General features: G+C 42.0%; 2 protein-coding genes across 3 annotated transcripts; one reads left to right on the forward strand and one right to left on the reverse strand.

The window, feature by feature from the left end:
* Nucleotides 1–4137: 4137 nt before the first annotated feature.
* Gys2 (glycogen synthase 2) lies at nucleotides 4138–39977 on the forward strand. 2 transcript variants are annotated; one of them, XM_037204004.1, is made up of 17 exons: nucleotides 4138–4498; nucleotides 11059–11240; nucleotides 13713–13904; nucleotides 15525–15707; nucleotides 18999–19143; nucleotides 20221–20338; nucleotides 20753–20873; nucleotides 23675–23781; nucleotides 24799–24858; nucleotides 25278–25356; nucleotides 26417–26530; nucleotides 28758–28884; nucleotides 33750–33845; nucleotides 34663–34826; nucleotides 35884–35964; nucleotides 38916–39155; nucleotides 39752–39977. In XM_037204004.1, the coding sequence occupies exons 1-16, from the start codon at nucleotides 4378–4380 to the stop codon at nucleotides 39138–39140; spliced, it is 2115 nt and encodes a 704-aa protein (XP_037059899.1). In that variant the 5' UTR covers nucleotides 4138–4377; the 3' UTR covers nucleotides 39141–39155; nucleotides 39752–39977. The 2 variants fall into 2 exon arrangements, with proteins under 2 accessions (XP_037059899.1, XP_028735705.1); XM_028879872.2 differs by having other exon boundaries at nucleotides 38916–39973.
* Nucleotides 39978–43871: 3894 nt separating this feature from the next.
* Nucleotides 43872–51179, reverse strand: Spx (spexin hormone). The gene is made up of 6 exons (XM_037204320.1): nucleotides 51174–51179; nucleotides 50753–50833; nucleotides 50583–50640; nucleotides 49801–49866; nucleotides 47949–48032; nucleotides 43872–45128 (listed from the first exon to the last, which is right to left on the reverse strand). The coding sequence occupies exons 1-6, from the start codon at nucleotides 51177–51179 to the stop codon at nucleotides 45070–45072; spliced, it is 354 nt and encodes a 117-aa protein (XP_037060215.1). The 3' UTR covers nucleotides 43872–45069.
* Nucleotides 51180–57097: the final 5918 nt, after the last annotated feature.

Consider the following 57097-nt stretch of genomic DNA (forward strand, 5'->3'; position numbering starts at 1 on the left):
ATGGTGCTTTGCTAAGTGTATCTGGTGACCCCTGCTGGCCTAGTAAACACAGGCATCAAATTCACTCTTGACTATGTCCAACTCATTTTCTTGCCTCTTTACATTGAGTGGCAAAACACTAGCTAGCACAGCTTGAAACTGGAGCTCAGCTTCCTTCTGGCGTCCTTCTTCCTGTCTGTCAGAACAGTTCTCCTCCGCTGCCGGCTCAGCACTTTGTAGTTTTCATATAAACTTCAGGGGTTTGTGGAGGAGAGAACTTGGCTTGATGCAAATCTTTCTTTTTCTTTTCCTTCCTTCCTTCCTTCCTTCCTTCCTTCCTTCCTTCCTTCCTTCCTTCCTTCCTTCCTTCCTCCCTCCCTCCCTCCCTCCCCCTCCCTCTCTCTCTCTCTCTTTTTTTTTTTTTTTTTTTTTTTTTGGTTTTTCGAGACAGGGTTTCTCTGTGTAGCTTTGCGCCTTTCCTGGAACTCACTTGGTAGCCCAGGCTGGTGCGCCACCACCGCCCGGCTTGCTTTCTTTCTTTCTTTCTTTCTTTCTTTCTTTCTTTCTTTCTTTCTTTCTTCCTTTCTTTCTTTCCTTGTCCATGATATGGATTGGTAAGACTATAATTGGCAGTGATGCATCATATAGTTTCATGTCTCTTAAGTAACAGTTTTCAAAATGGTATTCACTACTACAAAAGCAAAGGTTTGGCAAAAAGCTCTCCTCACATTGAGAATAACAGTCAAAAGAGTTGCCCATATGTACCTTGGATGCATCATTAGATGTCACTGAACATGTTAGAACTTGACATGAAAAAGTAAAAGGGGAACCAGGAATTTAAAAAAAAAAAATAATCAAAATAGGGCTGGAGATATTGCTCAGCAGTTAAAAATGTTGATTGCCCCTTTGGTTCCTGTAGCACGAATCTTAAAGGGTCTTATTAATAAAAAACAAAACAAAAAAAAAAAAAAACCAAAAACTCAGGAGCCAGATATTGGGGTGAATGCTGAAAGATCAGAGAAATAGAGCAAGCCACAGCTAACCTCGCCTCGACAATTCCTCAGCTGATCTTGTTTCCTCAGACTGAAAGCCTCCGAATCCTCATCTGAATGGATCTCAGCTGAACTGTTGCTAAAAGCTAAAAGCTTAAAAAGGCTCTAGTTACTGGTCCTCAAGCCTTATATACGTTTCTGCCTCCTGCCATCACTTCCTGGGATTAAAGGCATGTGTCACCATGCCTGGCTGTTTCCAGTGTGTCTCTGAACTCACAGAGATGGATCTCTGTTTCCTGATTAAAGGCGTGGGTTACCACTGCCTAAACCTATGTTTAATATAGTGACTGTTCTGTTCTCTGACCCCCAGATAAGTTTATTGGAGTGCACAATATATCAACCACAAGTTCCCAGCACCCACACTGGTGGCTCGCCATGACCTGTAACTCCAGTTCTAAGGGATCTGAATCCCTCTTCTGGACTGTGTGGGCACTCTCATACACAAATACACACACATCTATTCACAAATAAAAACAAACAAATCTTTTAAAAGTTCAAAATAACAAGAGTGGAAATGTATAAAACAACCATGAGGTGCAGTGATTACACTTTCAAAAGCTGTTTTATTTACTTTGTGTATGGTGTATATACATGTATAATTTGCTGAGCATGAAGCCACGTATATTAGACATAACCACTACCACTTAGAGACAATCATTGTCGAGTTTCAGCACAGAGGCTCCTAGCCTGTTGATTTGGCTTTCATTCACTTACTTACATACATATGTGTGTCTACAGACTTGAGGCAGTCTCATTGTTCACTCTACTTTATATCCTGATGACTATTTATATGATGTGCCTTCAAATATGTTCATTCACCTAGGGTCATCGATTCAAGTATTTATGTAATTAAATATCCAGAGTATGATATTCAGAATAACTTTGAAAAAGAAAGCTTCTTATCACTCCCTCACCCTCCAACGGTGGCCACTGCCCTCAGTGTAGGCTGGACTTGATCGTTACAGACACCCTCTAACCAAGACTAAGTATCAGTTAAGGCCCTTCTCCTACCATTCTCTAACTTCTTTTGCAACTTTATTCCTATTGAGCACTGACATCTATGGAATTAGTCTGTATCAGTTGGATGGGAACTCAACTTAGTAAACACTGGCAGAAGTTCACATAGCTTGAGAAGTGGCTGATTGGACTTGACCCCACCAAAGAAGGATTCACAACTGAGCGCTTGATCTTAGCAGGTAGTGTGAATTAGCTCTCTGCAGTCCATTCCGTGCTAGAAGGGACAGTCTCCGGGTTGCTGAGATCACAGAAACCCAAGCTCTGCCTCCTTCCTGGCACCCCCTTTCCACTGCTTGTCAACATGACCTTCTGTTCAGCTCTACTGGAATCTGTATTTGCAGAACCCTCAATGGTTAAGTCAATACACACAAGTCATTTCTTCAGAGAGACAGCCATGCTGAGCATGTGGCACATATCTATACTATTGTAGTGCTTGATTTTGATTTTCTTTAAAAAGTATTTTATTTAGTGTGTGTGCGTGTGTGTGTGTGTGTGTGTGTGTGTGTGTGTGTGTGTGTGTGTGTATGCGCGCACGTGCGTGTGCATACATGTGGAGGTCAAAGGACAACTTTGTGCATGGCTCTCTCCCCCCACCTCCTGTTCATGTATTCCATGGATCAGACTCATGTGACCAGGCCTGCTGCAAAAGCCTTTACTCACTGAGCCACGCCACCAGCCTTGTACTTGATTTTCAAAGTTAGCCATATAAGCTTTGTTGTCAGACTTCAAACAAGTAAATAATAAATTATGTAATCACATGTATAGCAACACAGGTAAGGATAAGAATGTGCTACTGAATCCTGGAAGCCATACATGCACTCTATTTCTTCTGTATAGATATATTTATGCTGCACAATGTAATACGACTTTACTCACCTTGAGTCATTAAAACAGGTTTAAGTAAATTAGATTAACTCTAAATGATGTTGCTGAAAACCTAATAATAATTTCTATACTGTATTAATAATTAAGTTGTTTTGTGAGAATTTTAAAAGTTATATTTTTAAATTTTTCTATTATATTCTTTGTGGGTGGTACGTGCATGTGTGTATGTGTGTACATGTATGCATATGTGTGTGTGCATGTGTGAATGTATGTGCATGTGCCACAGTACAAGTATGAAGGTCATATGACAACTTGCAGGAGTGGCTATCTTATTTTAGCCATGTGGGTTCTAGGATCAAATTCAGGTCATTAGGCTTGGCGGCAAGCTCTTTTATCTGCTGAATGGTCTTACTGGCCTGACAATTCTTAAAATTCTAACATGAAGAATATTTGGGGGCAAGCATTGATTTTCTGAAGAAAAAGGCATAAGGTAGACATGCTGACAGCAAGCTAAACCTGTAAAGTACATAGCTCAAAGTCGAGCATGCTTTGTAACTTAGAAATAATAGTGTGCTTGTGTGTGGATGTGGGTGGCGGGCGTGTTCTGATGTGTATTTGTGTGTTTGTATGTATAAATAAACACCCTGGCACACACATAGCTGTATAGTGACAAATACAGGGAGAAGCAACATATGGCATTTACTGGTGAGGTAATCCTGGTCAAAGTTTAGAGCTTAACTTCTTTTGCAACTTTCTCTCATATTTAAATACTTTCTTGTCCACTGAATTATCAAATACTATCAATCCCATAATACCTGACATTTGAAATCTACAATTATGACTCAAATTCATTTCTATTCAGCCATTAAAATGAGGATTGACAATCATTAAGCAGCCAAAATTACATTCTTTCTGTGTTATACACAAAGACACTGTGGTTTATGCTTTTGTATAAGGGGAAAAAAGTACAGTAATTATGGAGAATAAAGTAAGTAGAAATAAAATTCGAAGTTCTAGGTAAGGAGAGCTGGAGGGAAGACCGCAGCAAGGTGCACACCACCATGCAGTCTGCAGATGCTATGAGGGAAACTCCTGCTCATGTTTCTGCAGATGATGAAATAAGCATCCAGGCAGTGTAGAGTTTGGTCTAAAGGACAAGGGCTAAAGGGCTGGACTCCTGTCACGCTCAGCCTGTGCTCTGGCTGGCTGCCCCGCTGTGAACAGGCAGGTTTCACTGCGATTTTGGGGGGCGGGGGCGGGAGGGATGTGTCTTCATGGATTGTTACTGTGGGTATTGCCTTCTCTAGACCTGCCCCTAAAGGCAGCAAAGGAACTGAGCACTGTTCATCCAGCTGCGAGTTCATGTGACCTCACCTCGCTGCTTTGCCCTGCAAGAGCAGATCCCAAGGCTGACACCTCTCAGCTTGTGCTCTGTGCTCACTCACCTCCTGCAACCACAGTTAGCTGAAACAAGTCCCCAAAGGCACCAGAGGCTGGAAGAAGAATGCTCAGAGGCCGGTCCTTGTCTGTGACTTCTCTGAGTGGGCTCCCTGTGTGGGAAGCCGAAAGGCTTCCTGTGGAAGACTTACTGCTTTTTGAAGTCTCTTGGGAGGTGACCAACAAAGGTTTGTACTACCCCTAACCCCGGCCTGTGCTGGGTGCGGAGGACACAGATTAGGAGTCGCAGGTGACCCCAGTGACAATGAACTGCCAGAGAGTGGGGCAACAGTGGATCTGGACATGCCTGTAGATCTCGGAACCTTTTCTCAACAGGCAATGAAAGCATAAACCTACATATGAGCAAAGAGGGAGAGAATTGGAAAGGACAGTGGTGGCTGAATATACACATTTATGTTAAAATTTTAAATTAATGTCATGACAAAAATAGAAATTTAGAAGTTATTTTTTGTTGGAGCGTTTTCCCCTGGAAAATTAAGCAATTCTTTTATTAGAGGAAAAGCTGTATGTGATCAAGGCCAATAAAAAACTTTAGCCCTTTATACTATTCATGATTATATAAAAAATTCAATAAATGCTTCTAAAAATTCAAGATGAGATTAGATTATGTTTTAATTGAAATTGTGTTCTATTAAGAAGGATAAAATTAACCTTTCTCCAATGCTATGCTTATACAGAGAATACAAAATAAAGAAGAAAATAAAATTGGTAAAAAAAAAAATGCTTTTAAAATGAAGTCAACCTAAATGATTTTTCTAATACAGATATTTATAAGACTGTATGGAAACCAATTCCTGTAGATTGATGTCTTCTAGTTTAGGGGTGCTGAGACAGGGGGTTGGGTTTGATGTTCAGTCATGGCTGGCCTGGAACTCACAGAGATTCAAGTGCTGGGACTAGAGGTGTGTGCCATCTCACCTGGCTTAAAACTCTCGGTGGGATATTAGCAGGTGAATGGATTTTGAAGGCTGAATTCCCCAAGATCATACAAAACCAGGCAGAGAGATGGGTGGGTGGATGGTACCAACAACCTTTGCAATTTGAAGATGGGAGCTGAGAATGAGGATTCCATCTCTTCCTTGCCCTTGTTGAGAGTCAGCACAGTGTCAGAGTTAGAATTATATTTAATGATGAGGCTGGTGAGATAATTCACCCAGTAAAATGCCGATCTTGCCAGCCTGAGGACCCGAGTTCCATCCCCAGAACTCATGTGAAAAATCTGGGTGTGGTGGCACATGCCTATTGTCCCAGGGCTGGAGAAGGGGGCACCAGTGGACCCCAGAGGCTTACTGGCCCATCAGCCTAGCAGACCTGCTAAGCTCCAGGGTGAGGGACCCTGTTTCAAAAAGCAATGCCAGGAGGAACAGGCCCTTGTTGACCTCTGGCCTCCCTGTGTATACGCATATGCACTCACACGTGCACCCACAGGAACATGTACCCACACGTGCACCACGTGCACCATGCCCCCCCACCCCCCCACAGAGTTGTATTTGAACTCTGTCCTGGTTTCCACTTCATGGTGACTGTCCAAAGTTCTCTGGTACACATTTAGGAAATACGTGAAAGAAGGGTTAGCAGTGGGCGCTTCTGTTTAGAAATGCCCAGATGAAGCTCAGAGAACAGACTCCTCTTCCTCTGTATTAATGAGGAGGGGCAGAAAGAACCCCACCGTAGCGCAGAGAAGGGGAGTGTTATATGCACAGCTCTGTGAAAGCCCCCTCTCCAGTCACTAATTCATTCTCTCTAGTTTCTTAATAAGGCTGGGGCTCCTGGGAACTGGGCCACCTCTACTACATAGGAGCCTGGGTGTCCCCAGAGACAAGGGTTTTCTCTGTAGAGTATGAGGGAAGTCAAGGAGAGAGCTTTTGGAGGGGGAGAGCTGGGGTGGTTAGTGCTGGGCGTCAGTCCTGAAGAGCCATGCACAGACCCCTGATGCCAGCAGGGCTCTTCTTTCCATTGAACAAACATGAATGGGGCCTTAGAGGAGATCACTCACGAGAGTTGCAGTCCCATGGGTCCTATGTGACACACGTGCAGATCTCTGGCTCTAGAGAGGTCCCTGGCATATAGAACATGTTCAATTGGCTTTTTTATTTTTAAAAACACTTTTATTTATTTTTGTTTATATGTATGAATGTTTTGCCTGCATGTGCAGAAAAGCCCAGAAGAGGGTGTCTGTCCTCTTGGAATTGGAGTTACAGAGGGCTGTGAGCTGCCCTGTGAGAGCTGCAATTGTAGCCAGCAAGAGCAGCAAATGTTCTTAACCACTGAGCCATCTCTCAGCCCCTGTTAATTGGCTTATAAATGTTATCTACTCATGTTGACATCTCCAGCATATATTTAATCAATCTAACTTCGTTAAGTTCTACTTAGATAGATAGTGATTCGAGCCATCCCTGACAACTTGTTGCTACTGTAGCTCCTTCTAAAAACCTAGCTTGAGGCTGTAGTCCTGTGCAGTTTGTGGCTGTGATATGAGGACTCTTAGAGTTCATGAACCTACCCCTCCCCACTTCATAGCTAAAAGGACACATGGGGGCGGGCACCCAGTGACTACACAAATGGTAGAGATGGGAAAAACACTTTTGTCGTTTCCAAATCCATATAACAACTAAATAGCACAATGTCCACTGTCTAAGGAAATGCTCCACAGAAGAAAAAACTCTGACTGTCAAATATCAGAGATTTTTTTTAAGCTTTGGCAAAAACAAAAACAAAAGAACTTTAGGATCTCTATACATCGGGTGCTTCATGAATAAAATGAATATACAGCATGCTCTGGCCATCCTACAGTGATCTGTGGCGAACAAGAAATAGCCAAGAAAACAGAACTTTTGAAAAAAAAATGTTTCTTTTCTATTAGGTGTGTGTGTATGAGTGCTTGCCTGCATGTAGGTCACTGTACCATGTTCACGAAGTGTCCATGGAGGCCAGAAGAGGGCATCTGACCCTCTGTAAATGAGGTTATGGATGGTTGTGGGTGCTGGGAAATGAACAAGTGGTCTTATCCCCGAGCCATCTCTCCAGCCCAACAAAAGACATTTGATGGGGGAAAAATAACTCTTCAGTGCCGGGATTTTCCAGTGAATAACACAAATGTGGGAAACACAGCATGTGAAGGAATTGCAGTTATCATATACTATGCTCAGGCCTCAAAACAATTATTCCTACTTGTCCACACTAGCCTCAAATGGTTGCTTTTTATTCATTCATCCGTTTATTATTACACCTCTCCAGCTACTGTTTGATAAGAAGCATCAAGTGTCTACTAGGCATCAGGCACTGGGAGAATGGGCAGACAGTCTTGAACAATGTAGAATCTGTCCAGTCCTCTGAAGTGCACCGGCTTGCGGGAAGATGGTCATGACTGCATTTTGTCATCCAGTGTGATGGGTGTCAGGGCAGAAGAACAAGGTTGTGGGCTGTACCGTGGGTTGGTGGTGAGGCTCCCAGCCCACTCTAGAGTTAAGGGAAACTGTCTAGTGGAGAGACAGCTGTGCTGAGAGCTTCGGGATGAACCACGGTGGGGCAAAGACAAGTAAAGGAGGCAACAGTTCAGAGCGAGTGTTGTGTCTGAGAACCAGACTCCCCAAGACTCACGGTGTGCAGACCAAGATGCATAGTATGTCCTGCTTACAGACCTGAGGGAAAAGGCAGGGGTCTGTGGAGAGATGAGAGACTGGCCAGGACTAGACGGTGGAACTCCTGACAAATTATAACCTCATGGAGATAAACCTAAGATCCACAAATGACAGAAAATGTGCAATGTTTATCATCCTGAGTCTGGTCAGTTTTCCTCATGATAATCTCCAACTGTATCAGATTACATCATTTGTCCTTCACTTCTAATGCATTTTCTCATGAATTAAATTTGTTCTTTAACAATTCTGTACATGTATATTCTGTTTACTCTCACCCACCCATCATCCTCCCCTGTCCCTACGGGTCCCCTTCACACATTCATGCCTTTTCTTGTTTTGCCACCACTGATTTTAACCAAGATTTTCTGTGTTTGGAAATGTCCACTGGGGACTGATGTGCTTTTGGTACACAGCTGTAAGGGTTGATTTTTAAGACAGTCTCTCAGTGGCTGGATGAGGCTAGACTGTCTGGCTAGGGAGCCCCAGGCTTCTGCCTGTCCACTTCTCCTGTGAGGATCGTGAGTCTGTGCCAACACCCTGCATATTGGTGCAGGCGAGGACCTCATGCTCACATAGCAAACTCTTTACTGACTGGGCCTTCTCCCCAGCCTAATATAAGACTTTTTCTGAGAAGAGGACCTGGTATTTTTATCAGATTTCCAGATGGCTCAGGGATTGATGTAGGAACAACAGCTTATTTGAGAAATGTCTATTTAGGTTTGCTGCTCACCATATGGTGTCGATGATTCACTATTGAACTATATCAACTAAATTGACATTAAGTCTTTAGGAGACTAATAATCAGCAAACCGCATCTTGTACAAACCTCCACTTACTCCATCGGCTGCTTCTTTTGCTGGTTGCTGTGAGCTTAGTTGTTTGCTGTGCTCTGAGGGTCTCACCCACAACATCCTCATCTGTTCCACCGCTCTGAAGACTGTCCTCTGTGTTTCCTTACAGTGGTTTCATATCTCAGTTTAAGTACTGGATTCATTTGGGATGGAGTTTTTGGGTGAATGGCCTAGTTCCATTGCTGTGCTCACAGACACCTAAATTTGCCAGAATCATTCACTGACATAACAGCCTTCTCCCATCATGTGTTCTTTTCATCCTTGTCAGAAGGATGCAGCTGTGTGGTTGAATATCTAGGCTTGCTATTCTATTCCATTGGTTCCCCTGTCTTCTGTTTTATTTAATTATTTATTTTGTTTTGTTTTTCAAGACAGCCATATGTGTGGATGTGTCCGTAGAGACTAGAAGAGGTTGTCTGAGCCTCTGGGGCTGTGGTTACAGGTGGTTGTGAGCAATTTGATGTGGGTGCTGGGAATCAAACTCGGGTCCTCTGGAAGAGCAGCTCTTAACTATTGAGCTGTCTCTCCAGACCCTGGCTTAATTGTTTTGTCTCAAGTTTACTTTGACTATTGAAGATCTTTGTACTTCCATATGAATTTTGGGATTGTATTTTACATTTCTGTAATAAATGCCATTGGAATTTCAAGATACTGAATTAAATAGTGTAGAGATTTTAACAATCTTGATTATTTCAATGTGTGAATATGGTGTATCTTTCTCTTCTGTTTTTTTTTCTGTTTATTTTATTGATGTTTTATAGTTTTAATGGTACAGTTCTTCCACTTTTTTGGTTAAATTAATTGTTAAGTGTTAAAGTTTTTATTGTATTGTACAGAGAAATGCTTTCTTGATTTCTTTACAGGTAAGTTGCTTTTGGCATATGGAAATGTTACTCTTCTGTATGAGAACTTTGAATCCTGTAACTTTACTGATTTGTTAGTTCTAGTAGGGTTTTTTTTGACAAAGTTTTTGGGATTTCCTAGATATAAGATCATGTAATCTGCAAACAGCAATAATCTTTCTTTTCTCCAGCTTGGAAACTGGTCATTTCTTCCTCGTGTCTTGCTGCTCTGGTGAGGTTCCTGTCACTGCATTGAATAGAAGTAGTGAATATTGGAGCATTTTCTTACCTAGATCTTACAGAGAGAACTTTCAGGCTTTCTGCCTGAGTGCAGTGTTACTGTGGGTACGCTCACCCTGACTTCAGCATTGCTTATGTACACATACTGAAATGTCACATACACCCCATAAAAATGTGACTATTTAGAAAATAGAAAGAAAAGCTGTGGCTCTGAAATTTGTAAGTCACTTGGATCCTTTTTGTTAGTCCAAAAGTATGTAGAAAATACACACATATACATGCACTTATGCACACATGCACACACACATCCATACATATACTCACACACATGTGCATACATTCACACACATATACTCATACACATGCACACACACTTACACATTCACACCCCTCCACACAAACACAGAAGTTTAACCAGGGACAGCAAGGGGGCTCAGGAGATAAATGTGCCTGCAACTAAACTCAGTGACCTGAGTTCAATCCTTGGGACCCACAAGGTGGAAGGAGAGAACCAACATATGCAAATTTTTCTCTGACCTTTGTACATGTGCTATGACACATATACCCCCCTTGTACATAAAAATAATAATGTAATTAAAAGTTTTTTTTAAGAAAACTTACTCCCAAATTATCTCATTTAGCTCCTGTTTTCCATGTGGGTTTCCGAGACCACAACATAAAACATTCCATCGTCACATCTTCTGGAACCCAATGCTATTAATCTCTTCATGAAAGTGCTCATTTCCCCTTTATCTGTCTCCCCTCTGTGACTTCTAAAGGCCTATCAATTCGTTGCTCCATGTGGGTCTTGAGTTATGATCTTTCTCTGCTGCCTGGAAGTTGTGGAGTCAGACTGAGTTGGAATCCCAACTCAACCAACCCCATGTGATGACAGACTCATCACAAAGTCTCTCTGTGCCTCAGTTTACTCAAATGTAAAATAAACAGGGATATTCCTATAGTGTTCTGTGAAACCTATGAGAAACACATCAAATGGCTTAGAATAGGCTCAGAATTGAACTCTTCAAAATATCTTAAATCCTGCCCTTTAAAAAGTTAAGTGAAATGCTACTTTAAATAGTACCGTAATAAGTAGTAATTCATCTCTTGTATTACCAAGTGGAATACTAATGGGAAGTTTTCTCCTTCACAGTTGGGGGCATCTATACTGTGATTCAGACCAAGGCCAAAACAACAGCAGATGAATGGGGAGAAAACTACTGTCTAATAGGTCCGTATTTTGAGCATAATATGAAGACGCAAGTAGAACAGTGTGAGCCCATCAATGACGCTGTCAGAAGAGCCATGGACGCCATGAATAAACATGGCTGCCAGGTAAAAGATCCCAATTGTCCCTGCCCTCTGTAACTCCCAATGAACAGTTGTCAGGAAGCAGATCACACACACCTTCCAGCAACTCACAAGAGAAGACAAGACCATCCACCTAGGTAGGGAAGAAGAGCAGGTTTAGAGAAAGGCAACGGTTGTTCTTACATAGAGTGCATTTGAGGCACCTTGTGAAAGCTGAGATTCTCTAACAGGATAATGAGTGGGAGCCCCAGGAAGATTGACAGTTGAGACAGTCTTAAAAAGTTGTACATAAATTGTGGCCGGAGTCACAGGCATTGGTGACATTATTCAGTCGTAGTTTACTGACTAAGAGTGAGCTTTGACCCAGACTGTTTCTACAGTAGTTCCTTTCCTTTTGCTGTGATAGGGCTGGGGATGTAGTTCAATGTTAGAGTACTTGGCTAGCATGCATGAAACCATGGGGCCCTAGGTCAGAGCCTTACAACTGCACAAAGTAAAATAATATATTTTGTTGCTGTGAGATCCTGACAAGAAGGAAGTTAGGGAAGAAACATCTGTAACGCCAGTACCAGGGGATCCAACAGCCTTTTCTGACCTCCTTGAGAACCAGGCATACACAGCACACAGACATCCATTCAGGCAGAACTCCCAGACTAGCAACATGGTGGCAAATGCCTGTCCTCCCAGCACTTCATAGTCTAAAGTGGAAGGATCCCAGATTGGAAGCCAGACTGGATTACATAACAAGATGCTTCTCACATATGATATTAAACTCAGTGTCTATGAACTCAGAGTCACAAGAAGGTGATAAGGGACATGATCCAGACACCCAATTTTCAAATTACCTCACTTAATGACAACAGAATTTGGAGATGACACACAGATGAATGGGCACTCCCTCCAGCTTCAATCTCAAACATCAGATGTTATCACTGCTCTTTGTGTGTAGCTTGATGTGTCAATCACACTTTTTGTCATGGTGACACGTATCTGAGAAACAATCCACAGGAGAAATTTATCTATTTTGGGTTCACGATTTTAGTCTGTGCTTAGCTGGCTTTGGGAATTTAGTGAGATGGAATATTATAGTGATGGAAATATGGGTTAGTGGTTGCTCAGCTCATAGTAGACACAAGCAAAGAGCAACAAGGAAAGGTTACAGGCAGATAAAATACCTTTCAAATGCCCCATATTCTTATAGCTACTTAGTTGTGAATTCATGAATGAATTCATCCATTGAGTCAGTTAGTACCTGTATGGTCCAAAAGCTAAAAGTTTTCTAAGATCTAAAACAAGAAACTTATGAAAACTTTACTATTTTTATGTAACCTAGCATTAGCTATCTTAGCCAGAGTAATAAGACTAGAGACAGAAAGAAAGGACATCTAAATTGAAAAGAAAAAGCCAAATTATCACTATTTTTAGATGGTACGGTTCTTATATATGGAAAACTCAAAAAAAAACAAAAACCCAGCTTCCAAAGACTTTTAACATATGAGCTTTTGTGGAATATTATTTTAACTAGGCAAAGATACGTTACATTTGTTTATGCTGCAGAATATTACTTTAACTGTATAAAGGTGTGTTGTATTTGCTTACACTGCATCTGTTTAATGATGTAAGGATGTGTGTTTAATTATGTAAAGATATGTCACATCTGTTTCACCTTGCCTGCCTAAGGCACCTGATTGGTCTAATAAAGAGCAGAATAGCGAATAGCTAGGCAAAGAAAGGATAGGCAGGGCCAGTGGGCAGAGAGAATAAACAGGAGGAAAAATATAGGCTCAAAAAGAAAAAAGGAGAGAAGGAAGAGAGAATGAGGGATATACTGGGGCCAGAAGCCAGGCAGACGCCAGGCAGCCAGACACAGAGAAGCAGTGAAAGGACGAGGTACAGAAGGAAGAAAGATAACAAGCCCTGAGGAGAAGTAGACAAAGAGAAACAGGTTAATTTAAATTAAAAGAGCTATCCAAAAACATGCCTAAGCTAGAATGAGCATTCAAAATTAATAATAAGTCTCTGTGTCATAATTTGGAAGCTGGTTGATGGCACAAAAGAAAAAGTCTGATACATGAGCTTTATCTTTGGGGAAACATTTCACATTAACACTTGGTCTGCCATTATTCTTTGTCTTAGTTTCTTTGTTGTGGCTGTGATAAAATTCTCTGACAAGAGTAAGGGAGAATGGGCATATTTGATTTGCAATTATAGAGGGATATAGTCCATCAGAGCAGGGAAGATGTGGCAGCAGACAGGACAGGCTATAAAAATTCAAGGCCTTCCTTTAGTGATGCTCCACCTCCTAAAAGTTCCACAACCTTCCTAAACAGTACAACCAGCTGGGGCCACATGTTCAAACCAATGACCCTGTAGAGGACAGTTCACATTCAGATCACAACCCTCTCCAAATCATGTTTGCTTCTTCTAAACCTAAATACACATTCTTCTCTTGTGTTGTGCTTATAAGACAATGGCCATGTTTTCCTTCCATATCAGGTGTATTTTGGGAGATGGCTGATAGAAGGGAGTCCCTACGTGGTGCTCTTTGACATAAGCTCTTCAGCATGGAACCTGGACAGGTGGAAGGGTGACTTCTGGGAAGCATGTGGTGTTGGCATCCCTCACCATGACCGAGAAGCCAACGACATGCTTATATTTGGGTCTTTAACTGCCTGGTTCTTAAAAGAGGTACGGTTTGCTATATAATGATAGAACAGAGGGAAGCCCACTGAGGATCCAGCAATGACCTAAAAATTTGGAGATAATGCTTCTATTGATTGTCATAATGCATTTTTAAAGGGATTGCAAGGAAATACTTAGCCATTCCTCAATTATGTGCCAACCTTTGCAACAGAATAGTAATATTTATTACTATCTATCTCAGGTAACATTTAAATGAAATTGTGTATATAAAACATCTAGCTATATTGCCTGCATATATATATGATGTGCAAACTATATGTATAAAAGAGATATAATTCATGAAAAATACATATAAATTCTAGACAGCAGGAAAGACTTGAAACATTCCATTTTGTCTATGTATGAGTGCAGGTGCACTTACAGTGACTTCTTGATATTTCTATTCACTAAGGGCTGAAGTAGCCTCAGCAGCTACCCAGGAGCCTTAGCAACAGATTAATCCAGAGGTACACAGAGGAAGAACACTGGAAGCCAGTTTGTTAAATGAGCCCAGCCTCTATTCTCTTTCCTTCTCAAAATATAGTAGTAGGATCTCTGTGCATGCCTCTCTTCACCTCCAGATAGTTACACCTAACACAAAAGTCAGATCTTAAGGAAGGAGACCCCTAGTGAGGAGGGGAGCTAACAGCGTAGTATTGTGATGGTGCTCCCCTTAACAGATCTGTCTGATGAGGTCCTATCCACTACTCATCAAGGGCTGACTGGAGAAGGTGGACAGGCAGCTTCTTAGTGGTAGTAGGTGGGAAGACAAGTTAGTGATTTGGAAAAAGTCTGCCATAATGACAGCTATGCAGTCCTGCGGCATCAGTAACTGCCACCAACTCTTCCTCTATACTCTGCCTGAGCCATAGCCCCAAGTTGGAGACCAGCCAACATTGTGTATGTTTTGTGCATGTGTTTGATGTAGGGGTGTAGGGGTGTGTGTGTGTGTGTGTGTGTGTGTGTGTGTGTGTGTGTATTTGGTGTGTGGGGGATATTTATGTGTGCGTATGTATGTGGTGTATGTGGTAAATATGTGTTTGGTGAGGGGTGTATTTATGTGGGAAGGTATGTGTGCTGTGTGTGTGTGTGTTTGGTGTGGGGAACATGCTTACTGTGAAGTTATATTTGTGTGTGTTTGGTGTGGTAGTGTATTTGTGTGTGCAGTGTGCATGTCTTTGGAGGAATATTTACATGCAGAGATTTGTGTGTGGTATATTTTTGAAAGAAGCTCATGTGAGCAGACTGGATTCCCTTGATTTCTTCAAAGGCATTACTTCTGTTATTGAGTTACTTACTCAATGAATATTACTATCTATTGCATGTTTATTCAAGTTATTAATAGTATAACTGATATTTATTATTTTTTAATACTATTTGTATTTATTCTGTGGATACAAAATAAATCTGACCCATTACTAAAAGGAAGGATTAAACATAAAAACATATGGACTTGACCAATGAGTCAGTGAATCCTATTTCCTCTTGCTAAGTCCACATGCTTCTTGTTTAGACCCCTTTAAGAGAGATACAATGTATACACCTCACATCTGTCCTTCTGCTATGGGCAACACTCAAAACCAAGCATCACTAATCACATTTCTAAAGGCTTTTCTCCTGATGCAGGTGACAGATCATGCAGACGGTAAACATGTCATTGCCCAATTCCATGAATGGCAGGCTGGAACTGGGCTAGTCCTTTCTCGTGCCAGGAAACTCCCCATCGCCACAATATTTACAACCCATGCTACACTACTTGGGCGGTATCTCTGTGCAGCAAATATTGACTTCTACAACCAGCTTGACAAGGTAAACCACCCACCAGCCCCGCTTGTCCCTTTCTTTCAGCTCACTGAAGCCCAAGGATGAAAGATATTGATCTCAGCATTTCAGCTAACAATCACATGGCAGCAATGCCCTTTCAGCTAATCAAAATTCATGGAGCAGTTTCCCCTGGGTGAAAGAGGTAGAGAGAGTTTAACTTTGCTCAGAGTGCAGTGGAGTAGAGAGCCTGAGTTATGCTCCCTCTCTGAAGACATAGATCCAGATGGGCGTAATAGGAGGGAGACACTGTACTGCCAGGCATAAGATCTTGTTCCTCCCCAGATTCAAGGTCTGATGATTGGCAGGTAGATAACTGGGATCTTAGGTAGACTCCTAACCTGAGCCTTATCTCTTTATCCTCTACATGTTTTATTTATTGGAAAACACTTCAGGCAAATGCCTCAGCATCTTTCTGGAATTCTGAAGTGCACAGGTGAGGTGCTTACAGGGCCAGTGAGCAGATGTCACCAGACATGTTGGTGGGCACCTGATGGCTTATGCTTGCTCATTTTAGAGATTGCCCAATTCTGTGACCTCAGATCACTCAGTTTTTATCTTTCTTCAATTTTCAGTTAAATTGGCATGATAAAGGTATCTTCTCAATTTTAATTTTATTTATATGTCTGTGTGAGTGTATGCCACATGTGTGCAAGTGCCCTTGGAGGCCAAAAGAGGACATCAAATCATCTGGAGCTGGAGTTACACATTGTGAACTGCTCAAGCGAGTAGCTGGGAATTGAACTCAGGTCCTCTGCAAGAGCAGCACATTCCTTTAACCATTGAGCTGCCTCTAAAGCCCCAAAGCATCTCTTACACTACAAAGTCAGAAAGATTATCAACAGCACACATTTGATGGCCATAAACTAAAACAATGTGTATTTGATATCTATTTTACTTATCAGTTTAGGGCTTAAAGGTTTGGTTTCACTATTGGGAAAATTAGGAAGTTGAAAACTTGAATTTTTAAAAAAACTTACCCAGAATTAAAAGATCTGGGATCCTATGAATCAGAATGCATGTATCCATGGATGAACATTAGTGAATTATAATCAGTAGCCTGGGAAGTTGATGCCGCTGTCTGGAACACATTTGGAATGCAAGAAAACGCCTTCTGAATATCTCTAACAGAGCAGACAGTGATGCTAATGAGAGCAGTCCTACAAAAAAGGTCAGCCCAAGCTGAGACCCAGGCTTCCAATAAGTCAACAAGGGATTCAGAAAGTCAGGGGACCGAGGAGACCTGCAAACAATGTATGGTAACATTCAACTAATAAGGACAAACCAGGGACCTGTGGTGAGCGTCACAGCAGTGTGTGCTGAGAAGGTCAGGCCGGGATCTTACAGCGGCCCATAGAATCCTTCACCCCAGAGTGCTTTGTGGTCTTATAGATCAGCAATCAATGCAATCTAATCACGTATAATGAGTAGTCCTATTTAAGAACAAACACATTATAATACAGAGATAGATTACAACAAGTCTTTTGATTAAATAATTACAACATTATGCTTTCAATGATGACTACATATCTCAAGTATGTTTAGATATACAATATGTGTTTCAAGCCCATCATTCTAGTGAGTGGCCCTGCCAGCCACAAGTGGATAACAAGTAGTCAAAAATTAAACTTTAAGCTATATTCATAAACATTTTTTTTACAGCAGGAGATCCTGAGCTCACACTAGATTTAGATTTAGGCAATATATAAACATATCAAATTATATTTCTCAGATAAGACATTTAATAGAAATGTGACCCTGGGCAAGTTTCCTGACCTCTGAAAGATTCAGTTTCCCCTTCTATATAATGAAGATAGAACACATGAGTTTTTTGAGAATTAAGCAGACAGTGAACAGCAAAGCTGAACACCGTGTTAGAGGCATCCCATGATGCTGTATATAAATTTGTCTTATTTTAAGAAAATGCCAGCGTTGCAGGAAGCTTTGTGAGAGATGATACTGAGTAAGGGAAATGGAAGAAGTCCAGTTGTTTAAGGGTTCATTTACTGAGGATTTGGTTTCTGGGTTTTTTGTTTTGTTTTTGTTTGTTTTTAGCTAAAATATCCAGAATGCAAGTACAAAATCTTATAAAAATATTATATTAAAAATGATATCAAGAGTGACAGATGCACCCACAATCTAACATACTACCTATTTGAAGTGAAATTAACTTGGCGTATATAACCAAGAAAAAAAAAATCACTCAACTTTTCTCTCTCAGCAAATTGAATAGGATAATAATTATCTAAACTTTGAGTGTCAAGTTTAGTGTCAGCTTTGTTTCATTTTTTTAATTTTATTTTATCAGTATAGGTGTTTTGCCTACATGTATCATGGGAGGCCAGTTGGGAGACCGGCTCCCACATTTTACCCCAGGGAACTCTTGAGGAGTGAGGGATAAGAGATTTAGATAAAAGGATAGAGGGGAGAGATACAGATAGAAACACAGGATGGCCTTGGGAGGTCCTGGATCCTTATCTACCGGTCCTTTCTGTCTCTTCTAAGGGCTATTTATAGGAATGCCAAGGGTAGAGCAAAAGACGTCTCTCCTAGCTCAGCCAAGTGTAGACCCTTCCAGTCACCTAGAAATCGTGCACATGGTCAAGCAATCCTCTAATGCAGCTCTGCTGGGTAAAGCAAGCTCAGATCTCACAAGGAAACCTTTGTGGGCCTCCACAATGTATATCCATGCACCATGTGTGTGCCTAGTGTTTTCTGAAGCCAGAAGAGTGCATTAGGTCCCCTGGAACAGGAATTACAGATGGTTGTGGGTCGCCATGTGGGTGGTGGGAGTCAAACCTGGATCCTCTGCAAGAGCAGTCAATGCTCTTAACCACTGAGCCATTCTCCAGCCCCAGCACCCTGTTTTGGTTTTGTTTTTTTAACCTTTTTTTTTTTTTTTTTTATTTCATGGGCCCAGCATGCTTCTGCTGCATGACTCTGCTACACTGCCGTTTTTTATTTTATGATTCATTGTTTATGGTAAAATATGCAATCCTTGGAGGCTAGAATTATCTTTATACTTAAAAACTGTGGAATAAGAAAACATGCAACAAAATGTCAAAAATTTATAGGGGATGAAACAGCAGTCTGGAAGACATGAAGCTATCAGTACTTTTAAAAATACCAATTTTATACTTTAGCAAGTGCCTTGATACTAGTCCTTTGATGAGGTTATTATAACTTCAATCAGTTCTGAGGAAGAACCACTTGTGAACTAAGGATTTTGCTTTGCTTGTGAAGAGGATTGTGCAAGGAACATGTGTTTGTCTTTCACAGTTCGACATAGACAAAGAGGCAGGGGAGAGACAGATTTATCATCGCTACTGCATGGAACGGGCCTCTGTGCACTGCGCGCATGTGTTCACCACGGTGTCAGAAATCACAGCCATCGAGGCAGAGCACATGCTGAAGCGGAAGCCTGGTAATTACGGAGGCTGGGTTTGCTGCCTCCTAACACCCGCAGCAGCCTTGCTTAACTCTGAGACCTTGCCTGCAGTTCCTTTGCTTTCAGAGATCACTGGGTGTCTGGAGGAGGGTCTTCAATAAGTGAATACGTTTTGTCAAACAACGAAACAGGCGAAAAAACGACAAAGACAGAGCATCGGCAGTGTGGCCGGCTAGACTCTGTTCTTTCCAAATGTTCACTTGGATTTGGGGTTCTCTCGGACTCCGTCATAATTAGGGTTTCTATTGCCGATAAACAGCACGACCAAAAGCTACTTGGGGAGGAAAGGGTTTGTTCCAGCTTATCGCTGGTCACAGTCTATCTGTCATTAAGGGAAGTCAAGGCAGGAACTGACGCAGAAACAGGGAGGAACAGAAACCACGAAGGAACGCTGCGCTGCTTGCTGGCTTGCTTTTCCTGGCTTGCACAGTCTGCTTTCTGATACCTCCCAGGACCATCTGCAGAGGTGGCACCGCCCAGAGTGGGCTGGGCCTTCTCACATCCATCACTGATCAAGAAAATGGACTGCAGGCTTGCCTTTAGCCCCATCTCACAGAGGCATTTTCTCAATTAAGATTCCCTCTTCCCAGATACGCTAGTAAATTGACAAAACCCAATCAGTGCAGACTCATTCTTACACTCGTGGTTCTCAAAGGAGCTCGGCCAGCAATGTCCTTATTTCTCTCCTGATCTTCCTGTTTCTCTCTGCCCACAGTGCTCCTCTCTGAGCTTACACACATGCTTTGCTTTTTCCTGTTCTAAAGTGAAGTTTTTGTTTGTGGGGCTGCCCTGTCAAAGGGTTGAATGCTGCCGTTTTTTTTCTCCCACCTCCAAAAACCTTGGAAAATTCAGCCACAGCGGCCACTTCCCTTTACCCACTGAGCCTCATGTGTTTGCCCTCTCACACTAACTCAAAATTGTCATTTTAAGAAACGACCACGTTCAGGGTTCTGTCTGTCTGTCTGTCTATTACATCCCTCTGACATTAAAGGTGACAAAGAATGTGTATTACCTCTCAGAAACAAGCCCCCTTTTTTCGTTTTGCTTTTCCAGACGTAGTAACTCCCAATGGCTTGAATGTTAAGAAGTTTTCTGCAGTGCATGAATTTCAAAATCTCCATGCCATGTACAAGGCCAGGATCCAGGATTTTGTTCGAGGTCATTTCTATGGGTATGTTTCTCTTGATTAAAAAAAAAAAAAAGCCCCTCCCCAGGGGGGGGGGGCTGCAGAGATGGCTCAGTGTTTAAGAACACACACTCCTCTTGCAGAAGACCAGAGTTGTGTTCCAAGCACTGTATCAGATGGCTCATAACCACTTGTAACTCTAGCATGGGGAGGGGTTCTGACACCCTCATCTTGCCTTCAAGGGCATTTACAGGCACACACATACACACACACACACACACTCACACACACACACACACACACACACACACTCATACACACACATCTGTTTCAAGATGTTCCCGTGCATTGTAGCAAGTGCTTCTCTTTCCCCAGACCCCCTCTGCTTGAATAGACTTCCTGCTGTGGAATTTGTTGCTCTTGTTCTATTTTATTAGAAATTGCTTTATTTTGTTTCAGTCATTTGGATTTTGATCTTGAAAAGACTTTATTCCTCTTCATTGCTGGGAGGTATGAATTCTCAAACAAAGGGGCTGACATCTTCTTGGAATCCTTATCCAGGCTCAACTTCCTCCTAAGGGTAAGAAAGCTCTGGGCTGAGGCACAAGGCCTTTCTGCTGTGGGATGTGAAGAAGCTAGTTTTCAAGAAGAAATTTGACATTGAAATCTTAAAATGATAACCTTGGGCAGATGAGATGGATCAGCCAGTGGAGGTACTGGCTAAAGGTCTGATTTCTATGCCAGAACCTACATGATGGAAATGGGGAAAGACTCTGGAAACTGTGCAGCTATGCTCTTCACACACACACACACACACACGCACGCACGCACGCACGCACGCACACACGCACGCACACGCGCACACACGACAGAGGGAGGAGGGAGGGAAGAGGAGGAGAGAAATGTAACAAAACATTTAAAATGATGTCATTCTGGAAATGACTCCTCCTACTCAATTTGCATATTTGAGTTACATGTCACTCACATGTGTCTTTGTCTACACTGTAAAGTACATTTTTTAACCAGAATTTCATACTATACATGCTATATGTTAGAAAGACATTTTAATAGTTCTTTTTCTTAACGGGAGTTTATTGAAAGACAGATACAGCAAAGTCAAGCAAACTGAAAGCCATATATCATTTATTAGAAACCAGATGTAAATTGTGGTAGCACATGCCTTTAATCCCAGAATTCAAGGGGCAGCAAGATCATTGAGTTTCAGGCCAGCTTGGTCTACAGAGTGAGTTCGAGGCCAGCTAGGGCTACACAAAGAAACCCTGTCTTGAAAAATAAAAAAAGAAAGAAAGAAAGAAACCAAACCAGATGTAGCCCATGAATGATGATACAATGTCCTGATGGTCACCCTTGGCATCACACCTAGCAATCCAAATCCAGTCAGTTCTAGCTGTGGTTGCCCTCCTGCATGTGAAACAGTCAAGTGTCCCAGTACTTTTCTTCCACAGAACAGGACAGATCTTAAAAACTCATTCCTCTGCCCCTTTATCATCTACACCAGCTCTCCAAGTTGACAGATCTCCAACTGTCCATCTCTGAAGTGTTCCCTCACCTGGAAACATGAAGAGGGTTCTGCTCCCCATGGTATATCACCTTTGCTCAGGATCAGGCCTTACAAAGAGGTTCCCTGTGAATTCAGCAGAGAAGCACAGGCAGGGGAGACAGCAATAGAAAATGGCGTCATGTCCTATTAACTACAGTGATTGGTTTATATTCCAATCCTATCACACTAAAATGCAGAACAAATGTCACAGTGTAAAAGTTGAGTGCTATTGAGACGCGGAGACCTCGGGAGTCACGGAGATGACTCAGTGGTTGAATGCACATGCTTTTCTTTCAGAGCTGGGTTCCCAGCACTCACATAGCAGCTCACAATCTCCTATAACTCCAGTTCTGGGGCATCCAATGCCCTCTTCTGACCTCCTCAGATTCTGTGCTCATATGCACACACCCACACATGTATACACTTAGTTTAAAACAAAAAAAAGATACTGAGACAATCTAGATTTTCCTGAGTTCTGTATTATTGTCTCCAAGCTTTTCTGGAATATAGTTCTTTTTTTCCTCTGTTAGCAAAATATTATACCAAATATGCAGAAAGATTTCCCCAAACTGCAATATAAGAAAGTTATTAGTAATAATAATAGCATCTGCAAAAATAGATTAAAGTGAAATAAATTATTCTTGTATAATCTTTGTTCATATTTCCAGGAATATATCCATTAAAGCATGCTTTGTAAATAGGCATATAACTGTATCAAACATGTTTTATGTTTAGGGTCATTATTAAAAAAAACAATCCATACAGTCATTAAATATTCACTTTATTTGTAGATGTGAAGTAAATAAAAACCTACTGTTATTAAGTTAGAGAGAAAAGATAATTATAATACTTAGAGAAATTAAAATACACAATATGTAGCTTATTTGATAGTGCATTGGCTGCCACCTGCAGTGAACTTCATGTCCCATGACTTTTGTAGATTTCCTGAATGGACTGTGAGGTTTCAGAGGGAAGAGGCCACACAACTGATGGAAAGATGTCCCAAACTCAGGACACAGTTCTGTCGTTTAGATCACAAGGACATCCATGTGCTCATAGTTTTATCTAGAATTTAGGCTTTTACTCCAAAGCTGCTTGATATATGTCATTTCCCTGTCAGAGATGTGAGGCCTAAGGCATCTGTGGAAGAGAACAAGAAAACAGATTTCAGAAGTTAAAAAAAAATCATTTAAATATTAGTTTTGTTCATAATAGGCTATGGGCACTCAGATAAAATATTTTACATACTGTGCTTCCTTATCATCAGTAGAATGAAATGAATCACATGTACTGTGGTTGGCGGTTATAAGGGTGGATGGAAGGCAATTGTGTGTTTAAAGTGCCCCAGCGCATACTGCTACATCAAAAGTGTGAAGCACATGCTTGCTCTCTTCCTTTACATTTTGGCCTAAAAGTCAAAATGCATCATATGGACCATCTAGACATATAACAGAAACATGTAAAAAAATCCATTTGTACAAATCGGTAAATTAGAAAGAGTTAGAAAAATAAGAAATAAATCCTCATTAAATTTTGAACTTTTAAAGAAGGAATTTTGATTTTTTTTCTATCAAGTCCCATGTGTTCTTTAGCCACAGGAAAACACAATGACATGAGTAGCTACTATTATCTACGTTAATGGCCAATGGTGTGGAAATACTCTTTGCTGACAAATCCTGATTGGAAGTCAGGTTTCACAGCTCAGCATTCTTTCTCTCCTGTGACACGTGAAAACACTGTTTTCCAGGCTTAAGGTCCCCGTGCCAGATGCTTTTTGGTCTTTGTTAGGTGACGATACTGTGTTTTCTAACCCTTCTCAGATGCACAAGAGTAACGTCACTGTGGTGGTGTTTTTCATCATGCCTGCCAAGACAAACAATTTCAATGTGGAAACCCTGAAGGGCCAGGCGGTGCGGAAGCAGCTGTGGTAATCTCATGTTTGTCAGCCTGCTCAGACAACACGTGAAGGGAGTTCTGCCTAAGTGTGTGACTTCTGAGCTGTGTCCCTGAACTTTGTTTCTTTGATGTAGCATAAATACTGTGTGGTTCTCTTCTCCTGGGGCTACCTGCTGCATTAGACTGTGCAATGCCTGTAACATGGTGGGCAGTACTCGAAAAACATCCTAACAAACAACCACAGGATGAGCGAGTATCCATACATGGGTGTTAAAGATGGGTTGGTTATATTTTACAGGGAAAACTTAAAGTGTATACCAAAGCAAGGAGTTGAATATGACGACTCCTTCTACACTCAGCCCAGATCAGTTATTGACTATTTATTTCACTAACATGCTCTGTCTATACCTCCATTCACTGACCCTCCCCACTCTCAACCATTCCCCAGCTACCTCAAGCAAAAAAGAGTTCCAGCTTTCTGTGCTGTTCAAACGCCTTGTGGCCTTAGTCCTGGATTTTTTTCAACCAAGCTAAATTAGACAGTGGGGAAATAATAGGAGAGGGCATATTAAAAAAAATACTTGTAACTCCAAGGGACGCTGATGAGACAACAGCACCTTCACAGCAGATGGTGCCTTAGTTCCCTTTCTACTGCTGTGACAAAGCACCACAACCAAGGCAACTTATAAAGGAAAGTTTTGATTCAGCATTCACAAGTGCATTGCAGTCCATGAACGTCACGGTGGGGAGCAAGGCAGCAGGCAGGCATGGTGCTGGTGCAGCAGCTGACAGCTCACGTCTTGATCCACAAGCACGAGGCAGAGAGAGCTCACTCAAACTGCATGGGCATTTTGACACCTCATAGCCCACCCCCAATGACACACCTCCTGTAACAAGGCCACACTTTCTAATCCTTCCCAAACAGTCCCACCAGCTAGGGACTAAGCAAATATTTGAGCCTCTGAAAGTCATTCTCATTCAAACGCCCAAAGATGACTGTGGAAAGTTATTATTGCATCTGAATTAGAAATCTGTCTGTGTCAAACAGGGACACTGTGCATTCTATGAAGGAAAAGTTTGGAAAGAAACTCTACGATGGCTTATTGAGGTAAGTGCTTAGAACTTACACACTAACATTTAGGTCTTCACCATTCACACATCACAATTTAGTCACTTTTCATGAATTTTGTCCCAACATAATGGAATTTGTAGCCTTTGCAGATGTCGTATGAGCACTAGCATTTTACCTTTGACAATATCAGTAAACAGCTTGCAAGTAGCGGACCATGTGTGCATATATGCACACAGGTTCTTATTCAGACTTATTAATACATCAGTCTGAGACTGAAGGAGCTTGAGTTCAAATATATATTGACTTAATGTAGTAAATAAATAATAAATATTCATATATTAAATCTGTGTTAACATCTTAGTAAATGACAATATTACAATAAATGAACTAATGTCAATTAGAAAACACTTAACTAGTGCCAGCTGTTTTTATTTTTAACACTGTTTTCGCCACAGAGGAGAAATTCCCGACATGAATAGTATCTTGGATCGAGATGACATAACAATTATGAAGAGAGCCATTTTTTCAACTCAGGTAAGAAAAATTTAAAAGTACCTACCACCTCTCATGATCATTAAAATCAACCCAGGCCGTATTTTCTTCATTCATATGAAGGAATTTGCTAAATTAGGAAATTTCAAATCTGAGAGTTGGAAAAATATTCTCTTTTCATCCCATTTATGTTTGTGGTTGTGGAACAGGGCATGTGGAGGGGCATGTGGAAGTCATGTGGAGGGGCATGTGGAAGACATGTGGAAGGGCATGAGGAAGACATGTGGAGGGGCATGTGGAAGTCAGAGGACTACTTGAAGGAGTTAGATTCTTTCCACCATGTGGGTCCCAGAGATGGAGCTCAGATCACCAGGCTTGGCAGCAAGAACCTTTAACCACTGAGCCATTTTACCCACCCAAAACCATACTCTTAAATAGTCACTTGAATGATTTTGTATGTGCTTTTATGAATTGTTTTTAAGGGATTTCTTTTCTTTTCTTTCTTTCTTTTTTTTTTTTTTTTTTTTTAGAAATCTTACAAAGTCTGTCTTTGAACCCATTTACAGAATTCCTTTTGAACCAATATACTCAGATGAAAAACTATGTCCATTATAACAAAAAAAAAAAAAAAACTTGTGAAAACCTCCAAAAGTGCAGGATCCTCACCATAGTAAAGAAAATGCCAATGCTTCTTCGCTGAACAGAATTGTTGTTTTAAAATGTAATATAGTACTAGACATGCATGGGCATCCTGTTAATAATGTGGTTTGCTAGACAGTTGCAGTGAATCAAGTTCACCTTAGATGAAGATCCCAAAGTTCCTGCACATTCTAGAAAAATCCAGAAGCAGCTATGAAATCCAGGTCTTTGATACAGTAGCTGCATGGGGGGTGAGGGGAATAGAAGATTTCTGTTCATAGTCTGTGAAGAAAGTTCTGGAACTCTTCCCCTGCAATACACAAAACTTAGTCATCAAAACCAGCGTCATCTTAGAGGGCTGAATACAGAGGGGGTGCATGAGATGTCAATGACCTTTTGCAGAAGTGAGTCACACTTATTTATGCTTCTCACCACCGACATTTTCTTCCCCCTGTTCCCTCAGAGACAGTCTTTGCCTCCTGTGACCACTCACAACATGATTGATGACTCCACGGATCCCATCCTCAGCACCATTAGACGGATTGGACTTTTCAACAATCGTGCAGACAGAGTCAAGGTAAAACGAATTGGTTTGTTATAAACTGCTTCAAAATTGCACAGAATAAGCCAAGGCAAAGACTCAGTTGGTAAAATGTTTGCCATGAAAGCATGAGAACCTGAGGTCACCCTCCAGCACCCTGGTACAAGCTGGGCACACGCTTGTAAATCCAGTCCCCAGGAAGCCAGTCGGGCCTAATTGGTGAGCTCAAGGCCAAAGAGAGACCCTGCCTCAAAAAGTAGCATGGAAACTCCTTAAAAACAGCACCCAAGGTTGAGCTCTGGCCTCTACACACATGTGCACACAAATGCAGGAACATTAAGACACATATGCACCCACTAGAATTCATATCCCCATGCCCACATGCACATATACAAACAAAAGAATTATATAGAATATACTTTGGAGGGAATTTATTACAAGCTCTTCATTGTTTTAACATCTTCTGGAAAAAATATTTAAGAAATTATAAAAAAAATGGATTCTGCTTCTTGTTTTAGGTAATTACTCTTAGACATTAGTTAACTCTGAGTTTTAATCCTAACATTTGTTTTAATCGCACAATGTTACCAGTAGGCACAAGGAAATTACCTACTTTTTAATGATCAAAATATATTCTAAAACTTACTTTAGGAAAGGACTCTGATAAGAGGTATGTTTTTAAGTGTTTTTTTTCTTTTATGCATTTTATTTTAAAATTATATTTATTCATGTATTTATTTTGTGTGTGGGGTAGAGGATGAAAAGTGCCATGTCATTCATGAAAGGGTCAGAGGACAACTTGTGGAAGTCAGTTCTCTGCTTCCACCTTCGGTTCCTGGGGATCAAACTCAGGTTGTCAGGCTTAGTGACACACACCTGTACCTGATGAGCACCTCAAGGGCCCTGCAAGTGTGTTTATTATAACAAGTTCTTTTCATATGGAGTGATGTTTTTATTATTGTTTTATGTGCATGGGTGTTTTGCCTGCATGTACGGTTGTGCACTATGTGTATGCCTGGTACCCAAGGCGGCCAGAAGAGGGCATCAGATATTCCAGTTGGAACTGCAGATGGTTATGGGTCACCATATGGATACTGAAATTCTAACCCTGTTCTTCTGGTGGAGCAATTAGGGCTCTTAGCCATCGACCCACCTCTCCATCCTCCCATCTGGTTTCTGTGTGGGTTCTTCTGCACACTTGTGCAGCCAACCATTTAGTATTCCTTCATCTTCCCAGTCCTGTGCATACACTCTAATAGGCTTTAGTTCTGGAGCCATTGTCCAATTTCATTTGCTGCGTGTCTGTCTCATCTGGACGCCACATCCTTTCTGTAACACCCTCACTGGCACAAATCATTTGCTAGAACTGAGACTCAGTTGGTATGTTGCTATCCCTCCAGATCTGTCCTTCATATTGGGGCTCATCTTGGCTTCATTCATTCTGAGTTTGGACAAGTGAATAATGATGTGTATTTATCATTATAGTATGATATAGTATGATATCTACATGTGCACCACTAAATAGTGGTTTGCTAACTCCTGACAATTTTGTCTTTTCTAGAATATCATATAGTTATGATATTTACATATAAGTAGGTATTTATGATTTGATTTATTGGTTCTTGAACACCAGCACACCACTGCACATATTTTTATTTGAGTCAAGTGTGATTTTTGAGCAGAGGCATGAATAGTATCTTTACAGGACACTCCGGTTGTTGTGTGGACTACAGAGCCTTGTGGAATAAAAGCAAGTGTGGTAGGTGGTAACTGCCTCTAGGTGAGAGGGGATAGCATGAACTAATCTGGACAGGACTGTTCTAATATCTTACCTCCCCTGGGGTCTGTTTCCCTTAGATAACTCATGTGTAGGTCACAGGTGATCCATCCTCTCTTTCTTGCTCAAGTTGAGAACAAACTGACTAATAAGACAGGGATCAGCAGTTGAGAGAACCAAATATAACTTTCAGTGGAGAACAAGGCTGGAGAAGCCTTGAGGGCCTAGTTTAGTGTGAAAACAGAAAATGTACGTGTTAACTCTGTACCATGTGACCCAAGACTTGGAGATAAAGGGCAAAGTTAAGCATGCAGAGTGGAGACTTTGAGCTACAGAGTGGAGGAAAGGAAAAGGAGAGTCTAAGTTCTTTATAACTTATCTTTCCCTCTATCCCTGAGTATAAAACACATGGATCCTCCAGGATTGAAATAAAGTGTGGAGTGTTTTGTTTTATTTTATTTTCTTCATTAGAACTTTCTCTTTTAGGTGATTTTACATCCAGAATTTCTGTCCTCCACCAGCCCCCTACTACCCATGGATTATGAAGAGTTTGTCCGGGGTTGTCACCTTGGGGTGTTTCCATCATATTATGAACCTTGGGGTTACACTCCAGGTATGTGATATGTGTGGATTACGGACAGATTCTGATTTGGTTGCAAGTTATTTCAAGTGTGTGTATGCAATGTTAAAGTTGACGGGAAATCTCTACTGAGGCTTTGCGTTCTCAGTTCCTTTAAAAAATGATTTGGGTTGGCTCCATTCAGGCATCAGTTTTATGCTTTGCAGAGCCTAACCTAAGAATAGAGACAAAACCTATGAGGCTGTGCTACAGTGGGGTTTGCTACCTCCTGAGTGGGTCAAGCCCATTGCCTCATTGTATTCCAAAGAGGAAGATAATGTTTTATGAGGATTGTATTATTAGGCTATCTCTGTAGATCTCATTAATGTGAAGTATAAACTAAATAGATAGAGCTAGTATGAAAAATTGTTAGTCTTCCAATATAGTTCTTTAAAAGCTATTTCAGAAGAATGCAGATAAAATTTTTAATTGGATTTTGTAAAACAAAAGTTGGCCCTGAAAACATGGGTAGTATTAAGAAAGCATTGTGTTTAGTGGTGGGTAAGGTATTACAGCTAATGCCATCATATATTCAGAAATGCTGCCAACTCTGTTTATTTATCATTTTCTCCTCTGGTCCCTAAGTGGTATGGTTACCAGTAGCAACAAGAGTGATGAATTTGCATTTGTACTGAAGCATCTTATAAAAAGAGAAATGGGTTAGAAGTGTAGCTCAGTGGTGGAACATATGCTTAGAATCTACAAGGCCGACCCTCCAGTTCCCAGCACAACTAACTAAATAATAAATAAAAAGCAAACAGTTTGCCTGCATTCCAGCATAAAGGATAGAAATAGCTTTCCTATGTCTTGTTGATAATAAAAAATACCCTTCCTGATCTAGGTAAATTCCACTTATTTTAAAACAAAATGCTAATTTTTGTTGTTGTTGTTGTTGTTGACCTACAGCTCAAGGGATAGCAGAGGCCAGGTAAAGGGGAAGTATTAGGTTGGATTATTAAAGAGAAGAACATTCATAATGTCTATATATTTACATTTTTTCATGTGTACATGTTTTGGCTACATGCATGTATGTGCATACCATATGCATGCAATGCCTTCAGGGGCCAGAAGAGGATATCAGATCTCCTGGAACTGGAGTTATAGATGATTGTGAGCCACAATGTGGATGCTGGGAACTGAACCCAGGTCCTCTGAAAGAGCAGCATGTGCTCTTAACCACTGAGCCACCTCCCCCGTCCCTATGTCTATATTTTCATTCTAGGATTTAAATACAGTACCTAGAATTCTATAAGGAGAGAACACTGTAGCCCTCAGAACAGGAGCAGTATAGGGCTCTGCAGCTGGTACTGTTCTGATCTATTGTTTCAATTTTATCAAACTACAACACAAGGATTCCATAGTATTGGAATAACCAGACTGCAAAGGATTTGCTTTTTGACTTTCCCTTTTTTTCTTCATTAGAATTTTCTCTTTTAGGTGATTTTGCACCCAGAATTTCTACCTTCCACCCATGTAATTATTTAGCAGTAGAAAATTATTAAAACTTTAACAGTGGTGGCGCACACCTTTAATCCCAGCACTCGGGAGGCAGAAGCAGGTGAATCTCTGTGCGTTTGAAGCCAGCCTGGGCTACAGAGCAAGATCCAGGAAAGGCTCCAAAACTACAAAGAGAAACACTGTCTCAAAAAAAAAAAAAAACAAAAAAACAAAAAAAAACAAAAAAAAAAAAAAAACCTTTAACAGACAAAATATGACTACTTCTTAAAAGTTTGATATAACAATGCATCTAAATAGTTCTTTCTCCCTTGTAGTTCTAAAACTTACTATTAGTGTCAATTCTGCATTTTTGAAAACAGTTTTCCTTCTTAGGAAATGTCCACAAAAAATGTTTCAATCACATATTTAATAAAGTATTAAACAAAACACACATTTTGCTGATGAGCAGAACACTTGTTATCCATCCCTGTTCCCAGTTTTCCTGTAGGGAGACCTAGTGTGGACAGAGGAGGAAAAAGCCAAATTCATGAATGACTGAGGGACTGGGAAGACACTCCCACTAATGCAAAGACTGTTAGAAACCTAAACAGCTGCCTTTCCACTGAGTGGGTTTTTTGTTGTTGCTTTTGTTGTTTGGTTTTTTGAAACAGGGTTTCTCTGTGTAACAGCTCTGGCTGTCCTGGAACTCACTTTATAGCCCAGAATGGCCTCCAACTCACATAGATCCACCTGCCTCTGCCTTTCAAGCGCTGAGATTAAAAGTATATGCCACCATGGCCCAGCAAATCATCTTTTATTTAAGGCGTTTTACTTTTATTTTAAGTGTATGAGTGTTTTACCTGCATGGGTACCTGTGCACCACAAGCATGCAGTGCTCACAGAGGCCAGAGAGGCATTGAATCCCCTGGGACTGGAGTTACAGAGGATTGTGAGCTACCAACCTGGGTCCTCTGCAAGAGCAGCCAATGCTCTTAACTATGGAGCCATCTCTCCAGGTTCCCAGAACTTCATTTATGGGACCCCAAGTATATCAAAGATTTATCTAATGTTTTAAGATAAAGGACAAAGAAGTTATGAGAAGAGGGAAGGAAGAAGTTATGGACTTTGTGTTAACACAGCCAATGAGTTTTTCTGTCCTTTTAAATTTACCAAAATAAGAATGTTAGGGTGTTTTTTTCTGTTGCTTTGATAAAATACCCTGGCACACAAACATACAAATGAAAAACCTAAAACAACAAAAACAGCTTAAGTAAGAAGGCATTTGCGGGGCTTATGGTTCCAGTGGCGTATAGTCTATCATGACAGGAAGATGGCAGCAGCAATTAAAGGCATGGAAGCAGGAGCAGAGGGCTGCGTCTGAACTCAGGAAGGAGAGAGTGAACAGGCGGCAGAGAGAGACTGTCAATCCCCAAAGCTCTCCTCCAATAAGACTTCACCTCCTAAAGGTTTCATTGCTTTCCCAGTTAGCACCGCCAGCTGTCCCAACACACGAGTCTATGGGGCCACCTCATATTCAGACCACCAAAGACAGTTAGTCACCCTCTACATGGATACTGGAAGAAAAACAAGCCTTCCTGTGGTAGAGATTTAGCCTTCTTGTATTACATAATCTCAAATTTGTTTTTATAACAATAATATGGTGGCTAATTTTTTTTTTCAGCTTGAAACAAGCTAGTTATTTGGGGAGAGGAAACCTTACTTGAGAGAATGTCTCCTCAGCTTGGCTTGTAAGCAAATCTGTGTGGAATTTTCTTGATTAATGACTGATGTGGGAGGATCCACTGTGGGTGGTGCACTCCTGGGCAGCTGGGCCTGGCTTGTATAAGAGAGGAAGCTGAGGAAGCCACGGGGAACAAGCCAGTAAGCAGTGTTGCTCCATGGCCTTTGCATCAGCTCCTGCCTTCAGGTGCCTTCCTGAGTTTCTGCCTTGACTCCCCTTCAGGATGGACTGTGAGATGTAAGGTGAAATAGACCCTTTCCTCCCCAAATTGCTCACGGTCATGGTGTTTAGGACAATAGATAGCAAGCTAAGACACCAGCACTGAGCTTTTAGAACGTCCAAAAAAACACTTATTTTATTAAATTCATTCAAGGGACATACATTGAGCTTTCATGGTTTCCTAGCTTTTACTACAAAATATATTAGTGAATTATTTAGTGAGAATGAAATCCCATGACATTTTTGGCAAAATTTTGTGTATATGTAAGTATATGAATTATTCCCAGGAGGAGTTCCAAAAATTTCATTAGATTTCAAAGAAGTTGGTAATTCCCACCTACACTCCTTCTGACACTTCCCTAAAAGTCAGAAACACTGCCATATAGCTGAATAACTAAGCCAAGAAGAAATACTCACAAGCAGAGGAGACAAAGCCGTGATCTAAGCTGAACTCCACCATGAGTAATGGAACAACTTTTATACACATCTCCACTCAAGAACCAAGAATATTGCCCTAGTCAAATACATGTATATTACTTGTTTAAAGTGTAGACGTTGGGATCGGGAAATGGCTCAAGAGATAAAGGACTTGACATGTTGGCATGAGGACCAGCATTCAGATGCCCCAAACCCACCAAATGCCTCATGGAAGTGGCAATAAGCTTATAATTCCAGCCTCAGAGGAAATAGGAAGTGGGTCCCAGAGCAAGCTGGCCAGCTATACCAGCTCTGGGTTTCATTGAGAGACCTTGACTAAATGAAAGGTGGAAGAGCAAAGAGCAATTGGGGAAATTTCCTTGACATCAGCCTTGGGCATCCACATGAATGTACACACAGGTTCACACACTCACAAATGAACAAAGAAAAAATGTAACTATCTTTGAAAGGTATTTTCAGAGATAGCTCAGATATTTTGTGGGAAGCAGGTTTTATCAAAAGGTGAGGGAAGACTGAAAGAGATCACGAATTCCCTGCACCCTTAAGAGAGTAGCAGGGATGTGTGCAGAGGAAATTCTAGTAGAGGAGAACTTGGCTGTGTCCGAGCACACACCATACTCCATAAAGTTGCCAAGCAGAGTCACAAGCACAGAATGGAACAAAACTAAACCAGCAAACAGGCAGCTGGGCTCGGGCAGTAGAGCGCAGCAGGTCCCAGCAAGAACTCTAGGACTGGATGTCTCACTTCAAGCCCAGCTCTCTCATATCCCCCAATTCTATGAAGAGGCCAAGTTACCTCAACTCCCCATGCTTTAATGTCTTCACCTGCCAGAGAGGGATGATGTCAGCATCACTTCATGGATGGTTGCAAAGATTGCCTGTGTTATGACCGCATATAAAGGGTTATACCGTGCCTGGCAGGAAGTAACAATCTACCACTAGGCAAACAGGACTTTTTCTCCTGCACATGAATGTGAGAATTGAGAGGGGTTCTGAAGCTCATTCTTTGTCCATTCCCTGGCAGCTGAATGCACAGTGATGGGCATCCCAAGTGTGACAACAAACCTCTCTGGCTTTGGCTGTTTCATGCAGGAGCATGTGGCTGACCCTACTGCGTATGGTGAGATTTTTTTCCCATTGTATCCTCCTGAGGCCCTAATGCTAAAGCTGTCCTGAAATGAAACTGAAGTTTATATTTCTCATCTAATTAAAAGTAGATTTAAGTAGGGGTCCATAGGAAAGAATATTCTTAATACTGAATATATTGCTCCCAAGAAGAATTGCAAAAGGATGGAATTTGGGCAAACTTTGCCTTTAACTTATTTTTTGATGATGGTGATAGAATTTTTTCCCCTTAAGTCCTAAGAGCAATAATACAGTAGCTATGGCCTTGGAGTATGCATATTGGTCACTCTATAGAGAACACATTTATTCTTTTAAAGATTCATGTCAAGGTAGAAAAAAATCACTTTTTAAGAACTGTAGGACAATTTGCATTTCACTGTGTGTCTGTTCATGTTGCCTAGCAACAAGAAAGTTTGACCAGGACGGGTTCTCTGCCTATGCCTTAGCAATTTAGCCTGCTGGAGGCAGCTCTCCTCTGGTGCTTCTCAGTGAGTTTGTAAGCGGGAACGCCCAGTGGGGGAGGAGGGAGCTAATATAGGTCCCACCTGGTGTTTCTGGTTAGTAACAATTTCTAGAGAATCGCTGGCCTGCTGGGCTAGATACCTTTTTTAAGGTAAGATCTGCTTTGTTGGCAGGTTTGATGATGGTTTTTAATAACTAGAAGTTCATAGAAAACATACAACCTTAGAAGGGGGAAGATAAAGTGAGGGTGGAAGCTTAGGCAGATACTTGTGATGGGCTGGTTGTGGTCTTTGCTGGAACCTAGGTAATAATTTGCAAGTTGTGTTTTGATTTGTGTGTGTGTTCTCCAGGTATTTACATTGTTGACAGGCGCTTCCGATCTCCAGATGATTCTTGCAATCAGCTGACTCAGTTTCTTTATGGGTTTTGCAAACAGTCACGCCGTCAAAGAATCATCCAGAGGAACCGCACAGAGAGGCTCTCAGATCTTCTGGACTGGAGATACCTAGGCAGAGTAAGCAAGCTCCTCAGGAGCTAGGAGGAGCATGTTGAGATCACCTTGCACAAAGAAAACCTTGCCTTTAGTCACAATCTGTAAAATCAACTCAGTACCACCAGTGCTGAAATCTCAGGGATGTGTCCCTGTACTTTTTAACTGAATGTGAGTCCTCAAAGTTATAAACTCAAGTCTTCATGGGTTTAGATATCCATGATATCAAGCCTATTAGGATGTAGCTGAACCTGGCATGTGCTTAGCTTGATGCATAACAGGCGTGCAGAAATGCTTTGTGGGGTTGAGAAAATGCAAGAGCAAAGATCTTGTTTTTCATTCCACAGATAATGCAATCATATTCTTCAACAATGCAGGGTAGAATGGACACTATCTATGAAGGCAACAACTACAGGCATGCCTCCATTCACTTGTGCCATAGGTGTCCACATATCTTAAAACTGAGTGATTCAATAATAGACGAAGTACCTTAGCTTTCCTGTAACGTGATTTTTGCATATTATTGAATTCTCCTGGTCAAGAATTGGTGCAGCCATGTGCTGAGTATCTACATCCAATAATGCTAGTGCTCAGCATGACCTAAGTCGTTAATACCACTACCTCATTTGAACCGAGTACAAGAAGGCCAGGACCTTAGAAGTTCTGTTCCTTACCTAGGTCTGGGCAAGATTACTGTCCAATATATCTAGATATTAAAGAATGAAAGCAATTTTCAGTTGTGTTTATATTCAATCTTGAACTCAGCATGGCCAACACAGCTGATCTCCCCCAATGTTTTGTGGTATTTCTGGGCATGTATATTGACAAGTAACAGAACTATAGATGGTCATTTCTGTATTCACAAATATACACATAGATTCTCCAACTTCAAATATACAGCTAGCTATTGGTCAGCACAATGTCTGATATGGTAAAATAGTGCGCAGTAAGTACAGTTTTACATAATCAGTTAATATGGAGATAGGTTATTCAGGCTTAGGAAAATAGAACCTTATATCCTTACTTGGTTATCAAAATCACTAATGTGTTTATAACATGCGAATTGGCTTTGTCTTGGCAGTATTACCAGCATGCCAGACACCTGACTCTAAGCAGAGCTTTTCCAGACAAATTCCATCTGGAGCCCATCTCACCTCCGACGGTAAATATTTAACGCATTGCTTGCTTTTTTAAAAAAAAATGGCATTTCTTATTTGGCATTTCTAACAAGACCTTTGAATCTGTAAGTAGCTAAATATGCTGGCAGTATTCCTCTTATTGTGTTGAATCAAAGTGATGATTAGAGGTACACAAGTCTCGGCTGATTCCCACCATCAGAGAGGTATCTCTTCATTACAACTCTCTCTGTCTTGATGCTTGGGAGGCGTTATAGGCTCTCATTCTTCTGAGAGTTACTCAACAATAGAGGGGGTTGATTTAACAGGAGGTAGATTTGCTATCCAAGGAAGTGTTTAAATATAGAATGGCTACTTGGCAAGAGTGAAATAGAGCAAATCAAGCTCAGAGGAGGAATTGGACCCTATGAGTGGTTATGTTCCATTCAGCATGGCCTTCAGGAGTTTTCTTCTAACGTCCAATTAGACATCTCTGTCAGTGAAATACCATAGTTCACAGGTGCTCTCTTCTAAAGAGAGAGGACAGGGCACACTTTAAAGCAGTGTAGATCCAGGCATTTCTCTTCAGCATGACTTGTCCTTGCTGGAATCTACATACTGATCGAAGGACTACATTTTTTTTAGCTTTGCATCCACCTCATGACAGCCTCAGAGTGAGAAGATGAGACCTAGGTGTGTCCAACCTTTTGATATTGCAAGACTGTGTTGTTGTGTACAAAGTACACACAAGAACTGTGCAGTCGAGTTAACATTTTTTTAACAACCACAAAGAAAATCTTACACTTTAAAAAAAAAAAGGTTACAGTTTTGTGTTGCCACATTCACAGCCATCCTTGGCCTCATGCAGCCCATGGATGGCAGGTTGGACACATCTGAGTCACCATTGTATATAAAATCACCTTAGGGACATGTGTGTATAGTCCAGTTACTCAGGAAGCTGAGTCTCGAGGGTCAGTTGGATTTGTGAGCTTAAGACCAACATGAGCAACATGGAACAAGCCCTCCTTAAATAAAAAAAAAAAAAGAAAGAAAGAAAGAAACAGAAAAGATACACTTCGTTCAGGGGCTCTGTGTCTTGAAGAATTATCTTTTGAGCAAATGTACACAAATTTTTCACAATATTCTCAGTGTTGAGAGTCATCAATTTTATCACTCCACCCAAAACTATCCATCCCCATCAAAAAGATTCACAAACCTCTCAAATCCTGCACTCTGATCAAGGGTCTCAGGCAGGAATCATTTTTACTAGAACAATTTTACTTAATACTACAATGACTAACCCACCTAGCTCAGATGGAAGAAATGTAGAAGGACGAGTTAGCCCCTATGTGAGGCAGGAGGAGTCCCCTAAACTTCCCCTCTTCACACTCCAACCTCTGTGTCTATCATAATATCATTGGGAGAGCTGGGTGCCTCACTTATCTAAAGGTGCACATTTCACTTGCTAACTCAGCTCCATTCACCAATTTATATTTTATTCAATTAATGAGTGTTTAGCTCTTACTCTGTCTGAGATCCTAAATGTAGGCTCAGCTCTTTTAAAAAATCCCTTGATACCTTCATAGATGTATTTAGATCACCCCCCCTCATACTCCTTCCAACTTTATGTTTTCCTCTCCTCCTCTTCCTTCTCTTCCTTCTGACTCATTGAGTCCAATTAGTATACACGTGGGGTGAAGGCACTAATCAGTTTTTTACATGGAGAGGAATGTGGCCCATCCTTAACTGAGGAAACTGTCAGCAATTGATGGTCGATGAGGAAGGGAGAGTCCTTCTTCTTTAGCAGCATGGTCCATGGTAGGTTATTCATGCTCCAGGTCCTTTTTTGATTTTATGCAAAGTACCAGGAGCTTGAAAGGACTATGCATGTGTAACATCATAATAATGTACAAAAATGATTGAAATGAAATTGACCAATGCCTTTCAAGCACATGCATCCTGCAAAGCAAGGATGATGTGATGCATTCCAAGCTGTGCCTTTGGTGGCATTGTGACTTATGAGGCACAGTTGGTGCTCAGCATGCATTTGTCAAGTGAACTTTCTCAGTGATTCTGAGGTAGCTGGACAACGTCACAAACTAAAATGATGCGATTGGTATAATCTCAGGAATCAATGAAGTCACCCAGCCATTAGAATTCTCTCTAGTGGTGTCTGTTAGTGGCCTATTTAGCTGCCGACATCCTGGGACTTTCTGAAAACATCTAAAAGATGACAGAGCAATGTGTGTGGCCATTGAGATTAAAGAAAGACCCTGGGGTTGTCACAGACATGACACTAAATTTCGCTATACCACTCACATGCTGTGGCTTCCAGCAAGTCGTTTGCTTTTTCTCTGTCTCTTTCTCAGAGAGGAAGCAAGAAGAACAAATTTATGAGGATATTGTTAGAATATTAAATTATACAGTGTATAATTATATACAATTATTATAGACAGTATATATAGCACTTGGTATATTTTAGTGCTTAATCAAAGATAACCACATGTTTAATGAGTTTATTTCAGTGTTGATAGTACCAGAGTCAAAATGTTTGAGCTCCTAAAGGATCACAGCAGACTACCTAAAAACAATTAAATTAGCATCTGTACTGTCTGTGTCATTGAAAACCAAGAATTCAGGACTAGAGAGTGGGTCAGCAGTTAAGAGTGCTTGCTGCTTTTTCAGAGGATCTGAGTTCAGTTCCCAGCATTCCTCATAGAGTAATGGTCAGTTTGGAAAAGATAAATCATGAGTATGGCATGCACTGGTGTGCATACATACACACAAATGTAACTGAATCTTAAAAGACTATTATATTTAAAAAGAGAAAAACACCCAGATGTGGTAGTGTGCCCCTTTAATCCCAGCGCTCTGGAGGCAGAGGCAAGTGGATCTCTGTGAGTTTGAGGCCAGACTGTTTCAAAAACAAAACAAAATAACAAAAAAGAGAAAACCTAGAAGTCTTTTTTAACATTTGTGTCTTATTTGTCCTTGGCAGACGGATGGGTTTAGGTATCCCAGGCCCTCCTCAGTACCACCTTCTCCATCAGGATCTCAGACCTCCAGTCCTCAGAGCAGCGACGTGGAAGATGAAGGAGATGAGGATGAAAGATATGATGAGGAAGAAGAGGCTGAGAGGGATCGGTTAAATATCAAGTCACCATTTTCTCTGAACCACGTTCCAAAGGGGAAGAAAAAGCTTCATGGGGAATATAAGAGCTGAATCAGAGCGAGCAAAGTAAGAATGATTCTCGGAGAGAGTGACAATGTTTGATTCCTTTCTCTGAAAATCACAATGGAATATATTCTCTGCCCATTAAGAAAGGAGGTGATTTAGTGAATGACAGTTTTGTAATTCTGAATAAAACACTGTAATTCTGAATAAAACATATATTTTTATCTTTAAGTCTTGTTTCCCCTGTAAATTTAAAGATAAGAAGAGTTTTTAAAGTGGCAGGACTAGAGGCATTTTGAAGATGGTTAATTTGTTGGAAATGGTGACTCACACCTATAATCTTAGCTCTCAGAAGGCTTGGGCAGGAGGCTTGCCATGATGTCAAAGCCAGACTGGGTTAAAGAGTAAGACCTTACATTAAAAAAAATGGCTAACATAAGTGACCAGAAATTTTTAGCTACTTATTTTTTTTTTTTACAAAAATAATCATCATAATCCTTTGATTAATATTTATGAAGCTTCTATACTCCAAGCAAATCTCTACCAGGAAAGATTTAATCTTAACTATGATTGCATGACTCACATATTTTAGATAAACAAGACTTTGTTATTCATTTGCCATTTGCATTAAAGCCATGAATTTCTATTTTGCTCTGCAGATGATTGTCAAAATCCACAAGAAAACAAACTACCCCAAACCCATATTCTGATGTATACCAATGTATATTTACTACATGACATCTGCTATCTAGAATTTGTGTCCAAATCATTGATAGTAAGATGTTACCATCACTGTGTGTCACCTTATTGTAACAGTGCTTTTGTTGTTTAAACAGAAATTTCAATCTTTTATAGATAATAAATTGCCAAATCCAAATGAGTAAATGTGTCACTACGGATTTTATTTTCTTTGGTATATCTTTCTTAAAATGTTTCAGACATCAAAATAACACATGTGATGTACTTGTCATGAACAGTAGCTAACATATTGAAAGGAATCGCTCTCTCTTTTTTTCCTTCTTTGAGACAAGTTTCTCTGTGTGGTCCTGGATGTACAGGAACTCCCTCTGTAGACCTGGCTGGCCTTGAGCTCATGGAGATACTCCTGCCTCTGCCTCCTTGAGTGCTGGTATTAAAGGTATGTGCCACTACCATCCAGCTGAAAGGAATCCTTTAAAAAGAATTAATTTTTAAAAAGTAGTGGACATGTACTTCAATGTAGGAATGATTTCTCTAACATTCTGTGATGTATTTAAGGGGAAGTTGAATGGCTGCACATAAGCAAGGTTATGTTTCAAATGTAATGAACTAAATTGACTAAACGCTAACACCCAAAACCAGATTTACTCCTGGTTTCTTTCTCTTAACTGAGTAGCCATTCACTGTGTCCCACCCACTGCAGAGTGATCGTTTTGATTGACATGTCAGTTGGCCTTGCTCTGAAAATGCTCTGTAGAAGAGTTGATCTTAGAGCTGGGTTGTTGAGAGTAACAGTGAAAAAGGCACCGCATCACATGGCTGAAGACAAGGGGAGGCTGTCATCAGCACCACTTTCTCCAGAGAAGGTAGAAGCAGGAATGCAAGCAATGAATCAAACCAACATAGAAGATGGTTGTGAGTTCACCTTTTTATACACCAGGAAGAAGAAACATTAGGAATCATGGCCTTAGCAAGGTGTCTAGGTCATGAGCATAGTCTTTGAGAATGAAGTTTGTGACTTAGAAAAGTGACCCCCACCTGGGGATGTAGCTTAAAGGTAGACCGCTTGTTCAGTTGCATGGGGCTCTGGGCTCAATACCCAGTACCAAAATAAGGAGAGAAAGAAGACAAAGAAGAAAGAAGGAAGGGAGTTAGGGAGAGCAGGAGAGAGAGGAAGGGAGGAAGAAGTGGGAAGGAGGGAGAGGAAGAGGAGGAGGACAAGAGGCCCCTGGGAGTTGCCTTGCCTTTCACATGGAGGTGTAGCCACAGCAAGGAGCCACCTATAGGAAAGCAGCCCTCACCAGACATCCATTCTGCCAGCATGTTGACCTGACACTTCCAGAATTCTAAGAGGCAAATCTGTTTTTGTTAAACTGCCAGTGTGGGACATTTCGTTTTTAGCAGTCCCAGCTAACTGAAACCACCACCCTCCTTCCATGGCAAAGCCAAGGTGAACAGAACTGGTTTTCCACTCACAGCTATGAATTATAGGTCTTACAAATGCTGTGCTGATAGTTTTTCAAGGCAACAGGAGGATTCTACTTGAGGGAGTCCAAAGAGGCCTCATAGGGGGAGCTCAACTGTCTATGAAGTAACATAGTGACATGGCTGTATCTTCACACAGTGATTTTAAGAATGAAATGGAATGAGAAATGAGCTCTTCCTAGAAGAATCAGGCACTGGAAAGACTGAACTGTGGTGATATTGTATTCCCCAAAATATTGTGTACCCTAATAAACTTATCTGGGAGTCAGAGAACAGAAAAGCCACAATATTAAACATAGAGGATAGGCAGTGGTAGCACACACCTTTAATCCTAGCATTCCAGAGGCAGAAATTCATGTGTTCAAGGATACAGCCAAGCATGGTGACTCACGCCTTTAATCCCAGAAATCGAGTCTTTAATCCCAGGGAGTGATGGTAGAAAGCAGAAAGATATATATAAGGCATGGAGACCAGAAACTAGCAGCATTTGGCTGGTTAAGCTTTTAGCTGGTTAAGCTTCAGGCTTTTGAGCAGCAGTTCAGCTGAGAGCCATTCGGATATGAGGACTCAGAGGTTTCCAGCCTGAGGAAACAAGACCAGCTGAGGAGCCGGCAAGGTGAACTAGCTGTGGCTTGTTCTGGTTCTCTGATCTTCCAGTTCACCCCAATACGTGGCTCAGGCTTGATTTTATTAATAAGAACTTTTAAGATTCCTGCTACACTGAACTGAATGGAGTTGCATTGCCAACTCTCCTTTTACCTGAGGCCGAGATAAACAATGAAACTCAAAGCTGCTTATTAATACACCCATTTCTAAGCTTTCCACCAAGTGCAGAGGGGGTGTGGAATGGACACTGATCTGAACAAGGCAGAACCCTTTTGCCGTTATCTTTCCTTTTTTAGGATTGTGATGGTGTTGGGGTTTGGGGAGAGATCTACCAGAAATGCAGAGAACAACCAAGAGTCAAGGCTGAAGGCAAGGTGGGATGAAATGAGAAGAACATTCTGCATTGTGCAGAAAGTGGCTGGAAATCTTGCAGAGGAGATGGTCCAGTACATGTACATGTGTTGATGTCAGCAATTCCCAATTTAAAACACGAGTCTCATAGCATAAACAATTTTGATCTGTGATCTTATTCATTTCAGTTTGTGCAACAGTAGAAATAAAGAGAACTGAGACACACCCTATCCTGGCTGAGAAGTAGTCTTTCCATCTGTCCATGTTGGAATTTGCTTGCGATTGCAATAGTGTTGGAGGGTGAGCTTTTTAAAATGAGGTTAAAACCCTTAGATGTGAAGCTCAGTAACATACACTGAGCATGCACAAAACCTGCATCAAATTCCCACTATAAACAAAATTTTAATAAGTGATTAGGTCATGAAAAGTGATTAATGCAGTTCTTTGCAGGCTTAGGAACCGGGCCATTACACTGGAATGTGTTCTTACGAAATGTGCCCTCTCCTCCTGTTCTGCCTCTTTGTCATGTGCTCTCTTACCTTCCACTTTTCTCCCAGGCTGTGAACAACACTAGGTTCTTCAAACCACCAGAGGGATGCCAGACCTTCCAGCCTTCTAAACCCAGAAGCAAAATAGATCTTTTTTCTTTACAAATTACCAAGCCTCAGGTAATCTTCTACAGTGATGAAAACCCAGCAAAGCCACATCCTAAGAGGGTTGGAATGTTTTATCAACTGGAGAGAGGGAGCCATGTGATTAACCAGCACCTCTATACACAGAGCATTTGAGGAATGTGATGGAGGTCACTTCAATGGCTGGTCAATTAGACAGCTTTTAAAAACTACATTACAGCACAAAACACTCAAGATTGTACTGGCCGGCTGTGAGAAGACCCACTTCATGAACTAGATGTTAAAAGCACCCTTGGAACAAAGAAACTATTTAAATGGCAGTCCATCCCAGGTATATCCCTTCAGTAACTCTGTAAGTTGGATATGGGACTCTCTGGTAAATCTACTTTTAAGTCAAGCCATGATTAGTGACAGATGTCTATGAAAATGCCACACAGTTTCTAGTACTTAGATGTTTTTGGCAGAAGCCAATGGTACATTAGCTTGAATATAGTTTTATTATTTAATTATGAACTGAGCAGACAAAACATATACATGTAGCTTTAGTTTTTCTGCCTTGCCCACAGTCAGGACAAATCTTTGTCACCCGCCAGTCCCACAGCCGCTCAGACCCAACCAAGTAAACACAGAGACTTATATAGCTTACAAACTGTATGGCCGTGGCAGGCTTCTTGCTAACTGTGCTTATAGCTTAAATTAGTCCATTTCCATAAATCTATACCTTGCCACGTGGCTGGTGGCATACCGGCATCTTCACATGCTGCTGGTCATGGCAGCGGCTGCAGTGTCTCTGGTCATGGCGGCGGCTGCAGTGTCTCTTGCCTTCCTGTTCTTTTATATCTCCTCTCTGTTAGTCTCGCCTATACATCCTGCCTAGCCACGACCAATCAGGTTTTATTTATTGACCAATCAGAGCAACTTGACATACAGACCATCCCCCAGCACAGCCAAGTACAGACCATCTCAGACACCTGCACTCAGGCCCATGGTCCTAATCATCCTCTATGCGGACCTGCTGGGTAACGCCACAAAGAACCCAAGAAGGGCTCCCACAGGACATACAGAACATCCCACAGCATATACACATGGTTTTGATTACTTAACACAGTTTAGTTAAAATTTCAGATTACAGAGATACTCACATAAAGATATTCTGTAGCTACTAAGTAATGGCTGTAAGTTGGGGAGGATAAGAATCAATATTTGTCACTTGGGCACTTATAGTTAATGACTCTGAATTGATTAGGTAAAAATATCATGGTGATCATGCTGTAATTCCAAGTAAATTTGCTTGTTGTAGGGATCTCACCCCCAAGTCCTCCCACCGTGTGTGTGTGTGTGTGTGTGTGTGTGTGTGTGTGCCTGAACATGTATTTGGATTTGGAAATGGATAAATCCATGCATATGGAATACACTTATGTCATGGGGTGTACCTTAATGTAAAGTCAAGATGAAGTCTCTTTTAGCCATAGAAAACAGGGCACCTCAAACTGGTTTGTACCTTTGTGTGGCTCTGGCAAACTCCATCATCATCTGTTTAAATGCCAGTGACTTTAAGGTCCAAATGTCTAAGTGGGATTCAGTTAGATCCCCTAGGAACACCAAGAGGCTCCCAGCCTTGGGTCTTCACAGACCTTCCAAGGGTTTCAGCATCACGGAGGGTCCCCCGTTTCAGCAGCAATAGATGATACGTGTTTTCATGGGAGCTTTGTACCAGGCATTATCTCACCATCTTCCCCCTTAATTGACCTCCTTTAGGTGAGTCACAAAAAGATACACTGTCCGCCTTCCTGTCCTACCAAACCTTACTGGGGATGAGACGGGAGGACGGGGGGGGGTGGGGGGATTGTTGCTGAGTGACACCCAAGTGCAAAAGGTGATGGGATGAGGAACAAACTGCCTGGATCCGGACAGGGCCTGACTACAGGGAAAAGAAAACATTTCTGAGTTCCCAGTCAAGGCACTCTAACAGCCATATACAATCTAAGCCTACGGAAGACATGGGTGATGTAAACCCAAAGCAGTAGAAGAAGTTGACGAGTAGAAGAAGTTGACGGTGATCCAGCCTAGAACTCCACGTGTCTTGCTTTTGGGAGACTAAACCTAGGGGTGCAGGTATCTAAGGTTACAGGCACGGAAGGAAGTGTGCACAGGTCCTAATCATGTGGCTACAGTTTTTACCATGAATGTGCCCTGGTACATTTTCACCAGTTTAGCAGTCTGTCTTCCAGGAATTTGTTTTGATCAAAATTCTCTCCTTCACCTGTAAGAGAGAAGAAAAAAAAAACTTAAAGTGAATGCTCACATTTTTGGCTTTAGAGAGAGAAACAGAACCTCAAGAAATGGGTATTTGACTCCTAAAGTTAAATCAATTCATGGTTCATGCTACTAACAATTCTTTTAGATATTGGATTTTGATTTGCTTGGCTTTAAGATTTCCCCCCTCACTAGAACACAACTGACAATTCACATTTTATATCCACTATCTATGTATCTGAGGATATACTTGAACTTCTGATCTTCCTGCCTCCACTTCCCAAGTGCTGGGGTCACAAACATATATCACCATGCTTCTTATGCAGTACAGGGAGTTGAACCCCAGAGCCTTGTACATGTTGACTCTACCAACTGAGCACTCCATGAACTGAGCTACATCCCAGGCCCCAACATCCAAATCTCTACAATAAATGAAAGTGTAATATGGCAAGCATGGCAGACATGTAAAGGATCTGTATGTCTTGCACTGATTATCATGCCTCCAGTCTAAACACCTGCCTTCATAGCCATTCACTTGCATCAAAATGTTATGGCCTGTGTTTCCTGGTGATATATCTCTTGCATGAGACAGATGACATGGGGACACACTTGAAAATATCCCTTCATCAGTTGATTGCTTCTGGGTAAGCAATGAGACCAAAGGCAAAGGCACCTGTTAGTTGGATGGGAATACAAAGATGTCAGGCCGAGAGTGTCTCATAAGATTAGAGGTAGATGGTAGACAGTAGCAGAATCATGGTACCCTAAGCATAAAGTAGGGATGAAACATGATGTGGGGTAGAGAGGAGTGGCTGAGGCAGCATTCATGCCCTAGATTTTACTTTCTCCAAGATTGCCTTCTAGATAAAACAACAATCTCTTAGTTAGTCACAATATAATTTGAATCCTGGCCTACCTCAATTACTCACAGCCTTTGAAAGATAGATAATCAATAATGTGCTTCTTCTAGAGGGAAGAAAGTGTGGACATACGGATACATAGACACACACATGCCTAAGGGGTGGGGGTGGGACAGAAAAACGTCTCAGTACAAACGCCATTGGAACTTAAGATGTAAGAGCCTTCCAGGTGATACATAGGGACTCTGCAATAAAAACATTACAGACTAGTGATTGACACATCATATGGGAATCCAAAACTCCTCCATTTATTTAAATTAATAAAACTTTGCTTCTTTAGTTCATCTCCAGAGACAAGCTACTCAGAACATGTCAATCATTAGGGCTGGTGAGGTGGCGTAGCATATACAGGCACTTGCTGCTAAGCCTGACAATCTGATTTCAGTTCCTGGGACCAACATGGTGACTCCAAAGTCATCCTCTGACCTCCACACACACAATGTGGTCTGAATGTACCCCACACCTAAGTAAATATGTGAAAAAAAAGCTCATTTCAATAATCAACACATTTACCTGCTTCTCCCAAATACTTGAAACGGGGACCTAGAATCCCCGTTTCCCTTCTCCCCCTTAAAATGAACTCTCCTTTCTCTATTGTAGCCTGGTGTCTGGCTCTGTCCATCTTCCCAACACTCATATCTACTGTCAGTCAGCCACAGTTCTTTTCCTAAGGAACTCAAGACTTGGTTATGGTTTCACAACTTGAAATTAAAACCAGTCCTCCTGACGCAACATCCTCTGTCTCCTACCCAGCTTTTTCTTACTTTTCCCATGTTCAGCTGATGATGTCTTCTCTTAATAATAGGATTGGGACTGGAGAGATGGGATCATTCAATAAAGTGTTCAAGATGACCTGAGTTCAGATTCTGAGCACTCACATAAAAGCCAGAAATGATGACACATGGCAGTAACCCCAGTGATGTGGTGCCAAGACAGGCAGATCTTTGAAAGCCCACTGACCAGCCAGATAGATGAATTAGTGAGTTCCAGGTTCAGTCAAAGACCTGTTTTAGAGACTAAAGTGGAGAGTGACTGATGAAGACATCCAATGACAACATCTTGTCTCCACATGCATGTACACACATCTGTGTACACACACACACACACACACACACACACATACACACACACACACATACTACATATACACACACTCACTATATACCTCATTACAGTGGGTCCCCAGAGTTGTGGGGCCACCCCTGTGTCAGGGTCATACAGCTAGTTTAAGTTGACAGAACTTGGATGTACACCCAGGTCTGTGAACATCCAAAGACCTAGCTGACCCATTGCCAAGATACCTCAGTTCTGCTGGGACTTTCTAGGCCACACAGACAGAGTGCCTAGTTAGAGGAAGCTAGATAGGAAGGTGAAAATGCCATAGGCCTGCAGTCAAAGCTGACCCTGTCTGTCGGGTGAACGATATCTACTGCTGTGGGCGAAAGTGAAAAGGATTGGCAATCAGTACTTTCATTTGGTTTAATTTTGAATAGTGAGCAATTGGATTTTGATTATTTCACATTGTTTTTTGCTTTAGTATCTTCAATGATAAAACAACGAAGCTGATTGTAGCACCTTCAGTTTTAACTATTGGGTGGAGGCAGGAGGACAGGGAGTTCAAGGCCAGCCTTTGCTGCATACGAAATTTGAGGCCAGCCTGGGCTACATAAGACACTGTATTTAAAAACAAACAAATAAATGTTAGTAATAATAGGAGATGGGTCATGAAAATCATATACTCTTTCCCATTCTCATCAAGGTAGTATATTTTGTATTCTTGGGACTAGTTTTACTGGGAAGGACATTGGCTTTATTGAATAAGCATTTCTGTGGGTCTGGGGAAGGAAGGCCTCAGCAGTTAGCAAAGCTCCTCAGTCCAGCACAAAAAGCAGTCACTGCCCTTGTACCTTCTCGTGGTTTCTGCAAGGAAGCCAGCAACAGGGTTGCAGCCTGTGGTAGAGTCAGGAGCTGAAGATGTGGGGTTCGTCTTTCTGGAGAAAGAGACGTGTACACAGTCTTGATATTCATATAATCAAACCATCACTTAAATGTTCATGTCAATTAAACACTGCAAATAGATTAGCACTCACATATTTATGTCAACTAAACATTCATGTAAATGAAACTTACCAGAAAGGCCTCTGTGAAACCGACTCTTGATCCGTGAGCAGAGTACAGTACATACTGATTTTCAAAAATGAATTTAACATTTGTATTGCATTTTATTTAGTTCATTCCTCTGTCGTGTGTGTGTGTGTGTGTGTGTGTGTGTGTGTGTGTGTGTGTCTCTCTCGCGCGTGCGCATACACCCACACTTGTGTGGAGACAATCCTGGGGTGGAGACAATCCTGGGGAACTGTCTCTCTCCTTCCATATATGGGTTGGAGGGATTGGATTTAGGCAGAAAGGTTTGGTGGTGATGCCTTTACCTGCTGATCAATTTCTTTGGCCTCATGGTGATCTTCATAAATTGAGACATCATATTTCTCTTGGAAATGACTTCCAATTGTTTTTGCTGTGTTTATATTCGGGGATGGAGGAAGAATGCACGCTGGGGAGTACACCACAGAAGGAAGACGGAGTAGGACAGCATCTTCAGCTTTCCCTCTTTGGGGTGAGAAGGGGTAAATTTTCCCTCTCATAGCTTAAAAACAGCTGTCGGGGTCAAAAGATTCAGGCAGGAGTCCATTAGAGCCTGACTGTCCTACTTTCCTCCTCCCAAATCAGTTTGAGATAAACACTGAGATAAAAAAAAATACATTCTTGACCACACATAAGGTCATTAACTGAATGAAGATACATTTGCTAACTATTAGGAGCTATTTCGAACTCCTTAAGTCACATGTTTATTGCACCACAGGTGCATGCTGCTACACTCTACTTCAAATTTAAGTTGACAGGTGACACAGGCCCAATTCAGTGCAGATGTTGAGTTTAATTGGAAGTAACAGAAAGAGAAGAAGCATATTTTACTCTTACAAAATTTGATCAAGCACACTGCAAACTTGAGGAACAGAGTCGACAACCTGTGAAGCATCTGTTGTATGTTCAGCAGTGTTGAAGATTTCTCATAACAGGCGTAGCGTTTATTCTTAGCATTTGTAAACAAAGTTTTACTAAAATCAATATCTCTTCTTTTTAAACTGCAGTAACATGAAGTTCATCAAGGAAAAAAAAGGTTCCTGACCCTATTTTTCTTTTTCTTTTCTTTTTGTTTTTTTGAGAACTTCATACATCATGAGTACTACATCATTTCCACTCTCTCTGTCCCCCAACTCTTCCTATACCCCCTTTCAAATTCATGACTTTTTCTTTATTATTGTGCGCGCACATGCACATGCGCGTGCACACCCCCACCCCCACCCCCTGCTGAGTTATCTAGTGTTACTCATGTGTACAATTATTTAGGGCTGACCACTTGGGGTGGCTAGCTTAACCGGAGCTTGTCCCTGGAGAAAACTGACCTTCCCTCTGTCATTCATACCCGGCTCTATTTTTAATGACTTTTACTTACTGTGTTTTGTTTAATGAGTGTTTAGGAGGAAAAAGAGCGAGGCTCTATCCATAAACACATGGGTGGACTTCTTGAACCAGCACAATCTCCATCTCTCCGCCCTCTGTCTGCACCTCAGACCCTGCCTGATGGGGGGCCCGGCTCACCAGCTGCCTGCTGGGAGTGGGGGTAGGGGTAGGTGTAGGGGTAGGGGTAGGGAGGTGACAGTGCAGGTGGAGCCCTCCCAAGGCTCAGCGCTGACCCACCTGGAGGCAGCCGCTGGTCTGCGAGCTCCTTCCTGCGGCTCTGGTCGGAGATGAAATGGCGGCCCTCTGCTGGGGAGACACGGGCTGAGCTCGGACCGCCACGCCAAACCCCACTCCCCGAACCCTCCACCTCCCGCCCCAGGCCAGGGGAGACCGCAGGTTGTGGCCTGGGAGGTGACCCTGCTTCGGAGAGCAGCCCCAGCCGGGTTCGAGCATCCCTTTCCCTTCCCTTCCTCCCCTCACAATTCCTAACTTTTTTTTCAAGCTCATTAGTTGCTCCTCCAGCCCCAGACACCCTGTTTGCGCAACGAAACAAAAAACCAACAACCAAACCCAGTTGTCCTCTCATTTAACCAACCGATGCACGCCCCTTCCTCCTCCTTCCTTGTTTCCCTTTCTCCTTTCCTCCCTTTTGCCTTCTTCCCCCTTTCTTGAACGCTTCTTTTCTCTTTCTTCCCTCCCTCGTCACTCCTTCCAACTTCCTTAACAGGATCTTACACTGACCTGAAACTTACTATGTAGCCCGAGCTAGCCTCCTGCTCGCAGTTCCCCTGCCTCAGCTTCCAGTGCTGGGGTTACAGCTGTGAGCCCCGACACCGGGTTCCTCTCTGGTGGAGGGTTTCTGCCCATCAAGGAACCTTTCCCTGCTCTTGTCTGCGACCCTACTTTTTTCCTGGAGCCAACTGCTACACAGACTCCCCAAGCTCCTGCTCTGTGGCTTCCAGGGATCCCCGGGTGTCTCCCATCACCTCGGTGAAGAGAATGAGGAGTTTGGGACTCACGTGCGCCCTTCAGGTAGAGCATAGCTTGGGGAGTCCAGTTCCTCCTCTCAAAGAGTCTCTGCCGCCCAGAGGGGAGAGAAGAGCAGTTAGCGCAGGGCAGCGGGCGGAAGGAAGAAAAAGCCTGAGGCCGCACAGTTCCCGCCAGGGCTGGATTCTGTGCATGCGATTACCTGCGGAGCGCCGCTGGAGTTTCCCAGGACCGACAGCGCCAGGAGCAGAGCCAAGGCTGTCACCGCCAGGCTGCTGGGGCCCTACAAGAAACATCAACCAAACAGGTCCATCTGAATTTCGCCGGACTTTCTGCCTTCTACTCAGACAGGACAATAAGCTCTTCACTTCAGTATATGATCCTACGGTCTAGATAATCCACAAAGAGTAATTTTAAAAACTAGAAATACACGATTTTCACAACGTCACCCAAATAAAGAATTGGGGAATAAGTTATTTTACTCAGCAAAGACAAATGATTTCACTATTTAAAGGCATATTCTTCAAATGTCCTGTCACTAAAACGCTCGTTAACTATAACCTAGGTAGGAAGATGAACGCTTCGCAGAACAGGTGTCAGCCGCACACAGGTCTGCTCCTTACCTTCATGTTCTGGCCCTTTCCAGAGCCCCACAATCGCTGTCACTCTACCTGCGAGTCTGCTAATCCCGTTACAACCTGGGGCTTTAAAACTCTTAGCGTGAGTCTGCAAGGGGAGCAGAGACCATGAGGCAGCTTGTCAATCTTCAGAACGGAGCTGATCTGATGACTCCTCTGGGGAGATCTAGTTGGCCGAAATAGAACAATGATTGATGAGCGGATATCGTTTGTTTAGGTATTGGCCACACCAGCCAGGAGACATTCTGAGTGTACCAGCCTCATCACCTTTGTCTTTCCTGTTAGCCGCCCAACGCAGTCTATCATCATCATTATTAATGAAAACAAACGGAAAATGCAAGGAGCTGTGGCTGAAGATGAATCACCCTGGTGAGCATGAAAAGGTTAGGGGACCTCAGAGGAACTTGACATCACTCAAGATCTGTCTAGTCAATGTTTTAATAAATGTCTGATGGATGTTCACCTCCTACCAGACAAACCCTCCTTTAACTCAAGCATCCCCCTTGGTCTTGTAGTTACAGGGGACTACCTCTAAGCTATTGGCACAACACTGCTGAGGTGAGTAAGTAAAGGCATCCAGGATGACATTGCAGGGGGAGTACTGGGCTACTTTAGAGAGAGTGAAAGTCAAAGGGGATCAGCAAGATGAGATCCCAGGGGATGTGGAATTGATATTCCAGTTACTCACTGCACACAAATGAAAAGGAAAACAGAGAGACAGCAAATAGCTTGGTTTATTTGAGGCAGAAAAGGCAGTAACGCTGTGGGGGTGCAGGGACAGGTGCCTGGCACTGGCTAAGACATATTTTCAATGTGGTCACAATCAAAAGGCTGTGATGGCAGGCTAGAGTGGCAAAGGATGGAAAGCTAGAAATGATTTTGGAGGTGTAAAACACAGGATTTGTGGGTAAACCAGACATGAGCTTATGAGAAAATAAGTTAGTCAAGGATGCTGCTTAGATTTTTGGCTCAAGCATGGATAAATGAAAGTTTACAGGAGCAACAGAGGCTTCCTAAGGAAACAAATTATGAGCACACAGAAACAAGAATGCGTATTTGACATGCAAGCAGGAATGCAAAATAGGTGACAGGAAATGCCAGATTTGGGAGCCCAGCGAAGAGGCCATGAACTTAGCTTTTCCCTTTCTAAACAAAGGAGTGATCCACCATAGGAACTGTAAGAGTTCTAAGAATTTAAAAGTGGAGGGAAGACTGGGCATGAACGAAGCTACCAACAAGAAGAAATGACAGAACTATGGAAACAAGTGTACAGAAACTGAACAGGCGAAAAGATGCAGAAAAAGAGATGGAGGAGAGCAATCAGGAAAAAAGAAAGAAGGAAAAGAGTGCTTTCAGGGGGCCTTAGGTCAAACAGGTCAGAGAGTGTACAGTGATAGTGAGTGGCTGATGATGTGGCTCAGCAGGTAAAGGTGCTTAATGCCAAGTCAAGTTAATAACTTCAGTTTTATCCTGAGGACTTGCATGGTGGAAGAGGAGAAACAACGCCTGCAAAATTTCCTCTGACTGCATACATGGTGTTGTGTACACACACACACACACACACACAGAGAGAGAGAGAGAGAGAGAGAGAGAGAGAGAGAGAGAGAGAGAGAGAGAGAGAGAGAGCTTAAGCAAAATGAGGCACTAGCCAATGGATTTGGACGTATGATGCTGTCCAAGGGTAGAGGCAAAGTTGGAGTAGGTTAAATAGCAAATAAAATACAAGGAAATCAAAACAAGTGTTGACAACTTGCCAAAAAGTCACATTTTGGAGAGGAGAAATGATGACTCAGAGTATTCTAAGCTGTGGGTTGTGGGATTATGATGTTACTGGGTGGTGGAGTTTTTCTTCTTCTGTGTAGATAGCAAATGCCTCTCTACCTTTGTAGATTCTGCACCCCCAGGCTTCTCTAGCATGCATGCATATTTGATGGAGCCTCCAGCTGGGGCAGAAGGAGCTGCTGGTACAGTGTTGTGTCAGTGTTAGCAGTGGATTCTAGAACTTAGTGGGTGTGATGTGATGGCCTTTCCTTTGTGTCTTTTTGTTTAGATCCGTTAGATTTGTCATTGTCTGTTGATAATAATCATTTGTAAGACTTAATCCCTCAAAGATAATCGGAGCAGTTGATAACAGAGAGTAAAGATAAAGAAAAAAAAAACTAAATGAATGTGTTGCAGAGTATTTGTTTACACTATCTGAAGATGTGTCACTGTGACTGGTTTAATAAAAAGCTGAATGGCCAATAGTTAAGCAGGAGAGATAGGCAGGATTTCTAGGAAGAGAGAGGAAGAGGAGGAGGAATCTAGGCGAGGATTACATCAGAAAGATTCTGGATATACAGCACAGAGCAGAGGTAATCAAGCCACGTGGCAGAATGGAGATGAATAGAAACAGGTTAATTTGATTATAAGAGTTAGTTGGGGGCTGGGCGGTGGTGGCGCACACCTTTAATCCCAGCACTTGGGAGGCAGAGCCAGGTGGATCTCTGTGAGTTCAAGGCCAGCCTGGGCTACCAAGTGAGTTCCAGGAAAGGCGCAAAGCTACACAGAGAAAACCTGTCTCGAAAAATCAAAAAAAAAAAAAAAAAGAGTTAGTTGGGGACAAGCCTAAGCTAAAGGCCAAACTATCATAATTAATGAGTCTCCATGTCATTATTTGGGGGCTGGTGACCCAAAGATAGTCTGACAAGACAGCTTGCTACAAATGGCTGGGGAGATGGCTCAGGGGTTAAGAGCACATAGTACTCTTGCAGAGGACCCAGATTTGGTTCCCAGCACACACATTGGGCAGTGTACAACATACTGTAACTCCAGTTCCAGGGGATCCAATACCTCTTTTGGCCTCCATGGGCACCTGCACAGATGTGTTGCACACACAGACATGCAGGCTCATGTATACACATAAATAAAAATAATAATAAATCTTTAAGAACGTTGTAAAGAAAGGAGAGTATGGCAAGAGGGACAGGGGGTCAACTATGCTAGAATTCAACCCAAACAGCTCTGCACACAGAAAGATACTGGATGAAGACCTGAGCTCCACCCTACACACTCTACCAGCATGAAAGAAGAGTGTGAGAGATGGTTGCTGTCAGTCCATGTAGCCTGCATGACACTACAGTGAAGTGATGTCCTGGTTTGGATCTCTAATGTTCCCCAAAGACCCCTGAGTTGAAAGTTTATTTCACAGAGTGGGAATCAAAGATGGCAGAGCCTTTCAGAGGGCCCAGTGGGGAGCCTCCGGTCTTTCTAGTGCACTCCTGACATGGAGAGTCAGAAGCCCAGTCTTCCTCTTCTTTTTCTTCCCTGCCATGTGAACAATCCTGCTCTGCTATAACGGGCTGACAGAGGCCTGAGGCTGTGTGTCTGTCTTAGTTAGGGTTTCTATTGCTATTAAGAGACACCATGACCACAGCAAATCTTATAAAGGAGAGCAGTTAATTGAGGTGGTAGTTTACAGTTTCAGAGGTTTAGTCCATTATCATGGTGACTGGGAGTATGGCAGTGTGCAGGCAGACATGTTGCTGGAGAAGGAGCTGAGGATTCTATATCTTGATCTAAAGGCAACAGGAAGTGAACTGAGATACTGGGCATAGCTTGAACACATATGAGACCTCAAAGCCTGCCTTCACAGTGACCCACTTCTTCCAATGAGGTCACATCTCCTAATAATGCCACTCTCTTTCATGGCCATTTTTTTTTTTTTTTTTCAAACCACCACATTCTACTCCCTGGTCCTCAAAGGCTTGTAGCCATAGCCATATCATAATGCAATAATGCATTTAGTACAATTTCAAAAGTCCCCATAGTCTACAACTGTCTCAAACTTATTTAAACGTCAGCAGGATATATATGTGCATACACATACATATGCATATAACAAATATAATCAAAGAAAAAGAGACTATTAACTTCAGAGTTAGGAACATGGAAGGAGTTTGAGGGAGGGCATCTTAGAAGGGCTGGAGGGGAGGAAAGGGAAAGGAAGTGATATAATTCTATTTCAATTAAAAACACTTATAGGAACAACAACAAAAAGGTAACCTCTCACTGGCATGCCAAAGCTTTGGACCTCATCAAATTGACAGTTGATCATCCATCAGAGCTAGCAATGAGAATGGAAAACAGAGGAGTTCGTATTTAGGGATTTGTAGATCGTTCTTCTCATCAGAGCAGCCAGAGCTGCTGAAGTGGTGGCTTGTACCCACTGTCTTAGGAGACAGATTCAACCAGTGCTAGGGGCCAGGGAGCTGGCACAGGGGGGACAGCAATGCTTGGCAAACCTGAGGGCCCAAGGTTAATCTCCAGATCCCATAAGGTGAAAAGTTGTCTTCTGATCTCGACATGTATGCTGTGGCCCATGTGCTCTCCCCTCTTTCCCCTCCCCGACACAGGTAAGAAATGTAACAAAACATCTTTTAAAAAACCACATGGAAGTTTTAGGAATAGGAACAGGAAAATAAATCACCAAGAGGAACTCCCAGTCTAAGGAAGAATACATACACTCTTAGTTTATCTGGTGAATCCCTAAGTAGGTGTTTTACGTCAAAGCTGCCATTTTCCATTCTGTTGAAGAAATGGAGGAAATCGCTCTGACATATTATCAATATCATGGTCTCATCATAGCATGCCAGATGCTGCTCTGCAAAGCCGGACAGAGGGCACTGCCTCCAGGAACATACTGCTGCTACATCACAGGCTTTAAAGACAGATGCACTTCTGAACCAAGAGAGGGGCCCCATTGTTTGGGTCAAAATACGAAAGGTCAAAATACTGAACTTTCTTCTGCTGACAGTATGCACAAGCAGGTTGTCAATCAAATAGGCTCTGATGTCTTCCTTAAAGGTATATCCATTAGAGATCATTTTTCCTTTGTCACTAAGATAACTTGGATTTTGAAACCTGGCTCTGGGATTTCCAGGTTCCATTTGAACAACAATCACTTGTAACTGAGTGGCACCTGTCACTTGAGTGACATCCCTTCAAGTTACATATATTTGAATTGATTGGATGCTCAGCCCAAGGTAGTCAGTACCTGTGCTTACACATTGCTGAATTCAGAGCTGCCTCACTGGTTCAAGGGCACGAGAAGAGGTGCTTAGAAGTTCATTTTTTCCAGGAAGAAGACTCCTCACTCAGGCCTAGCCGCAAAAGAAGCCTGATCTTTTGACCTTTGCCTAAATTTCCGGATTTACAGTTGTGTGCCGGCATGCCCAGCTAATGACTTCTTTAGACCCTGTAGAATCAGAGCTAAGACAAAAGCATTACTGGGCCACACTATAGTCAGGACTGCATAGCTATCCTGCCCCAAATTTACCTGTTGAAACCCACAGCCTACCCAAGATTAACTGGGGATCCCTGGGCCCCTTTAGTCCCCTTCCCAATGCACATGGAGAGACATCTTCTGTCTCTGCTTTTCATAATTATCTTTTCAGTTGAGTATTGACACCAGCTGCCAGCCCAGTCTGTTGGCGCTGCCACAGCTGGGCTTTTGCATTACAACTCCAATCATAGCACCTCACCAGAAGGCTCAAGGCCCAAGGATTTGATTGCCTATCATAAACAGTTTCACATGCCAGAGATTGAAGCATACTGATATTTTCAGACACATTCACTTAGGGAGCAAGTTTACATCATTACTTTCCACTGAGGAGAATTCTTTATAGTATAATTACAAAGTCCTCCTCCGCCCCTTTATTTCACAATGGAAAGGAGGGTGACCTGAGAACCAATGATTCACGCCCCCTTGGAGATGTCAAAAGGGACTTCCTGGCATCTCGCTTTCTTAGGGAAGAAAGGCTGCCCTTGGTGACCCATCCTCTCCAGTAACAAGTCATTTTGTGTGAAGGTCAGGATATTAAGCGGAGACTTCTACAGGGTTCACCTCATTCACTGTGGCTGACAGAGAC

Source organism: Peromyscus leucopus, chromosome 3, assembly GCF_004664715.2.
Source record: "Peromyscus leucopus breed LL Stock chromosome 3, UCI_PerLeu_2.1, whole genome shotgun sequence".
Lineage (NCBI taxonomy): Eukaryota > Metazoa > Chordata > Mammalia > Rodentia > Cricetidae > Peromyscus > Peromyscus leucopus.

What these genes read in the sequence shown, in the direction of transcription:
- Spx (XM_037204320.1), bottom strand. An exon ending in AGACCAGCGGCTGCCTCCAG is followed by an intron (nt 48,033 to 49,800) that starts GTGGGTCAGCGC and finishes CTCTTTCTCCAG; the next exon opens with AAAGACGAACCCCACATCTT. An exon ending in CTTGCAGAAACCACGAGAAG is followed by an intron (nt 45,129 to 47,948) that starts GTACAAGGGCAG and finishes TCTCTCTTACAG; the next exon opens with GTGAAGGAGAGAATTTTGAT.
- Gys2 (XM_037204004.1), top strand. Translation starts at nt 4,378, where the DNA reads ATGCTCAGAGGCCGGTCCTTGTCTGTGACTTCTCTGAGTGGGCTCCCT. An exon ending in GAGCCATTTTTTCAACTCAG is followed by an intron (nt 25,357 to 26,416) that starts GTAAGAAAAATT and finishes CTGTTCCCTCAG; the next exon opens with AGACAGTCTTTGCCTCCTGT. An exon ending in ACTGGAGATACCTAGGCAGA is followed by an intron (nt 34,827 to 35,883) that starts GTAAGCAAGCTC and finishes TTGTCTTGGCAG; the next exon opens with TATTACCAGCATGCCAGACA.